Raw genomic sequence first — 64,991 nt, 5'->3', positions numbered from 1 at the left:
AGATCCCTTGGAGAAGGCCGTGGCAACCCACTCCAGTATTCTTGCCTGGAGAATCCCCATGGACAGAGGAGCCTGGAGAGCTACATCCTTGGGGTGGCAAGGAGTCAGGTACGACTGAGCAACTGAGACTCAGCTACCGGAGTCATCCAAGGTCATTTCTGGGTCCTGGGCCCCAGCCCCCAGCCCAAGGCCTGACACATGGAGGGGGCTTGGTAAATACTTTGGAACGCACTCACATGCAGATATGCAGGTGAGCTGGTGTGAAACCAAGCTGGTAACATTCTTGCAAATGTGGTGGATGGTGCCTGTGTATTTCTTCGGTTTACACAGTAAACCAGGAGGTCTGTAATCTGGATTGCTGGGGATATGGAAGCACTTAGAATGACAGGTGGAATGACCTCCACCTAATGACCAAGTGTAAATGTGAAAGTTGCTCAGTCGTGTCCGACTCTTTGGGACCCCGTGTGCTATACGGTTCATGGAATTCTCCAGGACAGAATACTGGAGTGGGTAGCCTTTCCCTTCTCCGGGGGATCTTCCCAACCCTGGGATCGAACCCAGGTCTCCTGCATTGCAGGCGGATTCCTTACCAGTTGAGCCACAAGAGAATGACCACTTAGAGGTGACCTAAGCTGTGCCTAGTGGGTCTTGACTAGCCTTCATCTCATTTAATCTCTCCCTGATCCTAGGAGGGAGGAGTACTTACTCCCATTTTACAGATGGGGAAACTGACCCTCAGAGGGATGTGGGTGTTTGTTCAAGGTACCCTGAGCAGAGGGGCAGGTCCAGGAAGACAGCATGGTAATGGAGACAATGTGGTGATGGGCACCCAAAACTTAGGGATCTGAGGTTATGGGATCTTGCCTTGTCTGCTCTTGACCTCAGGTTCTCATTCCTAAAATGGGTTTCTAGAAGCTACCTGTGGTCTCTAAGGGTGTGTGTCTGCTGTAAGATTTGAGGAGGGAGTGGGAGGGTTGGATGATACTTTCCCTTTGTGATTTCTCTATTCTGCTAATACTGTTTGAGGGGCTGTGAGGGTTTGAGAAATGAAGGACCCCTGCCCAGGCCTGGCTCACCTTTGGGTATCAGCTAAAGGGAGACAACAACAAACAAAAAACCTGTCAAACAAAACCCCAAACTAAAAGCCCTTTCCTTCCAATCATTCCTCCACCTGGATCACCCCCCTCCCCATCAAGTCTGTGACCATCACCTGCTCCTAAGGAGCCCTGCCATTGACGTCAACATGCCTCCACAATCTACAGGGGAGTAAAGTTGGAATCGAAACTGAGAGGTGACTCAGAACCAACTTTCACAGATCTTAGTTTACAAACTGTGATTTCACCCAAGCTCTGCCAGCAGCCCATCGGTATTTAGAAGAAGGCGCCTTGTTCCCATTTTACAAATGAAGAGACTAAAGACTGAAGATCAGGGCAGGGGCTGAGTTCAACCCCTGGTCCCCCAGGTCCCCAGTCCCGGGGGGGGGGCCTCCGTGGCTTGGTCCTACCCTTCCAGCCACTCTCTCCTGTCGCCCTTGAGACACTAGGCATCTCCCCCTCTCCCCACTGAGGTTCATCTGGAAAGTGGGGATGGGCTGAACAGAGAGGTTTATCCGGAGAGTCCCAAGGTGGGGGTATACTCCACGCAGGTACAGAGTGACTTGGACAAAGGGGACCAGGAAGCCCCTGACCCTGCCCGGGGCTAAGACCTTACATTGGAGGAAGCAGCAGGTTTCTGAGCTGGGAGATGCTCTTCCAGGCTACAGGTGACAAGTCTGCAAGGCCAGGTTCCGGAAATGGAACAGGAAGTGCATGCACTCCCCACGATGGCATAGCTTGAGTGTGGTCTGGGTGGGGAGCTGCAGGCTGGAGGGCGTGGAGTGCCTCTGAGCTCCACGTGCAGAGGGTACAGGGCCTGAGCCCTGCTCCGAGCACCTGATGGATGGCCTGCCTTGTTATCATGGAAGATGTAGCAGCATTGTATCTCCCCACTGCCTTCAGGATCCCTCCAGTTGGTAGTTCAAGGCCAACTGCCGGGTAGACTTGGCCTCCACTGGCCGCTCCTCTTTCCCTTCTCACTCTCTCAGGACCTGGAGCACCTGGTGGGTGCTGCTCTTTCCTCATCTTCCCCCACATTCCAGTCCATCCCATCTTGTGCCATCCTTCCAGCGGATCACCCCCTTCTGGAGCCCCTAGAGCACCCAGAGCTCTCTCCCTGCTCCCTGTCAGGGCCCACTCTACTGCGGTGAGGGTCTGGCTCCCTCGCAGCAGGGCAAGTCCCTGCAGGTCCTCACTGTGCCCCAACTCACTTTGCACCCCTGGGGGACCCAGAGCGAGGGACAGGCCCCAGACGGACTCAGTAGATCCAAGTCAGTGTCAATGGTAAGACAGTTACACCCAGAGAATTTCCCTGGAGTTTCCACATAACACAAAAGACAAAAATAACCTAGCATCAGAAGTACAAGATTTTCCCCCTTGTCAAACCAAATTCAAAACTGCTGGATGCGGACAACGTTGGCTCACTCTTTGTCACGTGGGGACAGGGTCACAGATTCCCCCCTACCCCCAAGGCAAACGGGTTATGTTATCAAGTGCGAGGGCCCAGAGATGGGCTCAGGGGAAGGGAGAGGCGCGCAGGGAGAGAGAAGCCTGGGGGGGGGGGGTTGCGGGGGGGCCAGCATCGCTCCGGGGATCCAGCAGGGCCCCTCCAGGGGGCCGCGTCCTTCCCCCAGCTCCTCCCGAACGCCCGGCCGGCGTGGGTCTCCCTAGCCCCGTCTCCCGGGCGCGATCCCCCAGCAGTTCTCGGCGGTGGAGCGTACAGAGAAGCGAGGGACCCAGCAAACTGGCCATCCCGTGGGGCCGACCGTCCGCAACCTCCGCCGGGTGGGGACCAGTGGGAGGCGCCCAGGGAGAGCCCCGGGGCGCTCCGCAGCGCGCTCAGGGCCTTGGGCTTGGGCTTGAAGGAGGCGGCGGTACAGGAGCTGGGCACGATCTCCTGCGTCTCCCGGTCTTCTTTCCCTTCCAGCTCTCTTCCCCTTCGCTTCTGTGAGTCTCCTTTCCTGTCCTTTTTTTTTCTCAATCCCCTCCCATGCATACAGCGCGCTCGCGCGCGCGCGCTTGTACCCACCGACCCACTCACCCACCACACACACATACACATACACGTTTTGAAATGACTCTTGCCAAGCTGGGAAGAGCCGAGAACCATCGGCGGGACTACATGCGCCCACCCGCCGGCCTGCCAGCCTCTCTCCAGATCCTGGTGGTCTGGGGCCCGCAGGATCAGCATTTCGAGGAAGCTCGTTAGAAACACCCAGTCGCAGGCACTTCTGGACCCAGTGAAACAGCATCGAAATTAACCAAGGTCCCCACGTGATTCACGGGCAGTCTTCCGTATTTTGGGGGCGCAGGTATACTCCCCTCCCCAGGGTCCCTGGGACTTCCAGTTCCAGACACAGATCCTGTCTGGGGCTGAAAAAACGCTGTTTTCTGGAGATTCCACGGTCTCTCCCCAGCGTTTGAATAGTTTTTCTCACTCCCTTAACCATCTGTCAAATAAAATTCGATAAGCATTAAAAGATTAAAGAAAAAAAAAAGGATTCATGCCCAATTGTAAAAAAACAGAACAAGACCTTTTAAATGATACAGAAGCAGAAGGCACCATTTGACCAACTCCCCTCCCCCACAAGTCACAGTCGATTTTGTTGAAGTCCTTCCAGGCTGTGTGCAGGCTTTGCAACCTGCTTCTTTCATTTCTTAGCGCCCTGTGGACATCTTTCCACATCACTGTAAGATCCACCTGACCCCTTTAACAAATTAAGGCCGCGTCAGTCTATCCCCTTTGGATCCTTCCTTCCTTTGCTGGTCCAGCCCTGAAAAGTCTGTCAAAGCCAGAAACCCTGAAAACAGTTTTCCTGTATGTGTGCCCTCGTGGTGGGAGGACCATGGGGTCAGGGTTGCTGCTTGGCAAACTGGAAGGCTAGCTCCCGTCCTGGCCCCTGCTGGGCTCCCTGGCAGCTGCTGGATCATCTTGGAGAAGTCCCTTCTTACAGATGTAGTAAGAAAGACTGACCCCCTTTTTGCCTGCAGTCAGATGTACCAGAAACACTAACCCATTTGCCTGCAGCTTCCACTGGCTCAAGGGGAATGATCGAAATGTAAACAGAACACCCATGGCCTGGGACTGAGGCCAGGGCGGAAATTCTGTGATTTTTGGAAGATGCCAATGTTTTAAATATCCGATTTCCTTTTTCTTTCCACAGTTCCAACAGCAGCCCCAAAAGGTCATCCACTTCTGGGTTGACCTTAATGCTAACTCTAAGCAAAGAGGTTGGTCTGTTTAGGCAGTATCTACAGTTTCCATTGGAAGAAGAAGGGAAAGGGGAGGAGCAGGAAGAAGGAGGCGGGGGAGGTGCGGGCGGGAGGAGAAAGAAGAATAGAAAGAAACTATATCATATAAACTGGATTCTCTCTTTTTTGTATGTTTTGAATAGATGCTATATCAGTCAGTTCAGTTCAGTCGCTCAGTTGTGTCTGACTCTGCAACCCCATGGACTGCAGCACAGCGGGCCTCCCTGTCCATCACCAACTCCCGGAGTTTACTCAAACTCATGTCCATTGAGTCGGTGATACCATCCAACCATCTCATTCTCTGTCGTCCCTTTCTCCTCCTGCCTTCAATCTTTCCCAGCATCAGGGTCTTTTCCAATGAGTCAGTTCTTCGCATCAGGTGGCCAAAGATGCTATATAGCTCATACTTAAAATAAAACTCAAATATAACAGAGTATTTGGTTAAAAGTTAGTCTCCCTGGTACAACTGACCTCTCCACAAAGACAACTATTGTTTCAGTTTCTTGTGTATTCCAGAAATACTCTCTGATAGTACAAGTTATATATTTAAAGGTCTCTCTTTTTTCTTTTTTGTACCCAAGTGGTAACATACTCTATACACTGTTCTCTATTTTGATTTTTTTCCCCCTGAATAGAGAACACTCTCTACCTTACAGCATGCACACACACATATTTACAATAATACACCTGCTCCTTAAATGCTCACCAGAGCAGTCAGAAGGGGTAAGAAAATTTTCCTTATTCTCAGTATGGTCAAGTACCCCCGCCTCAAAATGGACCATTGTAGCATCAGAATCTGGGCACACGGGATCCTGATGGTCTATTTCTGCTTCTCTCAGTCACAGAGAAGCTAGGACACTCTGAACCAAAGATAATAATAGATCCAGGGAGTGATCCCTGCACTGAGCAGTGGAGCTTCTTCACCATGTCCCCAGGATGGTACTTTTAGCCACTGCCTAAAACTTGCAGGGGAGTCCACTTTTTCTTCTTGTAATTGCAAAAGCAATCATTTGTCCTGCGAGAAGGACCATCAACCAGAAAGATACAGGCAGACATGCTTTAAAAAATATGTATAAGATCATGAGATGAACGCTTCCCAGGTGGCGCAGTGGTAAAGAATCTACCTGTCAATGCAGGAGATGCAGGAGATACAGGTTTGATCCCTGGGTTGGCAAGATCCCCTGGAGTAGGAAATGGCAACCCACTCCTCCGTGGACAGAGGAGCCTGGCGGGCTATAGTCCGTGAGGCCTCAAAGAGTCTGACTCGACTGAGCATACACGCAACACAACAATGCAACACGTGAGATGAAACTAATTATTATTATTATTTGTTGAATGAGTGATACATTCACATAGTTCAAAATTCTAAGTTCAGTTCAGTTCAGTTCAGTCACTCCATCATCATCTTTGTGACCCCACGGACTGCAGCACACTAGGCTTCCCTGTCCATCACCAACTCCTGAAGCTTACTCAAACTCATGTCCAATGAGTTGGTGATGCCATCCAACCATCTCATCCTCTATCGTCCCCTTCTCCTCCTGCCTTCAATCTTTCCTAGCATCAGGGTCTTTTCCAATGAGTCAGTTCTTTGCATTAGGTGGCCAAAGTATTGGAGTTTCAGCTTCAGCATCAAAATTCTAAAGCATATCTTAAAAAGTTTGCTTCCCTCTTCTGTGGGCTGAGGGCAGCCCCTCAATTCCCTTCCTCAGTCACCATCTCTTGCTTATTCTTCCAGAGGTATTCTATGCAAATTCAAGCAAGCACACACACACATTCTCTTTTTCTCTGTTTACCATTTGTATTAAAAGGGTACAAATTGTAGCATACTATACACTTGGCTCTCTACCTTGCTTTTTTCAGTTACTGTCTTGGAGGTCACTTCTTTGCTATGCGCTGACAACCGCTTCTTCCTTAAAATAAAGGAGTGCTACTGTTTGTTGCTGTTTAGTCCCTAAGTGGTTCTAACTTTTTCGACCCCACAGATTGTAGCCCACCAGGCTCCTCTGTCCATGGGATATCCCAGGCAAGAAAACTGGAGTTTGGATTGCTATTTCTTTCTCCAGGGGATCTTCCCAATCCAGGGACTGAACCCGAGTCTTTTGCATTGCCAGGCAGCTTCTTTACCACTGAGCCACCTGGGAAGCCCAAAAAAGGAATAGGGATCCTGTAATAGGGCTCTACCATTATTTATTTAACTATTGCCCTGTTGAAAGACAAATTCATGTAGAAGGGAGTTTGCCTGGCTGATAGCTAACTTAAAGGCTCAGTCTTTATTTTCCTGAGTGCAGGGAAAATGTGATCTTAAATTTGGATGTTAGGAAAGGTGATAAACTGACCTCTGTGACTCCTCAGGATAGAACAACAAAATGCCATTTCCCCCTTCAAAACATCAAGCTACAAATTATAATAGATTTTGACATCTGGTACATTTTCAGTCCTTTCAAAGATTTACTAACAACTTTTCCAAGTGGTTGGGTAGAATGTTTCAAGTATGCCAGTGCCTTATCTCTGCAGCAATATTAATCTTCAAGCATATAATCCAATAGATACTTACTGGGCTTCTTTCCTGTGCCAGGAGCTGTCCTAGGTACCAGGGGTCCAGCAGTGAAAAAAATAAGACAGCATCTCTGCTTTCAAACATGGTAACAAAGTAATTGCTATCATGATTATTATTATAACTTCTTTGGATTCTCTCAACAGCCCTGAAAGGTGGTTACAGTAGGATGTATGTGATAAACCCACTGCCCCCAATTCGCATGGCAAATATTGCTAGTTGTTCCCCCAAATCTGTTCCACCTTCTGTATAGAACTTCTGGTTGTGCACATGGCCACCCAGAATAAAGACTACATTTCCCAGGCTCCTTTGTAACCAAGTCCTGGCCAGGAGGATATGGACACAAGTGGTGTGTGTGGCTTCCAGTGATGTCCTTCTCATTCTGTTCTTGCTGGCTGGAATCTCGACCTGATGGGTCAGGCTGTGAGAGCCATCAGGATGGGGACACATATGAAAAAGCTTTAAGAGCGGTGCCTGGGTTCCTGACAGTACAGGGAGAGGGTACCAAACGCACCAGGATCGAGCCTTTATTCTCTTAGATGAGAGCAAAACTCCTCTGCTTTGTTAAATCCCTTGTTGTGTGGGTTTTCTTGATGTCTGAAGAGGCATCTCTCCACTGCAGACATCTTTGTCCTATTGGTTGAGGCTGAATTTTATTTAACACAGTTGTTGTTCAGTCGTTCAGTTGTGTCTGACTCTTTGTGACCCCATGGACTGCAGCACACCGGGCTTCCCCATCCTTCACCATTTCATGGAGCTTGCTCAAACTCATGTCCATTGAGTCAGTGATGCCATCCAACCATCTTGTTCTTTGTCATCCCCTTCTCCTGCCTTCAATTTCTCCCAGCATCGGGGTCTTTTCTGATGAGTCAGCTCTTTGCATCAGGTGGCTAAAGTATTGGAGCTTCAGCTTCAGCACCAGTCCTTTCAGTGACTATTCAGGGTTGATTTCCCTTAGGAGTGAGAGGGCACAATCCTAACCAGATAAGATTTCTCCATATTATGAGGCCATCCTCCCTTCAGAGATGCTCTGAAGGAGCCCATCTTGGTCCCTCACTGTGTCATTCACGAGGCGGTGATGATGAGGCCAAGGGGGAGGGGGAAGGGGCAGGCAGAACCCTGGGCAGAAAGCTGGTGTGAAGTGGGCAGTGTGGGTTTCTAGGAGATGGGCATCCCTGATGAGATGAGTGCAGGAGACAGCTGGTGGGAAGCCAGCCCTGGCCCCTCATGCAAGGAAGGGCTATTACTGGGTCCCCCAGGATAATGTGGGTGCCTGCTTTGAGCTCTGCCTAGGTCTGCCTTGGTGAGGCAGGCAGCTGTTCCCAAGAGGCAACCTGGTCCATTCAGCTGCCCTTGGTCCCTAATTGTGACAGGCAGAACCTGCCACCTGAGCCTCCCACCTGGGGCTCAGGTCATGGATTTCAGCAGGAGCCAGCACATCTTCTGATGGAGTGGGGCTTCCTTCCAGGACTATTTTCCAAGAATTAAAAGGCTTCTTCCTGAATGAATGACAGTGCACCCCCCCATATATGTCCATGTGCAAATCCCTGAAAATTGTGAATGTGGCCTTACTTGGAAAAACAAAAAAAGGTCATTGCAGGATCTTGCAATCATCCTAGATTATCCACGTGGGCCCTAAATCCAATGACAAGTGTCCTTATAAGAGCAAGACCGGGAAGGGGGTGTGGAGACTTGACACAGAAGAGGAGAGACACAGAGAGGAGGAGAAGGCCCTGTGAAGACAAAGGCAGAGACTGGAGTGATGCAGCCACAGCCAAGGACCATGGGATGTTGCAAGAAGCTGGAGGAGGGAAGCAAGAATTGTTACCAAAGGCTTTGAAAGGAGCACGGCCCTGCCAGCCCCTTGATTTCAGACTTGGGACCTCCAGAACTGTGACAGAATCGATATCTGATGATGTGTTAAGCCACCAAGTTTGTTGTTATAGCAGCCCCAGGAAATGCTTCCAAACTGGACCTAGCTGTTGGCTTGGAGGTGAGACCTTGGTGGGAGTCAGTGTAGAATGTCAGAGGGTAGGGTGAGTTTCCTGAGGATCAGAACCCTCCAAGTGGGGAGATCTACACACTGGAGAAGCTGGGGGAGGGGAGGGCTTCAGGGACAGGCTCTGCAGAGGCTCTCTTGTCTCTGTCCCATCTATCTCAGGGGCCAGGATCCAGCCTCCACTTTCCAGAGGACCACCCCTGCTGGAGTCTAGAGGTGCTGTTGTTGCCCCTCCACCTGTGAGAGCATCCCTAGTGGTACCAGTAGTAAAGAACATGCCTGCCAATGTAGAAGACGCAAGAGATGCGGGTTTGATCCCTGGGTCAGGACAATCCCCTGGAGGAGGGCATGGCAGCCCACTCCAGTATTCTTGCCTGGAGGATCCCAAGGACAGAGGAGCCTGGCAGGCAGGCTGTGGTCCAAAGGGTCCTAAAGAATCGGACATGAGAGAAACACCTGAGAATACAGGTACTCCACCATCTCCCCCCCGCCACCTCAGATCTGGAGAAGCACCCACAGTGAGGCTCCACCTGCCTGGCAAAGCCTGGGGCGGGGGGGCTGGAAGATGGATGGAGAAGGGGAGGCCTTGTGTCTCCATTACCTCCCCAGGAAGGGTAGCCAACCACAATTTTCTAAATCACAGAATTAGGATAAAGATCCTGACATCCACTAGAGGATAAAGACCCTGAAATCTACTATAGAACAGAAGAAAATGTTTTGATTTCAAATTGGGTCTCTTTGTTCCCTGACAAGGGCTAAACCATGACTCACCACCCCATTCAAGACCCCTGTGCCCTCTGGGATTTCTGTGGCCTGTCGACTGTTTGCATGTGACACTGAGGAGGGTGGCCTCACCCCAAAACCCAGCTGACTTGTCAGTCTGTAAAAAAGGAAATCAGTGTAAGAGAGTCCAGATGCGAGATCATGGGATGGCAAGCGGAGAAACGTGACAGGAGAGAAGAGACATCAAGCAGGACACAGAGAGTGTCCATGGAGGCTTCCCTGAGCTCAACAGGGACACCAATTTATTCAAAATAATGCATGGATTATTGTTTTTCTGATAACAGAAGTAAGACATGGACCTTGTTAGAAAAATCTGGAAAATAAAGTTTTCATAACTGTAGAAAACTTGGAGAATGCAGGGTTTTATTGTAGTTGAGTAATAGGTGACAAGGGTTTCATTGGTGGCTCATACTGTATAGAATCTGCCCGCAATGCAGGAGACCTGGGTTCAATCCCCGAGTCAGGAAGATCACCTGGAGAAGGGAATGGTTACCTTCTCCAGTGTTCTTGCCTGAAGAATCCATGGACGGAGGAGCCTGGTGGGCTGTAGTCCATGGGGTCGCAAAGAGTCGACATGACTGAGCGACTAACTAGGCTATATGCTATGAAAGGTGACAAGCACCCTCTTAGGGGCTGATTTGTCCCCCACATTCCTGCATTGAGCTTTAACCCCATTCTAACTCAGAATGGCATTGCATTTGGACATAGGGTCTTTAAAGAGGTCATCAGGCTAAAATGAGGTCATTAGGGTGTCCTTATAAGAAGAAGGGATTAGGACATGGACATGCAGAGGAAAGAGCAGGTGAAGACACACAAAGACAGCCACCTATAAGCCAAGGAGACAGACCCTCGGGAGACACCAACCCTGGGACTTCCCTGGTGATCCAGTAGGTAAGAATCTGCCTTCCAATGCAGAGGATGAAGGTTCGATCCCTGGTCGGGGAACCGGGATCCCACATTCCTTGGGGTAGCTGAGCCAACACACCACTGTGGAAAGATTCCATGTGCAGAAGCTAAGACCTGACACAGCAAAAATAAAATAAATAAGTGAATGAATTTTTTTTAAGTGGAAAAAAAAAATACACCAACCTTGCCTGCATCTTGGTCTTGAACTTCCAGCTTCCAGATCTGTGAGACAATGACTTAAGTCACCCGCTGGGTGGTATTTGTAATGCAAACTCCAGCAAACTAATTAGTGTGGGCACAGTGGCAGGGATGCGGAGAAGGGATGATGGAGGAAGATGTTCTTAGGTGGTAAGACCGGCCAGCCTGGTGGACAGTAGGGGTGTGAGGAAGTCTAGGATCTTAATAGCTTTCTAAGCTTGGGTGGCTTGGTGGATGGGCTGTCATTCCAGGTCATCAACTGAGATGAAGATTCCATGGGGGAGGAACAGGTGTTTCAGCTAAGTTGAGGTAGAGGTGCAAGAGGGACCCCCAGGGAGGATGACTGGAGCCAGAGGGGGATGTTGTCCAGGGGATCGAGCAAGAGGGCTGGAGGGGAAACCAAGAGCACATCGGGGTGAGTGGAAATCATCCTGTGAGTAGAGGAGGTTGTCCAGGCCCAGATTGGGACAGAGGACAGCCCTTGGGGAGGTCGACGTTGATTTTCATCTTCGAAGACGGGCCCCTCATTCACTGAGCGGATGGTCTGCACTGCAGCTGCTCATGTTTATTACGTTGATTCCAAAATACTGTCTGCCTTTCCCAATTTCTCTTTCAACCCATTTTTTATAAAATTCCCAAGACAGACGCAGACTACTCCCCAAATGCTAAATTGGTCAAATTAGGGGAAAGGCTGTCTCTTTAACCTGCCCCTGTGATTATTATTTGGTGCTCACTCGGCTTCGCCTGCCAGTTTCCAAGGGCCATAAATGTGGGGCTGGGTGGGCAAACAACGGGCTATTTTGCTTTGAGTGATAAATGTCTTTACCTCTTTGTACTCCGCGGGCCTCCTTTTAAAGATCTCTTCGTTTGAAAAATGTGTATCATTTTCACTTGAAAATGCACATTTTCATTTGAAAAATGTGCACGTGTTGGAGAAGTGTGGGAGCGGAAAGAGCTCTCTTTTCTAAGAACAATGTTATTCCTGTGATGATGCTGATTCTATGAATGGTTGTAACGAGTGTATATTACAGCAGACCAAAAAGGTCCCCAGCCTTTTTAACACCCAGGACCCATTTCATGGAAGACAGTCTTTCCATGGATGGTGGGCCAGGAGGATGGTTCCAGGATGATTTAAAGGCATTCTATGTATTGAGTTTGTTGAGCAGGAGGCGGAGCTCAGGCAGTAATGTGAGCGATGGGGAGTGGCTGTAAATGCTGTGAAGCTTGGCTCGCTTGCCCTGCTCTCACCTCCAGCTGTGTGGCCCAGTTCCTAATATACAGAGGCCCGGGGCTTGAGGACCCTTGTATTACAGTATTACTACACATCAGGCACTATATTGTTTTTAGGATATAGCACTTGCCACTAGACATGTGGTTCTTTAACTATGGAGAATGCAAAATTTTAAGTTAGGTTTCCATTTGAAAGTATAGGCTCTGGATTCAGGTTTGCCTGGGTTAGAATTCTAATTTACTCACTTATTAAACTAGAGCCTTCCTAAGCACAGTCCAAGGGCCTGCAAAGAGTTGGACACGACTGAGCGACTGAGCACAGGCAAGCTGTTTAACCTTTCTGTGAGATAGCATCTGTAGCTGATCTTCCTTACAAGTTTATTGTGGGAGTCAAGTTTAACAATGTGTAGGAAGCATTTAGAGCAGGGACTGGATATAGTAACAGCTCAATAAATGTTGGCTGTAAGTGCCCCCTATATATGAGGATCCCAAGATTTTTTTATACACCTCAAAATTATTTTTGAAGTCCCTACAAAAAAAAATCTTTATAATCCAAAGCCAATACGATTATCACTGGGCCTCAGCGTTTCATCTAAACCCATAGGTTCTATATTTGTCTGATGTTCTACAATAGATCTGTACCAACAGCCTCTCCTATGCTTTTTTTAAAAAAAATTTTTATTGGAGTATAGTTGCTTTACAATGTTGCGCTACTCTCTGCTGTATAGCAAAATGAATCAGTCATATATATATATATATATATATATATATATATATATCCATTCTTATTTGGATTTCCTTCCATTTAGGTTGCCAGAGAGCATTAAGTAGAGTTCCCTGTGCTCTACAGTAGGTTCTCATTAGATCTCTATTTTGTATCAATGGTATACATATGTCAATCCCAATTTCCCATCACGGCAGGTAGGTGGGGAAACAATGGAAAGAGTAAGAGACTTTATTCTTTTGGGGCACCAAAATCACTGCAGATGGTGACTGCAGCCATGAAATTAAAAGACACTTGTTCCTTGGAAGAAAAGTTATGATCAACCTAGACACTGTATTAAAAAGCAGAGACCTTACTTTGCCAACAAAAGTCCATCTAGTCAAGGCTATGGTTTTCCAGTGGTCGTGTATGGATGTGAGAGTTGGACCATAAAGAAAGCTAATTGCTGAAGAATTGATGTTTTTGAACTGTGGTGTTAGAGAAGACTCTTGAGAGTCCCTTGGACTGCAAGGAGATCCAACCAGTCCATCCTAAAGGAGATCAGTCCTGAATATTCATTGGAAGGACTAATGCTGAAGCTAAAGCTTCAATACTTTGGCTACCTGATGTGAAGAACTGACTCGTTGGAAAAGACCCTGATGCTGGGAAAGATTGAAGGCGGGAAGAGAAGGATCCACAGAGACTGAAATGATTTGGATGGCATCACCGACTCGATGGGCATGAGTTTGAGCAAGCTCTGGGAGTTGGTGATAGACAGTGAAGCCTGGTGTGCTGCAGTCCATGGAGTTGCAAAGAGTCAGACTTCACTGAGTGACTGAACTGAACGGACTGAATTCCAGTCTCCCAATCTCCCCTCTATCCTTACCGCCCATACATTTGATCTCCACATCTGTGTCTCTTCTCTGATGCTTCTCAATGTGAATTTACCAGCTCCTCTCTCTCCATTAAGGCCAGATCAACTTCCCTCCTGTTTCTGTTTGAGAAATTTCCTCCTTTGAGAAAAGAACATGCCTATGCCATCTCCTTAACACAACACATTTGGGATTCCAGTGAGTTTCTATAACTTATTTCCTTATCGGGCTCATCACCGTTATCCCACTGTTAAAGTATTCAGTTCCACTTTTAAAAAGTTTTGTAAAATCCTTCACCAAGCAGAAGATGCCAGGGACTGTCCTGCCTGACATTTTATTAAGAATGAAAAATAAGGAAGCCAACAGAGATGTGGAGAGAGGCTAATTGAGAAATCCAGCATGATCGCTGCTGTAATAATTTGTTGACAGTGTGGTGTTTGTGGGGGAAGGGCGATGGGGGGAGGCGGACGGCAGGGTACGCATGGCCCTGCTCCTCCAGGCCTTGCATTAATGGAGTAACAGCTGAACTAAGTGTTCAGATTGAACGCATCAAAGACTGGAGTCTTTGAGAGACCATTCCTTCTCGTCCAGGATGTCAAAGGTGGCCACAGATATATCCAGCACTCTCTGGGTGGCATTGTTTAGGATTCTGGCCCCAGCAGATGGCCCCCAAATGTACCTCGGCCTGGTTGAGCAGGGACCACATGGGATGGTATAGTCTTCTCATTAGTAAACAGAAAAAAAAAAAAAAACAGGCAAGGATGAGAAAGGAGAGAGATGAAAAGAATGCACAAAGACATTTACATATTTACATTGTCTCTCTCTCACATTTCAAATTCTCCTCTAGCTGGAGTGTCAGTGGGTTTGCTTTTCTCCTTCTGTTTGTGTGTTTACTTGTGTTAAATAGATTATGGTAATCAGGCACATAAATGCATGCAACTGTTATTACGGAATTTTAATCACAGAGTTTTTCACTGGAAGCCTTCATTAGAATTCTCGTAATCTTACTTGTTAGTGTAACAAACAGTAATAAATGCCAAGGAGCTTGGATTAAGGCAGAGGCATCCAGACTTTAAAAGAGGAATATGGAAATGTTGTCGAATCTCTGCATTACTTATTGAAATGTCACATCAACAGTTCGGGACTTTAAATATCTTACTCATTATAAGGATAGGGAACCAGGCAACCTGAAGACAATAATGGTGTCTTTCTACTGAGTGCTATAAACATATGCCTTCCACAGAGTCCTCCGAACTCTCCTGCAATAACTGGATGGTCTGATACACAGTCCCGGCTCTAGTTTATTAGTGTTAAAATTGGAGACGTTTACTATTAAATAATTTCACTTATTTTATGGTTAGTGGTAAGTATGTGCAAACGTGAACACGTCACAACTTCCTAATTCTCATTATCCTTCAAATTTATACTATTGTTTGGCAAACTGGTAGGAAAAGTGAGTGGCAGGGTTTTTTTTTTTTTTCCCTAGTAAGCAGTACCAGAGTCATGTGCTTGAGAATAAACCACTCTTTCTGGAAAGTTTTGCAAACAGGTCTAAGCATCAGGACACAGTAGAGGATCATCCCAATTTCGCTCAAGCCTAGAATTTAAATCTGATGATATCAGTTCTGGGGGCAGCTCCCCACTTCAGTTGTCTCCTGCTGTGTGACAGGGTACCCCAAGACTTAGTGACTTCAAACAATAACAGTGTGTTAGTTCTCATGAGTCCGTGGGCTCACCAGGCAGTTGTTCTGCTTAACCGGGAGCTGGCTGAGATTCAGGGTTAGCTAGAAGGTCCACAGTGGGTGCTCAGCTGGGGCTGTTTGACCCAGGCCTCAGTTCTGCTCTGCTGAGGCTTCCTCACAACATGGCAGCTTGGTTCAAGAAGAAAGATTCATTTGCAGAGACGTGGATGGACCTAGAGACCGTCATACAGAGTGAAATAAGTCAGAAAGAGAAAAACAAATATCTTATATTAACACATAAATGGTGCAGATGAACATATTTGCAAAGCAGAAATGGAGACAGAGGCAGAGAATAAATGTGTGGATACCAGGGGGGGAAAAGGGAGGTGAGAGAAATTGGGACTGACATATGCACGCTATGGATACTATGTATAAAATCAATAACTAATGAGAACCTACCCCATAGCACCGGGAACTCTACTTATTGTTCTGTGGTGACCTGAATGGCAAGGAAATCCAAAAAAGAGAGGATATATGTATACGTGTGACTGATTCACTTTGTTGTGCAGCAGAAAATAATACAACATTGTAAAGCAACCGATCTTTGTTTAGTCACTAAGTCGTGTTCAACTTTTTTGCAACCCCGTGGACACATAGCCCACCGGACTCCTCTGTCCATGGGATTTTCCAGGCAAGAATATTGGAGTGGGTTGCCATTTCCTCCTCCAGGGGATCTGCCCGACCCAGGGATCAAACCCACGTCTCTTGTGTCTCCTGCCTTAACAGGCAGATTCCTTACCGCTCCACCACCTGGTAAGCCCCCAAAGCAATTATACTCCAATAAAAATTTTGAAAGAAGAAGATTCCAAGAAGTGAAAGCAGACGCTGTGGACCCCTTAAGGCTCAGCCTCACAGATGAAACGATGTCACTCCCACCGCCTTCTTTTGGTCAGTGAGTCACAGGCCAGCCTGGGCCAGTGTGAGAGGGGGCACCACATAAGGGCACGGGTCCCAAGAGGTGTGGTTCATTTGGAGCCATCCTTGGAGATCAGCTTCCACACTTCCCATAACTGGGCCATCCTTGCTGGCTTCCTCATCACTCTGTCTTACGTTCAATTCTTTCTTGTCTACACAGGGGAGCAAAAATGGGGAGCTTTATCCTCGGAGACTGTGTGCCAGGGAAACACCTTTCTTTACTTCCTCTTGCTACAGCCTGTCCCTTGAGCTGGTCCTTCAAGGGAGTGTGATAATAGAATTCCAGCCACCACACCTGGAGATAATCGAGGTATAATCTCAAGGGACTCGGGTCATTTGTCCCAGATGTGGTGAGCAAAATGGTGCTGCTGTCTCTCCTTCTCCTTGTCAGGAGGCTCCATCCCTTAGAACCACATTTCTTACACTGATGTATGGACCAGTCACCTGTATCAGAATGGCTGTGCGTGTGTGTGCTAAATCGCTTCAGTCATGTTCAACTCTTTGCGACCCCATGGACTGTAGCCCGCCAGGCTCCTCCTGTCCATGGGGATTCGCCAGGCAAGAATACTGGAGTGGGTTGTGGGCCCTCCTCCAGGGGATCTTCCCGGCCCAGGGATTGAAACCGCATCTCTTATGTCTCTTGCAATGGCAGGTAGGTTCTTTACCACTTGCGCCACCATCGGGATGGCTGAGGAGCTTGTGAAAAAGTGGAGGACCCGGGGCCCACTCCAGACCCACCGATCAGAGTGAGGGTGGGTCCTGACAACCTCTCCTTCTACCAAGCTCTTCTATCGATTCTACCAAGTGCTCAAGCTCTGGCTCATGTACCCTTGGGATGGACCTGTAGATCTTTGGAGAGCTGGACTCTTTCTGGTCTGCGCCATGAGTTCACCCTATTTTTCCTTTTAGCTTGGAACAGGTGCCCTGGAACCAGCTGACCAATTTCCTTTGTGCTGCTGGCCGGGGGAGGGGCTTCCCCCAGCAGCACCCCCAAGCGGACCCATGTCCTTGTTTGGATTCCTCTCTCTGGTCCAGTTAGCACCACCCCAACTGTCCACCCCACCCCACCCCCAGCCAGGCCATATCTTCCACACTCCCAATGTATGTTGCTGGATTCATTGGTTGGCTAAGTGTGTTGGTGTGGCCGCTGTGTGTGTGTCATCAGCTGTGTCTTCATTGCCTCGAGCACATCCAAGCTAAAAGAATGGGAAGTTAGAAATCGGCTGGTCCCCAGTTGCCCACCTTATAGATCAGCAGCTGATTTTCTGGAAGGCGAAGGGTCTGGCCTGGGGCCACACAGCAAGCCAGCGACAGAGATCTGACCTGCGTTTCTTGGTGTTTCCTCCCAACCACCCAACACTGTCACCGCCTGTTGAGACCAACAGCAAAAGCCCTCCACTCCTTGATGGTTCCTCCCACACCTGCCCTCCTGGTCTTTGTAAGTTCAAGGGCCACTGAATTTCCTCCTTAATGATTCAGAATCAAAAGTGATATGTGCCTATTTCAGGGTTTTCTCGTGATCATTCTTTGAACATGACTGTTCTTTTAATATATGTTTTTTTTAAGATCTTACAGTGCTCACGCACAACTCTGGGTGGCCACGATGCACAGGGAATGGGTTGGGTTTGGGGGGAGCAGTCATGACTTTCCAGGGAGTCAGAGGTAACACTTTGAATTGCTATTTTTCTGTCTGAGAATGGAGAACAGAGGGAAAAAAAAAAAAAAGAAGGAAATTGTTTTTTATGGAAAGTGGTAAACCTACAAAAACTGATAGAATCACAGAGTGAAGTTCCATATGCCCATCACCCAGTTTCAGCAATTATCAGCTCACAGTCAGTCTACACCCACTCCAACTCCTCTGGCCTCAGATGATCTTGAAGCAAATTCCAGATGTGAGAGCAGGGTTAGGATCTGGAGATGCACTGGTGATAAAATTCTTAGGTTATTCTCCCTGTTTTCATAAGCATGTCTCAGCAGAGGAGCTTGGAGACCTCAGCTTAAGGGAGACCAGGAGCGAAAGCACCAGTATCTGTGTGATACTCCAGATATGCAGGGGCCTGGCTGTCACCAAGTCCAGTATGGGGAGGGCAGCTCTTCCCCCGTGGATCCTGCCAGGTAAAGCCTTTGTAAATGCTTACAGTCAAGCTTGAAAACCACACATAGATTTCCCCCCGCCCCCACTTAGAAAAAGCATTTTTAATTGGAGGATAATTGCTTTACAGTATTGTGTTGGTTTCTGCCATACAACAACGTGAATCAGCCATAGGTATACATATGTTCCCTCCCTCTTGAACCTACCCCCCCAACCTGCCAACTCCAGCCACATCTCACCCCTCCAGGTTGTCACAGAGTACCACTTTAGGCTCCCCCTGTTATACAGCAACTTCCCATTAGCTATCCATTTATGTATGGTAATGTATGTTTTCAATGCTACTCTCTCAATTCATCCCACCCTTTCCTTCCCCTGCTTTGTCTGAAGTCTGTTCTCTATGTCTCGGACTCTATTTCTGCCCTGCAAATGAGTTCATTAGTACCATTTTTCTCGATTCCGTATATATGTATTAATATATGATAGTTGTTTTTCTCTTTCTGACTTACTTCACTCTCTATAATAGACTCTGGGTTCATCTACTTCATTGAAGTGAAGCGAAGTGAAAGTCGCTTGCTCGTGTTTGCGACCCCATGGACTGTATATTCTCCAGGCCAGAATACTGGAGTAGGTAGCCGTTCCCTTCTCCAGGGGGTCTTCCCAACCCAGGGATTGAACTGGGGCCTCCAGCTTTGCAGGTGGATTCTTTACCAGCTGAGCCACAAGGGAAGCCCAAGAATACTGGAGTGGGTAGCCTATCCCTTCTCCAGTGGATCTTCCCGACCCAGGAATCGAACCAGAGTCCTCTTCTTTTCTCTAACAAAGATCTAATTTTGTTTATGGTGTCATTTTGACCATATTAAAATAGCCATCTTCCCAGACTCTCTTGCAGTTAAGGATGGCCATGTGGCCAAAGCAATATTGGCAGAAATCCTAGAAATGACATGCATTCTCACAAGAAAACACAAAGCCTTGAGGAGAAAAAGGCTTGTAGTCCTTTCCTCTCTTGGCGTCTGGAATGTGGGCACCATGTGTGGAGGCACAGCAGCCATTTTGCAATTAAGAGATTGAAAGCCAAGAATGAGAGAGCAGGATGAGCAAACCCATGTGAGTCGCAGTGGGCACTGCTGGTCGAGCAACCACTCCAAGCCTCCACTGTTTACCTCCAGCTTTCTTGCTCTGTGAGGAAAGTGACCCCCTTAGTGACTTAAATCATATTGATATGGTTTGCTGTTACTTTGGCCAAACATAAACTGAACTCTTATGTCAGCCTGGAGAGAATGGTAAAGTCATTGATGGGCATTTTCCATTCTCTGAGGAGCAGGGTTCACTTTCCTAGCAACTGATAACAAAACAGTTATTTGACTTCTATTGTCCAGGTGTTAATTTTATTTAACAGCATGGCTTCATCTTTTCAATGAGGGAAATCACTAGTTGACTCCATCCCAAATGGTTCAGTATATGGAAACAGATGAGAGTTTGAATGACCGATACAAGAACATTGTACAGAGCTCCCTGGGGGCATCTTCGTTTCAATATTTACTTCTTTGTCATTCTAAGATTGATTAAAATAGAAAGAGAAAACTGAAAATCATCCAAAATTCCACTAGTAGAAATAGCCATTAATATTTGCTATAAATAAGTCCATGCCTCTCTTTGTGAATATGGATACAAAAGATATGTGTGTGTGTGTGTGTGTGAGAGAGAGAGAGAGAGAGAGAGAGAGAGAAAGAAAGAGAGGTTGAGGATGGAGAAGGCATCAGCTGGCCAATTTTATTTTTTCAAAAGCTGCTGGGATTGGGATTTCAACTCGGGTCTATATATTTTGAAAATTGTGCTTCCACTACAGTTTACTGCTTCTCAGTTTACCCTTCTCAGATGAAAGGGTCGCAATTAGCTTTTAAGTATCTTCACTGATGAAATAAACAAATCAAGTAACAATGTAAATGAATCATATGGAAGATTTCCATTTACTTATTCCCATCAATTGCCAACATATATAATGCTACATTTGAAGTAATGCCCAGTGATTACTGGATCCTGGACACCCAGCAAAGTCAAAGCAGTTGCTATCCATGGTCCTCAATCCTTTGCTCTCTGTGGCACCCTCAGTGGCTCAGAAGCTGCCCAGAGGCCTCTGTGGTGGCAACATCAGACATCGATTATCTTTGGAGGCCAATTCAGAAGCTAATCCAAGCTTAGGTCGTTACGAAGTGAAGAATTCTCATCCTCTATCCAAGAAATTAATTTCCTAATAACCAGAAGTGATTATTAGAGTCTGAAATTATGTACTGGAATTATATATGGGCATTTGTTCAGTTAACCAATAAATATTTCCTGAAAGCCTACTACTTGCTAAGTATTGTTCTAAGTTCATTATAGCAGCAATAAAATTAGCAAAATCCTTGCTCCCATAGACCTTACATTCTAGTAAGTGATGGAATAATGCCTCTAGGTCAGTTTAGGGACAGATACACTGCAAACTCAAAAGGGAAGACAGGCTGAGGGGACAGGTTACACAGTATGTCTCTACCTATTGAAATCCTCTGCAGATGTCACTGCTGTCTCATAAGAGAATTATGGGCTGTTCGTGCTTGATGGGTGCCAAGCTCTAAAGCTTCCTTTACTGTTTGTTTTTTATTAAGCTTTGTATTACAGTAATATAAAAGACTGTAGAAATAGAGAGTATAATACAAAGAACCACTAAGAACTCATCAACTGGCTTCACTCTATATCAGTAGTGTACACTCTTGCTTCATCTGTACCTCCACCCATCTCCGTCTTTCTGGATAATTTTATAGTGACATTAAGGTACCTTTATTTGCAAACATTTCAGTATATGCTTTAATAGATAATTGTTATTTTAATAAACATCACCACGATATCATGTCATACTTAAAAATAACATTAATCTCTTAATATCATTAAATATTGTCACGTTCATATTTTCCTAGTTGTCTTGCAGTTTTTAAATGGTAAAAATGTTTGAATTATCATCCAAACAAGTTTACAACTTGACAATTTCTGAATCTCGTCTATCTGTATTTCTTCCTTCTTCTTTTTATTTCTTTTTCCAAAATTTTTATTGTTTTTGTTGAAGAAATTGGATCATTTGTCCTTTAGAGTTTCTCACCATCTGGATTTTGTTTATTTCATCCCTATTGTATCACTGAATGTCTTCCTCTGTCCCTTGTATTTCTGCCAATTTGTATGTCAATATCTCTCTCCAGTCATTTTTTATTTTATTCCTAGTTACTTTCGAAACTCTGTCGCCTCTTTTTTCACATTTTCTTTTTGTCATTCACCTTAATTCTGAGTTTTTTCCCTCTAACACTGAGGTATGTTGCCTTTTCATATCGTCTGTCATTTTCTTAAATTTCCTTTAACTTGTTTTGGAATATTTGAAAAGTCCCATGAACATTTCTTCCTAGCAGGCTTTCATGGTAGAAATTTTATTTTTACGTTTTCTTTTTCTTTCTCTTAAATTAATTTTTAATGTATTTATACCACAGTGCTTCTCTGTTGTTGATTTTCTAAGTGAAATGAATTTTTCTCTACTTTCAGGAGCAAAGAGTAGGCCAGGACAGCCTTTCTACTTCTCAGGCTCTAGAGCTGTCTCTTCTGGTTTTTCCCAAATAAATAGTAAAATAAAAATCTTCCAGCTTTTCCAGAGCTGCCTCCTCTGCTCTGCGACTTCAGCCCATTGGTCTGGATCTTTGTTCCTTGCCTCTGTCTTTCTGCGCAGATGCTCCTCAGTGCACAGCTTTGTATGAGATGCAGGTTTGTCACTTTGAGAGTAGAGAGGGCCCAACCCACTCCAACACCATCAGGCTATTGGATCAGGGTCCCATTGTACTTAACCACGTATTGAGTTTGTAGAACCCTCTCCTGGTTTCAGTTGCTCTACCCAGATTGGCTTGCTGTGCCCTCCAGTAAATACACTGGTGATTTTGTAATTTCCCCATCCTCATCTTCAGAACCACAGTTTTCTTCCCTTCTTTCTCCCAGCCCTGATGCTGCAGGTCCTGAGTGGCCTTGGCCTGCGAAGGCTTGGAGCCGGGCTTGGATTCCCAGCCAGAGATTGGGCTGGGTTATGGTGGTAAGAGCACCAGATCCTGGCCACTAGCCATGAACAGTAACAAGGGTCCTGGCTTCTGCTTTTGCAAAAAAGAATTTCCACAAAGACAGAAAGTAGTGAATCAAGTAGCATATTCATCAAGAGGAAAAAATGTACCATACATATGGGTAGACACATGGGCAGACTTAGGGGGAGAGAGAGAGTCCCTGGGTCACGCCCTTGTGGAAGTTTGAAGTACTTCTATTGGGCATTCATTCTGGGTTTCTTTGGCCAATCATTTTGATTTGCCCAGTTCACAGTCCATATTTGATATATCTCAGGATCCTCCCATGTGTGCGCATGCATCTCTTAGCCAAGGTAGATATTATCAGAAAGACATCTGACTGGCCTGGCCTTAGTTAGCACCACTCCCCTTTGACCTCCATGGAGCTTTTCTGAGTATGTGTGGTTGGGGAGGTCTCTTGACTTTGGGAATGAAAAAATATGTGGTCTGGGTGGGGCCCAGCCTCCTCCCTTAATTGTCCTGCTATTCTCTGTTTCAGTCCATAGGGAAAGGGAAAGTGAAAGTCGCTCAGTTGTGTCCAACTCTTTGGGACCCCATGGACTGTACAGTTCCTGAAATTCTCTAGGCCAGAATACTGGAGTGGATAGCCTTTTCCTTCTCCCGGGGATCTTCCCAACCCAGGAATTGACCCCAGGTCTCCTGCATTGCAAGCAGGAAGCTCAAGAATACTGGAGTGGGTAGCCTATCCCTTCTCCAGTGGATCTTCCCGACCCAGGAATCAGGCTGGGGTCTCCTGCATTGCAGGTGGATTCTTTACCAACTGAGCTATCAAGGAAGCCCAGTCCATAGGGAAGGAATCTCCACTTGCTTTACCCTGGGGGCCCGATCTACCTCCTGTTTCACTACTACCACATAGTTCTTCACCTTTGACGGCTCCGTCCAGACCTGTTACTTTTGATGTTTGGGGGGATTGCATCATCATTGTTATAGATCCTCTCCATGGCTCTTTAGCTCTCCTAGTTTAGTTCTACTTTGTGGGGACATTTGGGGAGATTCTAAAACTACCCAGCTATTTCTCATACCCTTTTTGCCTCCTCTTGGTATCCAGCATGGCATCCCAAGGGAGTAGATGAGTGATCAGTTCAGGTTAATCAGAGTTCAAGAGTCCCTTGGACAGCAAGGAGATCAAACCAGTCAATCCTAAAGGAAATCAACCCCGAAGGACTGACACAGAAGCTGAAGCTTCAGTACTTTGGCTACCTCATGTGAAGAGCTGACTCATTGGAAAAGACCCTGATGCTGGGAAAGATTGAAAGCAGGAGGAGAAGAATCCAGAGAGATTGAAATGGCTGGATGGCATCATCAACTCAATGGACATGAGTTTGAGCAAACTCCTGAAGATAGTGAAGGACAGGGAAGCCTGGCATACTTCAGTCCATGGGGTCACAAAGAGACATGACTGTGATTCAACAAGAACAACAACTCAGTGAAATAGCCCAACTCAGGGATGGGCTTTCTCACAGGAACCATGACTCCTGTTCCATTCAGTGTTTTCAGGAAAGCAGATAGGGCGAGAAAAAGTGGACAGGGGATGCCAAGGAACAGCACTCGTTTAGGCGTGGCTCTTAGAACCTGCATAAAGGCCACAATGCTGACTTCTGCCTCTGACATCTCCCCTCCCTTACACTAGCCAGGTTCTCAAAGAAAGAAAAAAAAATCACACCAGAAATGAAAGTGAAACAGCTAAATTCCAAAATTCTAGTGAACTGCCTGGGAATTCGCTAATATTCAATATTCCCAGGTTTGCATCTGACACTAGCTTTGCATTGTTGGGGGAGAGTTGCCCTGCTTCCCTCCCCCTCTCCCTTCCCTTTTCTCTTCCCCTCCCCCATGCCCGCCTGGGCTTACTCCGTTTTCTCGAACTTCCTGGGTGGTGCAGGGTTGTGATGTCTTGAATACCAAGAGTGAGGCTGAACATATGTGAACCTTTCCTAATCCTGCTAATCTGCCTTCAAAAACCTTTCTCAAAGTGTAGGCAACATCCAGATTGTAAAAAGAGAGCCGACATGAGCCTGAGCATTTTAATGACAAGTAATCTTCGTCCAAGGGGGAGGGGGGCAGCTCACTCAGCTGGAGATGGAGCTGATGGACTACAGCAGGTAGAAATAACGCCGGTATTACCTCCTGTAATCTCCACCATTCAGGGGCAGCTGAGGTCTGAATGTGGGAAGAAATCGACTTGGCTTTTAAACTGGAGACTTTGCATCCACGATGGCTATTAAGCGGTAATTAGTTGTGACACAGTATTATTACCAGCCCCACAATGGTAGAGGGAGCCTTGCAAGGCCTTTGAAGCTGATTAGAGAAACTGAATGGATGTTACTTGCAATTTAAAAAAATCTGTTCAGTTGTGAACATGAGTTAAGACTTCCCTCTTCTCTGTTCCTTGTTTTCTCCCTACTGACCTATGAACAGCAATGCTCTCCAGAGTGTGGCTCTCTAGGCTGGGCAAATAAATGTGTCTCTGGGACTAGCATCCCTCAAGATGATCTGATACCAATTGGTCCTTTGAATTCCAAACTGAAGGGAAGTGACTTTTCAGAGTTCATTGACAGACTAGAATCAAGGAGATTTACCAGGTCTATCAAAAAAAAAAGGATCTAGGGGCCAACCGTGCAAGCAGTGGGGCTTCCCTGGTGGCTCAGATGGTAAAGAATCATGCAGGAGACCTGGGTTCGATCCCTGGGTCGCAAAGATCCCCTGAATAAGGGAATAGCTACCCACCCTGGTATTCTTGCCTGGGAGATCCCATAGACAGAGGAGCCTGGTTGACTACACTCCGTGGAGTTGCAAAGAGTTGGGCAAGACTTAGCAACTAAACACACAGACACAAATATATGTGTCAGTTTTGTCTTACTCTCTATGATTTCTAAAATTAATTGTTGGCCTAATTCTCTTTATTTTCTGGGATTTTCATTTAGCTATAGATATGTTTCAGTTTATATTTTTCCTTATATTTATCTTTACTTTCCTTTTACACATCTTGTTAAGATGTTGTTTGGCACGTATAAGTGAAATATTCTTAGGTCTCTGATGTGATTATTATTTAGTGTTCTTGTTTTCTGTGAAAAATGCTTTATCTGACTATATAAATTAGAGCAATTGCTATATAACAATTGCCACCAAACACTGCAAGTGGATTAAACCATCTCCTGTGTTCTTTTTTTTTTTTAGTTTTACTTGCATTTGTTTTTTGCTGCATTTATTCCCAGGCCAGAAATTTTTGTTTCTGCAGTTTCTTCTGGGATATCTTTTTCTTGTGTGCAACCTCCTCTTCTGGTTTCGGAACAATCTGTTGTTTTTCACTAAGGATCATCTCAATGTGGCAGGGAGAGCCCTGTATGGGTTGATCCAACCATGAGCTCTGTTAAGTCCTGCACCACATCTTGGGGATTTGTCCACCTGGATGTACCCAATGACCAGAGAATCTACATCTAAGCCCTCAAGTTCAGCATTACTCTCTACATTTTTGAACGTGTGCAGTAAAAATTCAACACTCTTTTGGGGCCACTGACCCTGGGTCCAGCCCCACTGTGTGGCCCGTGTACACCTCCCAACTCTATCACTGTGACAATGGAATGGCACACCTTGCTTCTTTAAGGTGGCCTCCTTCAGATATTTGGTGGATCTTCTGATATGCATACACTTAATGGCCTGGGCGGTTTCATGAGTGTTCTTAAAGTGAATATGAAGATTTGAGCCTCTTGATTTGCATGATTTTGTGGGATTTTCTGGGTCGAGTGAGTAGCGCACCATTTTTAGAAGTCACCTCAGGCCGCTTACTGGAAAAGGAAAGCCTCCCACGTTATTCTTAATCAACAACTTCAAACTGAAATTGTGGGAAGTCAGAGGAGAATGCATCTCAGAGAGATAAAAATAATAAAAATATGTGAGAGCAATTAAGCCATCTGAAAAATGGATTGAGAGGCTCCAATGGGTATTTGGGTGTTTCAGAAGAATACAGGGGAGAATGTTCATAGTTAAAGAGAGACAGAAATCCTCAGCTAGCAAGTGCACAGTAAATGCTGTACCAACGTCCATCCATCAGTAAATCCCCACTTAAGTGTAACATAATGAGACAGAGATAAAGAGAAGAGTCTTACAAGATTTTAGAAAGAAGATGAATAGGAATAAAACTTGGACTGAGAATAGGGCTTCCCTGGTGGCTCAGCGAAAAAGAATCTGCCTGCCAAAGCAGGAGACACATAGGTTTGATCCCTGATCCTGGAAGATCCTACATGCAGTGGGGCAACTAAGCCTGTGCATCAAAACCATTGAGCGTGTGCTCCAGAGCCAGGAAGCCACAACTATTGAACTCAAATGCTGCAACTACTGAAGCCCAGATGCCCTGGAGCCCATGCTCCACGACAAGAGAGGTCACCACGTTGAGAAACCCATGCACTGCAACTAAAGAGTAGCCCCTACTCTCTGCAACTAGAGAAAGGATCGAATAATAACCAAGACCCGGAACAACCAAAAATAAATAAATAAACAAAATAGTAAAAAAAAACCAAAAAGCAAAACCAAAAAAACTTAGGCTGAGAATAGACATCACATTAGCAGAAATGAATATCAGGAGACAACAGAAGAACATCTCCGGAGTAGTGAGGACACATAATAGCCTGCAGGTTGGAGGAATGGGGGGGGGAGCAAGAACAAGACCAAGGAGGGGTTCCAAAGATGCACCCACAGGATCTAGAATGTTCCCTATCTTGGAAAGATCTCCAGCAATGAGACAAAATGTCACCATTTAAAAGATAATTTTGTGTATTTATTAATATTTATTTTTGGCTGTGCTGGGTCTTCATTGCTGCGCTGGCTTTCCTCTAGCTGTGGCAAGTGGGGGCTACTCATTGCTCGGGCTTCTCATTGCAGGGGCTTCTCTTGTTGCAGAGCACAGGCTCCAGGGCACGCAGACTTCAGTACTCATGGCACATAGGCTCGATAGTTTCAGCTCCCAGGCTCAGTTTTGTGGCTCATGGGCTTAGTTGCTCCACGGTATGTGGGATCTTCCTGGATCAGGGATGGAATCTGTGTCTCCTGTATTGGCAGGCTGATTCTTTAACCACTGAGCCACCAGGGAAGCCCAAAATGTAATTATTTTTTTACATTTCAATGTCAAGTCCACGGAGGTTTGTTATTTTATTTTCTGAGATTTTTTTTCTCCTGTGTTTGGAATATATCACTCTAAAACAGGGGGTAGATTAGATGGAGAGAAGTGAATAAAAGAGCAAAAACCTGTGTGTGTGATAAAGCGGAGGCAGGTGTGAGGCACCAAAAGTGCATGTGGAGAGGACCTGGGCTTTGACCTAGGGAATCTGAGGATTTCATCTACATGCTCATTGGAAAACCCAGGGTCCCCTTGCCTGAGCAGTTGTACTATTCAGTCACTAAGTTGTGTCCAACTCTTTGTGACCCCATGGGCTGCAGCATGCCAGGCTTCCTTGTCTTTTACTACTTCCTGGAGCTTGCTTAAACTCATGCTATTGAGTCGATGATGCCATCCAACCATCTCGTCCTCTATTGGCCGTTTTTCCTCCTGACCTCAATCTTTTGCAGCATCAGGATCTTTTCCAATGAGTTGGCGCTTCACATTAAGTGACCAAAGTATAGGAGCTTCAGCTTCAGCATCAGTCCTTCCAACGAATATTCAGAGTTAATTTCCTTTAGGATTGACTGATTTGATTTCCTTGCTGTTCAAGGGACTCTCAAGAGTCTTTGGCACCACAGTTCGAAAGCCTGAGTGGTTACAGTACCTGAACTCTTTTTCCCTACCTCTTCTTTGCATTCTCACCTCTTGTTCCTTTCCCAAGAAGGCTTCTGATGCCATCTTTCTTTACCCACACTTTGGCTGTATCTTTTATTAATCCTGCCAAACCACTCCCACAGCTCCAGGAAGCCTTTTCCCAGAATGCCTCTGCTCCAGGAAGAGTACAACCTTCATACAACTTTGGGCTTCCCTGGGGCTCAGTTGGTAAAGAATCCGCCTGCAGTGAGGGAGACCTGGGTTCTATCCCTAGGTTGGGAAGATCCCCTGGAGGAGGGCATGGCAACCCACTCCAGTATTCTTGCCTGGAGAATCCCATAGACAGAGGAGCCTGCTGGGCTGCAGTCCATAGAGTTGCAAAGAGTCGGACACAACTGAGTGACTAAGTACAGCACACTGCTTTGAAGGAGATGGTTTAAAACAAAGCTTATGGCTTGTCATTGCCACAGAATCAGCCACTTTGTGAAAACCATGGAGTTAGCACTCCCTCTCCTTCCAGCCTGAGAACTCTAAAGACCTTCCAACAAGGGGGGAAAAGAGGGGGGGAGGCTACAGATGTAACTGGGAAGAGCTGCCCAGACTGAGTATTTCCGAGATGTAGTTGCAGGGAATGGTGGGAAGGGAGCACTGGAATCCTTTGGACCCTTGATTAATCTCTTCAACTAGAAAGTTGGGTCTCTATTTAGGGCTGGGACCATCATAGGATTCTTTGATCCTAGCCTGGCTCTGGGTGCATGGTTAATAATCTGCAAACTATTCTACAGATGAAAATAATTTCTTGAACTGCTGCATAAAGAGCTGGATGGTGGTGGTAATGAAGTTGGGTTCCAGACCAAGCTGACTTGCCTTTGAATCTCGGTTCCCTCACTCATTAGCTGTGTGAACTTGGCCAAGTTTCTTAGCTTCTCTAAGCCTCCTTTTATGCATCTATGAAGCAAAGGTAGTAAGTGTATCCATCCCATAGAGTGCTTGTGAGAGTCAAGAGTGACAATGGGCTTGAATCAAGGAGCTGGGAAGGTTGGTTCCTGCTGAGGACCCTGAGGGAGAGTCTGTGAGCTTTCTGTGAGCTCTGGTGATGACTGGAAACTCCTGGCATCCCTTGGCTTGTCACTCTCATCTCTGCCTCCATCTTCACGTGGCCTTCTCCCTGTGTCTTTGTCTTCATATGGCTGTCTTCCTATAAGGACGCCACTCAGATGGATTAAGACCCACCATACTCCTGTTTGGAGACGCAGGAGATGAGAGCTCAGTCCCTGGGTCAGGAAGATCCCCTGGAGGAGGAAATGGCAACCCATTCCAGTATTCTTGCCTGGATAATTCCAAGGGAGCAGAGGAGCCTGGTGGGCTACAGTCCACGGGGTCACAAAGAGTCAGAAACGGCTGAGCAGCTGAGCATGCATACGATGCCTACTCCTGTTTGACTTCATCTTAACTGATTGCATCTGTAACAAGCCCGTTGCCAAGTAAGGTCACATTTTTGAGGTACCAGGGGGTAGAATTTCAAAATACATTTTTGGAGGGACACAATTCAATTCATAACATATCTACTCTGGTCCTTTTTTTTTTTTAGTTTATATTGGTGCATAGTTGATTAACAATGTTGTGTTAGTTTCACGTGTGCAGCAAGGTGATTTAGTTATACACATGCATTCTTTTTCTGTTTTAGTTATTACAGAACATTGAGCAGAGTTCCCTGAGTTATACCTTAGGTCCTTGTTGGTTATCTATCTTAAATACAGTGTGTGTATGTCAATCCCAGGCTCCAGTCTATCCCTCCGCCTCCCCTTCTCCTTGGTAACCAAAAGTTTGTTCTCTAAGTCTGGGAGTCTGTTTCTGTTTTGGAAATAAAGTCATTTGTATCTTTTTTTAGATTCTAGATACATTTAAGTGATATCATATGATGATATTTGTCTTTGACGTTCTTCACTTAGTATGATAATCTCCAGGTTCATCCATGTTGCTGCAAATGGCATTATTTTATTGTTCTTAGTGGCTGAGTAATATTCCATTGTATATATGTACCACATCTTCTTTATTTGTTCATCTGCTGATGGACATTTAAGTTGCTTCCAGTGTCTTGACTATTGTAACAGCACTGCAGGGAACATTGGGGTGCATGCATATTTTTTAATTAAAGTTTTCTCTTTTATATGTCCAGGAGTGGGATTGCTAGATCATACAGTAGCTCTGTTTTTAGTTTTTAAGGATCCTCTATACTGTTCTCAGTAGTGAATGTACCAGTTTACATACCACCAAAAGTGTAGGAGGGTTCCCTTTTCTCTATACCATCTCCAACATTTACTGTCTGTAGTTTTTTTTTTTTCTGATGATGGCCATTCTGACTGGTGTGATGTGATATCTCATTGTAGTTTTGATTTGCATTTCTCTAATAATTAGCAATGTCGAGCGTCTTTTCATGTGCTTCTTAGTCATCTGTATGTGATCTTTGGAGAAATGTCTATTTAAGTCTGCTGCCCATTTATGATTGGGCCTTTTTTTTTATATCAAGCTGCATGAGATGTTTGTAAATTTTGGAGTTGAATCCCTTGTTGTTGGTCACATAGTTTACAAATATTTTTAAATTGATTTATTTGTCTTTTTGATTATTAAGTCACAATAACTCTTTATATGTTGTAGATATAATCCCCTTGCCAGATGGATGATTTGTTCCTTCTACATTTGTTAGTTGGCATTCTGTTATAAAGAAAAATCTTTCTCTTCATTTGTTTATTGGCTCATTTATTTATATCAGTTAATGTATTTTATTCAGTGGATACTAATCTGATAGTCTCATTGTTTATTTTGACCCTCAGTTGTCCTAGCTTTGGCCAACTGGGAGCTGGTTCAAGCTGACCTCTGTTTTCATCATTTTTTGAGCATTTCATCACTTTGTGGGACAATAAGGTATTCTAGGCTCACTTTACACCTTCTCTGTCCCAGCCCTGAATCACTCCTTCCCCACAGATATTTTGTTCCTTTTTGGTGTAGGAGTATTTACCAGGTAGGATCTGGGTACTCAGTGGGTTTATTGTTACTGAGGTATCATTATCACAGGGGAAGAATTATTAAGTATATACATGTGCAAGGGTACATATACATCTATAACTATTTCCCTTTCAATACGTGTGTATATATAATATACATATATAGTGTATGTTTGTATTATATATACATGAGTAAAATATGTAAATATACATACTAAAATTATTTTAAAATGTAGTTCTAATTCTCCTCCTTCTAGCTTTCTCCATTAACATCTTTGTAAATCCATTCTCTGACCGTGAGAAACCAGCTTTCCACCATCCTCAGTGTATTTGCTCATTTGCTCAGTCATTTGACATATTGGTTTAGTGGCACCAGTCTCTACACCACTTGGGCAACTTTCCCTGCTTACCACATCCATTGCCCACCCCACCCACGGTGCCCAGCTTCTTGGACACCAGGCATGCTGCTGCTGCCACCTCCATGTAGGATGGGAGAGGGGATGGGTAGGGAAGAGGATAGGAACAGAAGGGGACCTAGCATTTCTGTACAAGGACTCGGGTGATAAATTTCATCTGACTTTCAACGACAGGAAAAAAATCGTTTCAGTTTATTTTGTAATCAACTTGGAACCCAACCTGATCTTCTATTTGCTTGGAATGACACTTGCCCTCTGTGCTCTCTGCTCAGAAGATGCATACTCATGAATCAAGACTAGGCTTATTTATCACTGCTGAAGTGGTGGCTGTCTCCAGGACATTTCCACCACCCCTGCTTTTATATGGCAGAAGGGGCAGAAAACAAAGTTAAAAGACAGACTACCAGCTAGAAAAAAATTCTTGTAACGTATGGGACAAAGTGATAGTAATTTTAATAATAGAATAAGGGGCAGAGGATATAAACAAAACATGTGAAAACACACTCAACTCTTTTAACCAACTGAATACAAGTCAAAATGAGACCTCATTTTTTTTTCTTGTAGGATACCGACGCTGACAAAGAATAAATGGTTTCATAGTCCATAGTGAGAAAACCATTTCATCTAACCTTTCTGGATTATAATCTAGCAATATTGTTTGTCTTTGATTCAGCATCTCTGTCTCTAAGGAAATTACTTAAAGGAAATATTAGGACAGGTATTAAAACATATATCTGTATATATGGATGTTTATTGCATCATTGTTTATAATCAGAACAGTTGGAAAAACCTAAATGTCCATCGTTAGGAAACTCATCCAATAAATAAGGATAAGGTGGAATATAATGCAGTTCTTGATCAAGCAAAGATGAAAGCTAATGTGTTGATATATGAAACCAGGTTTTGTTTTGTTTTCATGACAAAATTCCCTTTGTATTTCTAATACTGTCCGTGTGCTAGATGCTATTGCAAATATTTTATTACAGATATTAACTGACTCACTTTTTACAACAGCCCTATGAGGGCATAAAAACTCCAGAGTCCATGTTAGTGAACATCACAGTCTGTTGCTAACGAAACAAAATAGAACAAAGGGTTTTCAAGTACATGATCCCTTTCACATGTTTGTGTGTTATTTTAAATATATACATATATATATGAATGAATCTATGAAGCTTTTACTGGTGGTTCTTTCTGGCACTTGAGATTAATTTAGAGCAATCATGCATTATCAGCAAAACCAAATTATTTAGTCAATTAAAAGGTAAGCTTGAGGAAGAGTGAAGGTCACTTGGGTCACCCTCCTCTACTCCTCTGAGAATTATCCTTTGGGTGCCCCAAGGCAGGGGAGTCCATGTTCTGTGTTGGGGTAATGATCCCCTTACCTTTGAGCTCCAACTTTCCAGCCAACCCCTCCCAACCCTGAGCCATCCCCACGTGCCTTCTGCTTTGCTTTACCAAAGTGCTCAGAAAAGACGTGCCTTAAGTGAGACTGCTGGAAACGACTGAAGAGACTTTTCCCAAGTGGCACTAGTAGTGAAGAACCTGCCTGCCAGTGCAGGAGATGTAAGAACCACAGGTTCGATCCCTGGGTCGGGAAGATCCCCTGGAGAAGGTAATGGCTACCCACTCCAGTATTCTTGCCTGGAGAATCCCATGGACAGAGCCTGGCAGAGGTTGTAAAGAGTCGAATGTGACTGAGGCAACTTAGCACACAGCACAAGTGAGACTACAAGTGAAACCAGGAGGCCGACCAAGAATATGGCATAATGTGGTAGCACAGCGCCTAACAAGGGTCAGGAGACATGGGTGCTCATACCCGGCTGGGTGATCCCGAGCATGTCTCTGCCTCCCAGGGGTCAGTCTCTTATGGGAAAATGAATGTGTCTCCAGCACCTATGGACTCTCAGAGAAAACCCAGCAGTGAGGCTGCAGAACTCAGGATGTAGATAAAGCACTGAGCACCGTGGCTGGCGCAGGGCGGGCGCTAAATGAGGGGCGGTCGTTGTGATCATTGTTATTCTTACTGCTCGCGGTGAAACACAAATGTGGGGGTGAACGCAGGAGGAGCACAGGAGGGGTACATGTCTGGAGCTGGTGCTTTAGAAAACATCCTCAACTGATGAGACTAGTCCAGCCCTGGAGGGCTGAGACGCCGGTTTTGAATGTTCTGAAGGCAGCTACCTAGGTAGGCAACCATATGGAAGAGAACCACACCAAGAAGTCAGAAGCAAGCCAGCAAATACTAAAGACCTTCTTATTATACAAAATGCAGGCGCTGAAATCCGCGCCCGTTACTCATCAGACAATTCCTTCCTTTCTAGTTATGCTAGATTATCATTTTAATAATAACTAATATTTTAGTGTGTATTTACTATACTTCAGACCCTGCTCTGAGCACTCGATGTGTTATTTTATTTCATCTTCTCAACAGTGCCCCAAAGTAAGTACTGTTTCCATTTCCACGTTGCAGGGGAGGAAGCTGAGGCACAGGGATGTTACATAATTTGTCCAGGGTCACAAAGCTGGAGTCTTGACCGTCACTCAAGGATCTTGTCAACGGACATGGTAATCTGGTTTCACAAGCCAACAGAGACAGCAAAGCAAAGTGAAGGTAGCTTGCAAAAGTGATGGCAGACACCAGACCTTCCAAACCAGCATGGCCTGGGTCGTGCAGCCTGGGGACACAGTCAGTGGAAGGAAAACTGGCCTGTGCCTGCCTTGTGCTGTATGGTTTACAGGACATTTTCATTCTATTTCACTTGACCCTGAGCCAACAGAATTCATTTCAATTTGGTATCTTCTGTGTCAAACCAAGGATGTATGCAATGTAATTGAGGAAGAATGATTGATAGTCTTGAGAACTTTTTGCTTTAACAGAGGAAAAAATGTTATCCACTACTCTGGAATTAATTTGGGTAAACAATGTAATACAGGTGCTGGTTACAAGGAGTCTGACATGTACACGATGATGCCATTATTTGTTGATGGCCCCCTGTAGCTCAGTTGGTAAAAGAATCTGCCTGCAATGCAGGAGACCTGGGTTCAATTCCTGGATTGGGAAGATCCCCTGGAGAAGGAAATGGCAACCCACTCCAGTATTCTTGCCTGGAGAATCCCATGGACAGAGGAGCCTGGCGGGCTACAGTCCATAAGGTTGCAAGAGTCAGACAACTTAGCGACTAAACCACTCCCAGCATCCGTTTGGTATTAGCAGGTTATAGAGACAGAGCTCACATCTTCAGAGCAAGAATGAAGAACCCGTTTTTAGTAAAACTGGTCTTCCGTCATTTTCAGCTAAGAATGGTGGCCTTTCTTTCCTTCCTTCCTTCTTTCCCTCCCTTCTCTGTCTCTCTCTGTGTATCTGTCTCTCTCCTCCTTCCTTTCTTCTGTCAACAAAAATGATCAATTAACAATCTATAATACAGATAGAAAAGACTTTTATTTGAGCAAACAGAGGACTATAACCCAGAAGACAGCCTGTTAGATACCTCCGGGAAGCTGCTCCAAGAAGCATGGTTTTCTATCTTGTCAGAAAAAGGAATATCAAACAAGTCGGGGATACATTCCTTCAGGGTTTAAAATCATTAACAGGGTTTAAAATCATTAAAATCATTAACAGCATGTACACAGTTGAGTGAGCACGGCCTTGCCACCTGGGAAGGGAGTCTTATCACTGAAGGAGAATCAGCCTTGGTGTCCCAGGAAGGAAGGCATTTAATCTTTACTTTTAACATAGACATTTTTTTTTAACCTCTGGTCAGTGTGCTTTTTTCTTTAATAAGTAGGGAAGATGTACAATGTATGTTTGATTAGACCACAAAGGGGCTGGTTTAGTTAGCATGAAATTCAAATTAACTCATGTATAAGCCAGGATGACTTTCTTACATCTCAATACGTGAACATTTCTTTCCTCACTTTCTGTGTTTCACCCAGATTGACCAATTGTCAGCATTTTCCACCTTTCCATTATCATTGATTCTCTCTTTATTCTCTCTCCAAGCCTCTCTCTTTTGCCTTCCTTCCTTATTTCTTCCTCCCTCCCTGTGTTCCTCCCTCCTCTATCTGGCTCTCTCTCTTTTTCTTTCCTTTTCTCCTCTCCCTTCCTCTCTCCGTTCCTTTGGATGATGGCTAAGACTGGAGCCTGGCAGATGAAGATGTGCGGGAAGAGGTGGGTATTGGGCCACAAAGGGCCCGACTTAATTGACTTAGCAACCGTGTGAGATGGCACGATCTCCCTCTCGCCTCTCCAAGGCAACCCATGAACCTCATGGACTCTCCAGGCTATCCTCCCAGACTCCTGATCCTTCAGCCGTTTCCACTCCCAGCCCCAAGGGGAAGGGACTCCCCACTGCCCAGTCTCTCCTGGGGTCCCCCTCTTGGTCCAGCCATCATTTATTGGACGGGGACCCACCCAGGGCAGAGAAGGCTCTACGCAGTTTTGTTTTAATGGTAATTTGCAGCTCGGAGCTGCCCTCGTGGTCACCTTCCCCTGGGCTCAAGGAGGTGAACACAATGTTTCCGTATTGGTTGCGGCCAAGAAGGGGCTTTCTCCGAGGGCGCTGTGAATTGGCTACGGCTGCACCCCTGACAGCCGGGCAGCGGGGAGGGTAGCGATTATCCCACATGGATAAGAGCCATTAACAAAATGGAGTGTGCCATCTTCACAGCGCAAATATTTTCCCTGACCATAATACCCTCTTAAGGAGACCTCGAGTGGCCCGGCCTTGTCACCAGCTCTTCCGGACACACCACCAATCGTTTTTACTGCCGCTGGCGTCTGCAGAGAGGAGAGGGCAAGAGGAAGGCATGCCCTGAGAGCATCCCAAGAGATCCGGGCCCTTGTGGCCCATTGTCCTTTCTGCCGAAGACAAAAGATCCCCCGAGCCTTTCTCTAACGTGTCGCTTAAGCGCCATCGATAAATCAGAGTCCAGCTAGAGCTATTCAGATGTGGCCCCGAGCAGTCCCGAAGCCTCTCCGATGAGTTTCCTTTCTAGGGGCCATGTAGGAGCAGGGAGATTTTTCAGCCTCACGTGTTTTGTTTGAATTCCGCCCCCTCCCCTTTTCTTTGTCACTTTTCTCTTTTCTGTCCGGCTCCGTGTGGAACAGAAGATGCGTTTGTAGGCCTGAATCGGGGAGTGGGGGGAACTGTTTCCATCATCAGACCAGTCACGCCCGCCCCTCCCCATTGTAAAACACAGCGGCCCCATTGTGCGGTGCCCCATACCACCCAGATTTCACCTCGGCCTTCGCTGAGCCCCCTTTTTTGTTTCCAGTCAAAAGAAAGCATTTGCTCAGGGGAGGGAGGGGTGTTCCTATTGCTTCCACTAACATGGAGGTTAAAGGAAAGATTGATGGAAGAAAGTTCACCTAGAAAGCCAGGATAAATTTCTGGCCGGCCAAGGCCAGTTGTTTCATTGTCCTGGGGCCATGTTTTTTGTTAATTATCTCTCACTCTCTCCTTATATCGGAGAGAAAAAGTAGCAGGGTAGGAAGAAAGGAACAGGATATAGGGGTCAGGGGTCCCATGGGCCACCTAGGTATTCCATTTGAAAGGCTAGGGTGGGTGAGGCGGGCCGAGGGTGAGTCTTACTCAGTTTCGGGGGGGGGCGGGGATTGGAGAAGAGTGGTGACCATCAAATTGATAACAAATTTAATGCCGTTATTTATGGTGAAAACTTCCCACCGCTCACCCCTTGCTCCGGCCCCCTGTACCCTTTCTTCCACTCTTAGGGTCTTTATCTCCTTTCTAGTCCTCTGCCCATTGCCCCTAAAGCACACACACACACACACACACACACACACGCACAGGTACACACACAGAGGCACACACATACATGCTTTTTCTTTTCTAGTTTTAAGCCCCACAAAACTGTAAGGGGGGTTTCGCAAAGAAGGAGGAAAAAAAAAAAAAAACACAGCGAGAGAAAGACTAAGAAAGTTGGTCCAAACAAGAACATGTTGTCAAGGAAATAAACCTTGGTGAGGGTAGGCATGAAACCACAGCTGCTGAATTTGGCCAGGCTCAGACCCTGGTGGTAACGACAATGATTCTTAGTGGCAGGGCCCCAGCTCCGAACATAAATAGGGCTCAGCCTGAAAGGGGAGGAAATGGAACAAAACATTTCCTTGGGTACCACTGGCAAAGAAATAACATCAATTTCAGTTTGGGGGGGGGGGAGGAGGGAAGCTAAAGCATTTCCCTGTTTCCCCACATTAGCAAAGGCAAATTCATAACTGGCCAACAAAGTACCTTTGAAATGCAGCTGCACTCCACAAACACACTGCCTTTTTCCACCCAGAGAGACAACCCTGTCTTGACTAGAAAGAAAGGAGAAAGAAAAAAAAAAAAGCACAGCACTATTGAAAACCCACCAGAGAGGGTAGAGGAAGAAGGGAGGAGAGAGGCGCTGGGAGCTGGGGGCGGAGAGAGAGGGGGGAAACTCGTGGATCATGGCAGATGCGAAAGATAAGCTTTACCTAATATAATGCAACCTTCTTTGCCTTTCCAAGAGGAGGCCTGTGATGAATGGCCACACAGATTCTCGGGAGAGGGGCTGCGCACGAGCAGCTGTTGGCCAAAGGCAGCCATGTGGCCAGGAAGGAAGGCTACCAGGCAGACCACAGCTCACAGGTATCAGGCTCTTGGGTTCCAGTGTCCCCAAGGGACCAAGCAGCTGCTGCTCCCCTGGGAACGTCTCCTGCTAGGAGACCAGAGCCAGCATCCCTGCAGCCCAGGGATGTGTCTCCATGACAGCACTTTGGGATGAAGCACAAAGATGGCATTCTGGATGCAGGCTTCCCCCTTGGATGCTCCAGGATAAGCCCTGAGCAGGCTAAGCAAATCTAGCTTGTACAGATTAGAAGGCTGGGTAAAGTACAAACACAAAGTTAGGGTACCCCTCTGTGATGCTTTTCCACAGACTGCTTCTAGCTTGATACATTTCAGACCTTGTCTTGGGACGTCCCCCGGTGGTCCAGTGGTTAAAAATCCACCGGGACGTGGGTTCCATCCCTGGTCCAGGAACTAAGATCCCGCAAGTGCCACAACTACTGAGCCCACGCTCTGGAGCCTGTGCTCCACAGCAATAGAAGCCATGGCAACAAGAAGCCTGCACACTGTACCTAGAGAGTAGACCCCACTCGCCACAACTAGAGAAAGCTGGTGTGCAGCAACAAAGACCCAGTCCAGCCAAACAATAAATAAATAAAAATTTAAAGAAACCAAAAAACCTTGCTTCTCCTCCGCTGCCAATGAGATTCTGGGGACCAAGGATGCATCTGTATCATGATGATGTGATCTCTGACTCTGCTGTCTCTTGTCACTCTGCTTGGGGACTCCACACTTGGGAACTTGGCAGCAGGGGTTTCCCTAGTAGGTATTTCCATATCCCAGGGGCTGGTATCTTCACTGTAGCAAAGTGACTGCCAAGCACACGAGTCTATCTCACTGAACTACACCTACCCTCCAAATCAAGGTCCTTTAGCTATCTCCCCAAATGTTCTCCGCCACTCCAACACAGACAGATACAGGGGAGTGGGAAAGGGGCAGAGAGGAAAGAGACAGTGATCCCTGTGGACTGTGGTGAAAACATCAAACAGATGCGAATTTTACAAAATCACGACCATGTGAACAAGTTGGTGCTAGGGCCTTTTCCAAGCCTTGGAAGGGACTCTGCGAATGAGGGTGATTAAGCTAGAGCCAATAATCAAGAGACGAATCACTGGGGCAAGGAATAACAACTTTATTCAGTAAGCCAGCTAGAAGCAAGAAGCTAGCTAGCCAGCAAGAAGATAGTGGGCTCATGCCCCAGTGAAGCATCTTGCCTGAGTTAGAATTAAGGCTCCTTTTATATAAAAGGGAAGGGAGTGAAGTCAAACACTTACTGGTTCCGATCAGCCTCCAGAGGGGCTGTGTTCATTTCTTCTTCCCCGTGGACATTCACAGGCAGACCTGGTCAGGAGGTTTCTTGTCAGCTAAATAAAGGTATTTCAGCTTAATATTCATTACCCTGGTAAGGCAGGGTTCCCAGCGATGAGCCATTATGTGTAATTTAAGGCATGGAAATCAGTGGGCTGCCATGTTCTGAATTGGCCCCTGACACTGATGGATCCTCTCCTTGAACAAACTCTCTCCCAGCCCGAGGGGCCTCGCTCACACAATTCCTCTCTCTAAGTGAAGGGTCCACTCTGGCAAATGACCACGCCTCTCTAGTTCACCCTTCCCAGTACTTGACCTTCCCACTTGTCCCCTAACCCAGCCCCACGGTGCCTGGAAAGACTTTCTCTCACTGGGGGGTCACCACCCATGGCACAGTTCAGCAGCAAGCAAGACGGGAGCAGGGCGAGGGGGATGGGGGTGGAAATTCACAGCCACACTGGAGTCAGCAGGTCCAGGTCCAGCCATGAGCTTGTGCTGATCCATCCACCCTGAGATCTAATAGTGAATACAAATGCCACTCCCTTCCTGTTCTGATGGCCCTGGGCTCAGTTCCAGCCCTTCCTCCTGGGTAGCCCTGATGAAAGGTAGGGATGGATTTGAGTTACCCTCTGTGTTTCCTGCTTTATACTTTTCCATGACCAATATGGGTGGGGCCTTAAAGTATTGAATCTACATGTTCTTGTTCTCCTGTCCTCCTAGCTACAAACGCCAAGTACACTGGCTGTGATGTGGTGGGGCTAGGAAGGGATGCCCACGCAGCTGAAGCAGATTTCTCTCTACAACTCTACAATAACAACAGTATATTTAATAGTATGTCTACTCTGAGCCAGGCTTCCCAGGTGGTACCAGTGGTAAAGAACCCGCTTGTCAATGCAGGTAGACGTAAGAGGTGTGGGTTCAATCCCTGGGGTTGGGAAGATCCCCTGGAGGAGGGCATGGTGACCCATTCCAGTATTCTTGCCTGGAGAATCCCATGGACAGAGGAGTCTGGCGGACTGCAGACCATAGGGTCACAGAGAGTCAGACACGACGGAAGAGACTGAGCATGCACACACTACTCTGAGCCACTCTGTCACAGAAATCCTAAGGCATGCTTTTAAGAAGTAACTGTCTTTGAGTTGAGCTGGTCACAAAGAATCAGATGTTTAGGGGTTTTTCTTTTAACCTCGGCATCTGCAAAGTGCATTGACAAATGAGTTACCCATTTCTGTGTTTGCAGAGTATTTCATAAAACAGGGCCAGGGGGTGATGCAAAATTTATAAAAGGAACCAGAGACTCTTGCCCCTGTTATTTTACTTTCACCCGTTTATCTTTCCTCTCCCTATTCAAAATCACTTGAGACATAGTGGGAAAACAAAACAAAACAGAAAAGCCACTGTGAAATAATTGGAAGTCTTTGCAAGAGGTCACAGAGAGTAAAATTCTTTGCTGCTTAAAATCAGTACGTTAGGCATTGATAAAATAAGTTAGCGTTCATTTCCCTTAGTCTTAATCTTTTAGCAAAGTTTCAAGCTTTGTGAGTGTGTGAATGTATTCATAAAATTAAATTAGAGTTATCTGACTCTGGGGTACCTAAGTGATTCTAGCTCTTTCAGGGCCAATTCCTTTGTTCTCAGTATTGAAGCTTGGAGTGTTCACAGATATTTAATGTGCAAAGGCATTTAGCACTACTAAGCAAGTATTTGATTTAGCTTGCTTTTTCTGTTTTCTTTTCCTTTCTTTATATCCTAAGTGTTATTAAGTAATCAATAAGTTATGCAGCTATTAATACTTATAATAATACTCCTATGAGCGTAGCATTTAATCTCAATCCATTGAGACTGGAGAAATAAACTACAGGAAAATCCTATAACTCAAGGCTAATAAGACCATGGGGGAAGCAGATATTTCATTCTTTAGAAACTAGTACAATGCCTTTGGAGGGCATTTGGCAATCAATGCAGGTCAAAGGTCATAAAAATGCTTGTACTCTTTGACCCTGTCATCTCATTCTTTGGAATTTATTTCAATGAAGTAATTTAAAAGAAGAAACGATGTATGTATTGATAATTTGTAGCAGTTTTATTTATGACAGTGAAAAACTGAATATAATAATCTAAAAATTTAGCAATAGGCACTGGATAAAAAAACATGAAATATTGATATGATGGAATATTATCTACTACTGAGAATGATAAAGTTGCTAAGCTTTTTGGGCCATGGAAAAGAACAATGTCATATCTACAGAATGGCTGCAATGATGTTACAATATTACTTTTGTAGGTGAAAATCCAATAAGAACATATGTGTGTGTGTTTAGTCGCTCAGTCATGAGAAACTCTTTGTGACCCCATGGACTGTAGCCCACCAGGCTCCTCTGTCCATGGGATTCTCCAGGCAAGAATACTGGAGTGGGTTGCCATTTCCTCCTCCAGGGGATCTTCCCAACCCAGAGATCAAGCCCACATCTGTGTCTCCTACACTGCAGGCAGAGTCTTTACCACTGCAGCACCTGGGAAGATGCACGCGAACATAAGTAAATGAAAACAGTTGTCACACAGGATAGTAGAAATGTGGGCCAAAAATTCTTTTAAATTGAAAGTGGCTATTTTTTGCATTTTTCACGTTTGTCTAACAAGAAATGTTAGTATTAATTTCGGAGACCCTTTCTTTGGCACAGCTTCAGTTAAGCGTTTCTGTTCCTCGCTCACCTACCAATCTGTTTATCTTAATCTTTATACCTTGTGAAGTAACTTGGGTTCCTAGTTTGGAAATTAAATGATTACTTTAATAAAGAGACTCTAATAAGAACAAAATAGGGTTGGCCTTTGTGCAAAAAAAGCTCATCTTGGATATATATATTTTTTTGCCTCTGCTGGGTCTTCGTTGCCGCATGCAGCCTTTCTCTAGTTGCAGCACTCCAGGCTTAGTTGCCCTGGGGCGTGTGGGATCTTAGTTCCCTGACCAAGGATCAAACCCGAGTCCCCTACATTGGAAGGCAGATTCTTAACTCCTGGACCACCAGGGAAGTCCCTTCAAATAGCTCATGTGTGCTCAGTCGCTCAATGGTGTCCGACTCTTTGTGACTCCATGAACTATAGCCTGCCAGGCTCCTCTGTCCATGGGGTTTTCTAGGTAAGAATACTGGCGTGGGTAGCCATTCACTTCTCCAGGGGATCTTCCCATCCCAGGGATCGAAGCCGGGTCTCCTGCATTGCAGGCAGATTCTTTGCCATCTGAGCCATCAGGGAAGCCCATATAGCTCATGAAGGACCATAAACATGGGTGAAAGGAGTGAAATGCATTCCTCCTCCAGCCCTGCTTCTTCTACACCCAAATCACGGTACATCCTGGCCGCCTGACCCACGTGACTTCTTGGACCATGTGGCCTTCACCCAGGAGAAGGACTGTGGGTCTCGGTTTTCAATATCCCCAGATAAGCTTATTTTAAGCACAAGAAGACCCAGCTACCAAATTTAAAGCAAACAAACAAAAAGCATCAAAATCTCACTCTGTTCCTTCCTCCGCTGATCGAATGGGAATCTGTTCAGAGTCGGTGGGAGAATGATGCCCACTGCTCTCAAAATTCATATTTGAGTTGTTCGCAGACAACAGGACTGGGCCTTGTATATTGCAGCGAAGGACACTGAGCAGCTTTATAACACAGACAATACCAGGCTGTGTAGGAAAAGAAAAGGCATTGCATGTTGGTGGGATATGGCTTCTTGCCCCCAAACTGACTGTCCACCCTTATCCTTTGCTCTGTGCAAGGAACTGCTTGTCTCACAGACCCAGGGTCTGTTCTCATCAATCACACGTTCTGTTTGTCCCACACTGGCCGGTTGGGTACAGCCCACCAGCTGCTGTGGAGACGTCTGTGTCGGTGCCTGCAAAGTGGGGGACACAAATGTGTGTGTGTGATGGGGGATGGGGCCAGATGCTGCTGGGGACCTCATCTAGCCATGTGCTCCCAGCCAGCCTATCTGCAGGGGAAAAAAAGTCCACAACTTTGCTACAATAAGTAGAGAGTTCCCACTGCCTTTTGGTTAGCGGCGATATTTACATGGAGTTTGTGGGGAACCCCAAACAATACCTGATTATCTGCATAATAAAAGCTAAAGGAGTGTCACATTAATTACTTTTCTAAATTACTAACACTCCTTTGTCCTTGGGATTTCCTAGGCAAGAACACTGGAGTGGGTTGCCATTTCCTTCTCCAACACTTAATTTCAGATGGTGCCAAAATTTGTTTGAAAACTAACAATTTCAGGCAAAACAACTTTAAAAAGTACAACTTTAAAAAGTTTGTACATGTCCTGCCCTTTTTTTTTTTTTAAGATTTTTGTTTATATGAACCACTTTTAGAGACTTCATTGAATTTGTTACAATATTGTTTCTGCTTCATGTTTGGGGCTCTGGCTGCAAGGTATGTGGGATCCTAGCTCCCCAACCAAGCGTGGAACCCACACCCCCTGTGTTGGAAGGTGAAATCTTAACCACTGGACTACCAGGGAAGTTCCTGTCCCTGCCTTCTTAATCAGAGTTTTATAAACATGGGTTCAACTTTAGCTGATGGCTTTTCATTAGAATTTTAAACTTATTTATTCATATGTGAATAGACAGAATTTTGTCTTATGAAATGGTTTCTCAATTTTTTTTTCTGTTTTTATGCTGCTGTCTCTCATTATCATCTATTCTTTCGTATAGCACCTGGATCTATTCTTTCATATTTTCAGAAGAAAAACTATACCTTTTATTTATTCAAAAGCAGCCACATTTATTGAACCCATCAGTCAAGGACTTAGGCATAATGTGAGATCTTTACCATGAAGACAACACATAGAAATCAAATATTTATTCAACTATGCACACATGGCTGGGAGGTCACAGATGGACCCCACTGCTCAGATCTTTGCTGGTCGTGAAGGTCGTATGGATCTAACTGGATGGCTAGCAACATGCTCAATACCATAGGCCTCACCCAGATCTCTTGGATTGCATGTTTTGTATCCAAATAGAGAAACAGACACTTTATGTGCCATATCATTGGTCTGGTACAAAAAAAAGGTAGCTATCAGAGAGAGAGAATGTAAAAAGATTCTAGCAAGATAAGGATGTATATACAATGTACACATTAGATTGGCTGAAAAGTTTGTTTAGATTTTCCCCATAAGATGGTACAGAAAAACCTAAATGAACTTTTTGGCCAACCCAATATCTGTACATGGGGCTTCCCAGGTGGTGCTAGCGGTAAAGAATTCACCTACCAATGCAGAAGACACAAGAGACATGGGTTCAATCCCTGGGTCGGAAAGATCCCTGAAGAAGGAAATGACAACCCACTCCAATTTTCTCGCCTGTAAGATTCTATGGCATATGATATGGGGTGTTTGTGTATATATGTGTGTGTGTGTGTGTGTATCGCTACCTTCTGTACAAATATCTATGTATTTTTCTAGACAAGGTCCTCCTCTTTTTCCTCTTCTTCTTCCTTCTTCACCTCATTGTGATTCTAGTTGGGTACCCCTGGTAAATAAGGATATGGCTGTATAAACAGACATGCAAGAATCAACTCTGAGATTAAACAACAAAATACTAGTATCCTCCTTTTGCAGAACCCTGAGAAAGACCATTTTATTGTCACAAAATAGAAACAAAAAGGACAGAGTGAGAGGGAAGACATCTTTCTTATTTCCTTCTTTCTTTATCTGGATTTCAAACAAGGAACTTCCCAGGCCTGTCTCCATCAGCCACCAGTTGGATCTCCACTGGGGCACTGGACTCCCATTTTCCCCATTTGGTATAATTTTCCTCATCCTTCATTTCTAATTCTAATCCAGTGAGAATATACTTATTTTACAAAAGGTATATTTTACAGAAGCAGAAGATATTAAGATGAGGTGGCAAGAATACACAGAAGAACTATACAAAAAAAGATCTTTATGACCCAGATAACCATGATGGTATGATTACTCACCTAGAATCAGACATCTTCAAATATGAAGTCAAATGGGCCTTAGGTAGCATCACTACAAACAAAGCTAGTGGAGGTGATGGAATTCCAGTTGAGCTATTTCAAATCCTCAAAGATGAAGCTGTGAAAGTGCTGCACTCAATATGCCAGCAAATTTGGAAAACTCAGCAGTGGCCACAAGACTAGAAAAGGTCAGTTTTCATTCCAATCCCAAAGAAAGACAATGCCAAAGAATGTTCAGACTACCACACAATTGTACTCATCTTACACGCTGGCAAAATAATGCTCAAAATTCTCCAAGCAAGGCTTCAGCAGTACGTGAACCGTGAACTTCCAGATGTTCAAGCTGGATTTAGGAAAGGCAGAGGAACCAGAGATCAAATTGCCAATATCCTTTGGATCATTGAAAAAGCAAGAGAGTTCCAGAAAAACATCTATTTCTGCTTTATTGACTACACCTAAACCTTTGAGTGTCTGGATCACAACAGACTGTGGAAAATTCTTCAAGACATGGGAATACCAGACTACCTTACCTGTCTCCTGAGAAATCTGTATGCAGGTCAAGAAGAAACAGTTAGAACCGGACATGGAACAACAGACTGGTTCCAAACTGGGAAAGGAGTATGTCAAGGCTATATATTGTCACCCTGCTTATTTAATTTATATGCAGAGTACATCATGAGAAACGCTGGGCTGGAGGAAGCACAAGCTGGAATCAAGATTGCTGGGAGAAATATCAATAACCTCAGATATGCAGATGACACCACCCTTATGGCAGAAAGTGAGAAAGAACTAAAGAGCCTCTTGATGAAAGTGAGAGAGGAGAGTGAAAAAGTTGGCTTAAACCTCAACATTCAGAAAACTAAGATCATGGCATCCAGTCCCTTAAACCTCAACATTCAGAAAACTAAGATCATGGCATCCAGTCCCATCATTTCATGGCAAATAGATGGGGAAACAGTGGAAACAGTTTCAGACTTGATTTGGGGGGGCTCCAAAATCACTGCAGATGGTGATTGCAGCCATGAAATTAAAAGACGCTTACTCCTTGGAAGGAAAGTTATGACCAACCTAGACAGCATATTAAAAAGCAGAGACATTACTTTGTCAACAAAGATCCGTCTAGTCAAAGCTATGGTTTTTCCAGTAGTCATCTATGGATGTGAGAGTTGGACTATAAAGAAGGCTGAGTGCTGAAGAATTGATGCTTTTGAACTGTGGTGTTGGAGAACACTCTTGAGAGTACCTTGGACTGCAAAGAGATCCAACCAGTCCATCCTAAAGGAGATCAGTCCTGGGTGTTCATTGGAAGGACTGATGTTGAAGCTGAAACTCCAATACTTTGGCCGCCTCATGCGAAGAGCTGACTCATTTGAAAAGACCCTGATGTTGGGAAAGATTGAAGGCAGGAGGAGAAGGGGACAACAGAGGATGAGATAGTTGGATGGCATCACCGATTCAATAGACATGAGTTTGGGTAAACTCCAGGAGTTGGTGATGGACAGGGAAGCCTGGCATGCTGCCGTCCATGGGGTCACAGAGTTGGACACGACTGAGCGACTGAACTGAACAAAAGCCAACCAAAAAAAGAAGAAAGCTCTCCTCACAGAGGAGAAATTCCCAAACACAATTTTTCTGAGTTGCAGATTGATTTTCCAGTTACATTCTTTAGGAACATCTGACAACATCAGTATCTTTGACTGCCAAAGGGTAGCATTAATCGATCAATCTTTGAGCACAGTTTATTTCATCACTTAGGCCCATGTCTTTTCCTCCTCCAACAATTGTATGTTATTATTTTCCTAAGTTCTTTTTATTTTATATTGTAGTTTAGCCAGTTAACAACGTTATGATAGTTTCAGGTGGACAGCAAAGGGACTCAGCCATACATATACGTGTATCCATTCTCCCCCAAACTCACCTCCCACCCAGGCTGCCACAAAATGTAGATCAGAGTTCCCTATGCCATACAGTAGGTCCTTGTTGGTTTTTCATTTTAAATATAGCAGTGTGTACTTGCCCATCCCAAACTCCCTAATTATCCCTTCCTCCCATCCTTCCCCCAGCCAACCAGAAGTTCCTTCTCTAAGTCTGTGAGTCTGCATCTGTTTTGTAAATAAGTTCATTTGTATTATTTAATCATATGTTATTCTTAAGTCACATCAAACACGGCTATGACTCTGGGGAGAAAACTAAGTCATGCTACAATAGGAAACAACTTTCCACTCCTAGCTTGGAAAACCCCAAGTCACAGTGTCCAGACAACTGGTGGAGGAAGTCAGGAACTCTATCAGTCCTTTCCTGGAATGTTGGGTTTCCAGGAGGAGTGAATGGCTATGAGGCTCCTGTGCCCTCCACAGAGTCCAAATTTCCCACTGACATCATTTTGGCATTTAGCTGAGTCACGTATGGATGTGAGAGTTGGACGGTGAAGAAAGCTGAGCACCGAAGAACTGATGCTTTTGAACTGTGGTGTTGGAGAAAACTCTTGAGAGTCCCTTGAACTGCAAGGAGATCCAACCAGTCCATCCTAAAGGAGATCAGTCCTGAATATTCAGGGGAGGGACTGATGCTGAAGCTGAAACTCCAATACTTTGGCCACTGGATGCAAAGATCTGACTCATTGGAAAAGACCCTGATGCTGGGAAAGATTGAGGGCAAGAGAAGAAGGGGATGACAGAGAATGAGATGGTTGGATGGCATCACTGACTCAATGGACATGAGTTTGAGTAAACTCTGGGAGTTGGTGGTGGACAGGGAGGCTTGGCGTACTGCAGTCCATAGGGTTGCAAAGAGTCAGACATGACTGAACAACTGAACTGGACTGATGGTGATACATTGAAGCCCTAGTCCCCTATGTGATGGTATTTGGATATGAGACCTTTGATGTGATTAGATCATGAGGGTGGTGCCCTCATGAATGAGATTTGTGCCCTCTAAGAAGGGCTATGAAAGAGATGATAACCCTCTCAACATATGAGGATACAAGAGGAAGGTGGGTTACTGTTAACCAGAAGTGGGTCCTCACCAAGAACTTCTAGCCTCCAGATCTGTGAGTAATAGAGGCTTGTTGTGTAAACCACCCAATTTATGGTACTTTGTTAGAGCTGCTCAAACTAAAATAGGGGCATTCTATAGCATAACTGACTGGTACTCTTCAAAAGCGTTGAGGTCATGAAATCAAGGAAGAAGTATGGAACTGTCATAGACTGGAGAAGGCGAGGAAGACATGATGACTAAATGTAACCTGTTACCCTGGACCAGACCTTGGAACTGAAGAAGGACATAAGTGGAAAACAGATGACGTGATAAGTTTTGTACCTTAGTGAATAATATCATGCGGAGATTAATTTTTTAATTTTGATAATTGTTCTAAGATTATGTCAAATGCTAAAGGGAAACTGAGTGTGAAGCATACAGGACCCTCTGGACTATTTTTGCAAATCTTCTGTGCATTCTTGCATGCTAAATCACTTCAATCGTGTTCAACTCTTTGCGACCCTATGGACCATAGCCCTTCAGGCTCCTCTGTCCATGGAATTCTCCAGGCAAGAACACTGCAGTGGGTTGCCATGCCCTCCTCCATGGGATCTTCCCAACCCAGGGATCGAATTTGCTTCTCTTCCGTCTCCTGCATTGGCAGGCAGGTTCTTTTCCACTAGTGCCACCTGGGAAGCCCACTCTTCTGTGAGTATAACATCATTTAAAAAAAAATGCTGCTGTGACTCAAAATGGCCAAGTGCTACTGGAAATGTTGGTCAGCATTTTGGGAAGCAAGTGACCAAAACTACATTGCTTTTATGAGAAAGAAAATCGCTTCTTTTACGGAGAAGCGGTCAAGAAACCTTAACGAATATTAGACAGGCTTAGGGCCCTCAGTGTGGGAAACTGATAAATTATCCAGAATGCTAAGGAGATTATCAATGGGTTTTACTCTCCGAGCCTGTATACATCTCCCTGCTCATTAGAAGTAATAAAGATGTGCAGGTTGAAACCAGAGTTCGTCTTAATTTACTATTCCTGCTTTGTTTATCGTCCTGTAAAACTTCCAAAAGCTTGGCTTTACCTTTAATTCTATAGCAAGAACCAAATTGAAGTAATCAAATCAAGCTACTGTTATTATGTAAAGCTATTTTCTTGGACCCCTGCTTTGAGTAAATGATTCCTATTAACATGCAGATTTGCTGGGGATTACCAGAAAGTCTCTCAAAATAATCATCAGAAGATGTCTTTCTAAAGAATACTTTTCTCTCTGACTTGGACCAGGATTCAGCCCGGTAAATCTCTCCCTTCTTCTGCTCAGGGACCATTTGGGACTACTCCGTGACCAGGATGGGAAAATGGGGACTTTTAATTCACAGACTGAAACAAAAAATGAAAATACAGACCCAGCTTCCTCCCCCTGCATTAGGCTGACTTTAAAGTCCTGTCACAGCCCAGTTGTAGGGAAGAAATTCGGGGGAATAAGTATTAACACTGTGTGTGTGTGTGTGGTGAAGACAGGAGGAAGGTGTGAATTTTCTGCCACGCTTCTATTGACTGCACTAAGTACAGGATTTCACACAACGGAGAGTGAGAGGCTGCATAGTGCTGAGGTCAAGGAGAAAGGGCTCAGCAGTCAGACTGGGGTTTGAAGCATTGCTTCCCTGCTGTTGACCATCAGTGTGTTACTTAAACCTCTGTCCTCTTAGCTGTGAAGAGGATGTTAGTTATACCTATCTTTAGGGTGGTTGTCAAAATTAAAGGAGCAGGACTTCTCTGGTGGTCCAATGGTAAAGAATCCGCCTGCCAGTGCAGGGGCTATGAGTTCAATCCCTGGTCCAGGAAGATTCCAGGTACTGTGGAGCAACTAAGTCTATGTGCCACAACTACTGATCCTGAACCCTGGAGCCCAGGAGCCACAACTACTGAAGCCTGTGCACCCCAAAGCCTGTACTCCCCAACAAGATAAGCCTCCTCAATGAGAAGCTTATGCATAGCAACTAGAGAAGGCCTGAGCACAGCAAAGAAGGCCCAGGGCAGGCACAAATAAAAACAAATGTTTAAAAAAGGTTAAATGAGCAAATCCATGTAAGAGCTAATTGTGGAACGATGACTGTTGAAACCTGGGCTTCCCTGGTGGCTCAGCAGAAAAGAATCTGCCTGCAATGCAGGAGAGTTGCAGGGGACACAGGTCCGATCCCTGGGTCAGGAATATCCCCCAGAGAGAGAAATGGCAACCCACTCCAGTATTCTTGCGATGGGAAATCCTACAGACAGAGGAGCCTGGTAGACTATAGTCCATAGGGTCACAAAGAATTGTTAGCTGAGCAACTAAACAACAACACTGAAAGCCAAGAAACTTCCCATGAGCTGAAAAGTGTGTGTATATATATGTATATATATAAATATATGAAAATGACACATGAATACATGCAAACATATATGTAGATGTAGATTTTGGATTGGCCAAAATTTTTGTTTGGGTTTTTCCATGCGATGTTATGGAAAGCTCAAACTTTTTGGCCAATCCTATACAGCTACATATATATGTGCATACATATATAACCTTCAGTGTATTTATTTGTAACTGGGGAAAACTAGAAGAAATCTCAGTGCCGCATGATAGCAGAATGTGCCACCTCAAAAGGTAACTAGGAGTTCAGGACATGTCACCCTCAAGTACATCACTTTGGTATACTGATTATTTTGAGCTGGTTTTGGTTCTGCTCACCTTAGATACAGCAAAGTCCATCTACTGATGCAGGGCTGTGGTGAAGGAAAGTACAGTGTTTATTGCCAGGCACCAAGCAAGGGAGAGGGAGACAGGCTTCAGATCCACTCCCACTTGGTCTCTGAGGTTTTTTCTTTTTTTTTTTTTAACAAAGGAGAAGCATAAAAGCTGGGATTAATCATTGCCTTGTGATTATTTTTTAATCATAGTTTGGGAGTCAGGTTGTCCCTGGTTTATAATTCTCAGGTCAGGTGGTCCATGGCTCGGGGGTCTGTGAGTTCATCTTGTCCTGGAGAAACAACCTGAGTGTGTACTTTCATGATGAGATCTACACTAATAATTTTAGTGCATTAACCATGTTATTGGCAAGAGCAATTTTAGTCACCTGGGTCTGGTTGATTAGTGTTGATTAGTGTTCAGTTAGCACACGATTGCCAGTGGTGCTAGTGGTAAATAACCAGCCTGCCAATGCAGGAGACATAAGAAATACAGGTTCAATCCCTGAGTCAGGAAGATCCCCTGGAGGAGGGCATGGCAACCCACTCCAGTATTCTTGCCTGGAGAATCCCATGGACAGAGGAGCCTGGCAGGCTACGGTCCACAGGTTTGCAGAGAGTTGGACACGGTTGAAGTGACTGGGCACCCACGCACGCAAGCACACCACCTGGGAGCAGACTGTCATTCAGTTGCTCACATCTAACTCGTTGTGATTGTATGGACCACAACACGCCAGGCTTCCCTGTCCTTCACCATTTCCAAGAGCTTGCTCAAATTCATGTCCATCGAGTTGGTGATGCCATCTAACCACCTCATCCTCTGTCACCCCTTCTCCTCCTGCCCTTAATCTTTTTCAGCATCAGGGTCAGCTCTTCACATCAGGTGGCCAAAGTATTGGAGCTGCAGCTTCAGCATCAGTCCTTCCAATGAATATTCAGGGTTGATTTCCTTTAGGATGGACTGGTTTGATGTCCTTGCAGTCCAAGGGACTCTCAAGAGTCTTCTCCAATCTTCTTCCAAACCAACTTCTGTTCTCATGGCACTTACTCAAGAGGAAATGCACAACAAAGAAATAATTACGTAGCTGTGTCAGGTGGTGACCCTTGCTGGAAAACTTTAACAACTGCTCTTGATATAAAAGCTGGCTTCTGCCTCATCATGTACCCAGAGATCCAGTGGGCTGTCTAGGGCCTCCCTCTTAAATCTGAGGAAAGCTCCAAAGGGAAAAATGAAGACAAAATGAACAAAGATAAGCCCAGAGGAAATAGAGACAATTCAGTAAACTTTTCTTACCAAGTAGACATTGTTGTAATAAAACTGTGACTTTTCCAGAAATACAAAAGAAGATATTCATTCGTGAAACAAGAACAGAAAGATATAAAAATAGATCAGGTCAGAGAATGAGTGTTCTTGAAAATTAAAATAGAATAACTGAATTAAAAATATAATTTAAGAAAGTGTTGAAAATATAACCAAGGAAATCTCCTAGAAGCATACCATCTAGAAATACGGAGGTAAATTCCAGAAGAAGAAAACTCAAGATCAAATAGTTGAAATTCCTTTCAGAGGCATGAAAGTGAGATTCCAGAAGTGGGAACAGAAAATTGTGGTCATTCCTTATAATCCATTTAAGTGCTATTTGATTTTCAAATGAGAGAATATATATTGGTAAAAATGAGTTATCTTTTTACAGTGCTGAGAATATTTTTCAAGATTCTAGAAACGTATAATAAAAAATTTAATATATCCTTAAGTTAAACATATACTTACTATATATGCTTTAGGGACTCACTATGACTAAGTGACATTGAAGATTAAAAATTTTAATTTGATTCTCTAAGTGAATGAGAGCCTAGAATGATACAAAAGTTAGTAACTTTTCATAAAAGATAGAACGTGGCCTAATTGGGTTGGCCAGTGAGTGAGGGGCTAGCTGGTGCCCTCTGTGTCCCAGATTGCATGCCCTTGGACAGTTGTCAAGAATCTATTCAGGAATCTAAGCTTTTATTTCCTAATGACCTTTTTAGACTCCTGCATTGTTCTCGCTGGGGTTAAACAAGACCCTGCCCCAACAGGCTTCTCACCACGGATGTCCTTTAAGAGGCAAAAAGATTACATGACCAAAAACACCTTATAGCAGAAAGAAGTCAATGGTTGGTGAAATATCTGAGTCCTGATTAATATTAGGAGGAAAGGACATTCTTTGGACTTCATCTTGTATCAGCAAATGGAGTGGGGGTGGGAGGAAGAGGCACACCACACGCACAGAGGAGGGTCAGAGCAGCATGATTTAGGGTCACTGTTTTCTCACACTTACTTCCATTTCTTCTCTCTGGAGAAATAAGAGGCTGAATGAGTTAGTCTCTGGGTTGTCTTGAAGCTCTAAGGATTCGCCGCCACATGCAGGATGCTGGCTGGTCTGGGTGCTTCCCTACTCACATCTCAGTCCTATTTGGGCAGATGAAAGTTAGTCCCAGAAAGTGGGAGACTGCCAAGAAAACAGTGCAGAGAAGAATGTGTCTTGTGGCTGTAGGAAAAGCATCTTGTGTTCTGGTAATGCTTCAAAGGCCTCTTGAGTTTCCCTGAAATCCCTCACATTTCCTGATGTGTGAACAGGCTTCAGGAAACAGTTCTTTTAAAGCCGTTGTTCGTCAACAGAGGAATAGATAAAAGATGTAGCATATACACACCATGGACTATTACTCAGCCACAAAAAGGAACAAAATTGTGCCATTTGCAGAGACATAGATAGACCCAGAAACTGTCACACAGAGTGAAGTAAGTCAGAAAGAGAAAAACAAATATCACATATTAACACATATATGTGGCATCTAGAAAAACGGTACCGTTCAGTTCAGTTCAGTTGCTCAGTCGTGTCCGACTCTTTGTGACCCCATGGGCTGCAGCACACCAGGCCTCCCTCTCCATCACCAACTCCTGGAGTTTACCCAAACTCATGTCCATTGAGGAAAATGGTACAGATGAACCTATTTGCAAAGCAGAAACAGAGACACAGATGTAGAGAACAAACTTATGAATACCAAGAGGGGAGGTGAGGGTGGGATGGATTGGGAGCTTGGGATTGACATAGATACACCACTATGTATAAAACAGATAACTACTGAAAACCTGCTGTACAGCACAGGAAACTCTAGTCAGTGTTCTGTGATGACCTACATGGGAAGGAAATACAAAAAAGGGGATATATGTATACATACGGCTGACTCACTTTGCTGTATGTCAGAAACTGACACAACATCATAAAGCAACTATACGCTAACAAAAATTTTTTTGAAAAAATTTATTAAAAAAATAAACAACACTGCTTCATGGGAATCTGCCTCCCCCACTCTGCACACGCCTGATATGCAATGTTAACAAATGCTGGAGAAGACACTCAATGATACAAAATTCAGTTATAATTGATAACAGCAATCATAATAATGGCAATAACAAGAGCTAGTTATTTCTAAAACTTTTTATTTTGTACTGGGGTATAGCCAGTTAACAACGTTGTGATAGTTTCAGGTGGATAGCAAAGGGACTCAGCCACACATATACATAATAACCATTCTCTCCCAAACTCTCCTCCCATCTAGGCTGCCACAGGTGTTCCATGTCCTATACAGTAGGTCCTTGTTGCTTATCCCTTTTAAATATAGCAGTGTGTCCATGGCCATCCCAAACTCCCTAACTATCCCTTCCCTGCATCCCCCCCGCCCCACGGCAACCATAAGTTTGTTCTCTAAATCTGTGGCTTTCTGTTGTTTTGTAAGCTCATTTGTATCATTTCTTTTTAGGTTCCACATATAGACAATGTCATTCAATATTTCTCTTTCTCTGTCTGACTTACTTCACTGAGTATGACAATCTCTAGGTCCATCCATGTTGCTGCAAATGGCATTATTTCATTTGTTTTAATAGCTGAGTAATACTCCATCATATACGTGTACCACATCTTCTTTATCCATTCACAAGAGCTAGTTTTTATTGAAGCACTTTCCATGTGCCCAGCTTTCTCCTATGTGATGCTAGCTGAGATTCTCTGTGCCCAAATCCTTTTGGGATAAAGCTAGATTTCACCTTATCAAAGAAATGGAATGGCTTTTTGGTACATAAGTCATCATCTGCTGACAAACTTGGCTCTATTACAGTCTTTTTTTGTCCAAACAGATTCTCAAAACAGTTGAACATGGTGTGGGTTCCTCTCTGTTCCTCCCATATTCTACCCAAAAGTAGCTATTAAGCCCTAATCTGAAATTATTCAAGGATTCAACTTCCTGCCAAAAGACTCAACTTTCCAGCTTCATTTGCGTTTCTCTCCTGCCTTGTAGAAATTTACTGCAATGGAGTCACTTTGCAAGAAACTTACATGCCAGAGTATTTTGCCCCAAATGGTTACATCACATGATTCCTTACACTCAATACCACCCTAGTGCTGAACACACCTTGGAAATGTGGCATCTAAGGAAAGATTTGATCAATGGATAATGACACAAAATCCTCACTGCTTTCTTTCTCCTCTTGTCTGACAAAACTGCTGCTTGTATAAGAGCAAAAGTAGGAATAAGAAGGCATAATCAAGTTCTCCTGGTTAACAACTCTGATAAAAGAACAAGAAAGAATAATAATGACCATTGGTTTGGGGATTTTCTGGGGCTTGAAATTACCCAAAACTTCTCCTGCTTTCAGAGGCAGCAGAGAATAGGATTGCATATATGGTTGGGCAGGTTGTTCATTGCACAAGAGTCCTGGACCAAGGAGGTAAGCAGGGACTGAAATCCAGTCTGCACCTTGCTTGCCTATGCTCTGCATGGGGCTGAAACCCCCATAGTTCCTACAGAGCCATTTTATGGGCTAGCAGTGTTCCCTATTAAAGGCATATTCCACAATTCAGCTTTATGGATTAGCATATGAGTGGGAGGTAGGAGAAGGAAGGCCAATGGGGAAAAAAGAGGAACCACGAAAAATGTGTTGTCATTGGGGAGGGGGTTGTGGCTAAAGACACAAGACCAAGTCAAGACATGATGTGACACCGTGTTTATTGGCTCCCACCAATCCAATGACTTAGTTCAGTAGGAGGCATCTGACAGAGCTGAGAAACCTTAACAGTGGGATGGGCTATTTTCCAAACATTCCCTGAGTGGCAGGGATTGTTCTGTCTGCCTGGGACTCGTTTTCCAAGAAAACTTCCAAAATTTTCTTCTTCCCAAGAGTTTTAGTCCACATAAGTTTTCCTCTGTCTCTTTTTATCCTGCCATCAAGGCCGGGCTCCCCCATCATTGTGGGCATGGCACACCATTCCTTCCTGGGGTTAACGGCCCATGGTGGTGCTCTGGAGATGGCAATTTGTAATGTAAAGAGCCTGAATTGTTTGTTTAACAGTCAAGTGACAAATTATTTAATTAGCACATATGCCATTTGTCTCCACAGCTGTGATCATCGGTACTAATTGCAAAGCAGTCTTAATTTATTGTAGATATATTGCTCCATGATGCTAATGTGGTCATTACCAACGGCCTTTATGCCCTGTATCATGTTTGGAAATGAGAGCGATTCCGCCACATGAGAAAAACCACACTTCTCGTGCTGGCCAATACACGCTGTCATTTCTGTCTCTAGCCCCTGAAGGATTCAAAAGAGTGGCGCTCCTTTGGAAATCTTTCCAGCTGCACTTCTGAGGATCAGAGCTGGGACCAGGTTACGGCAGGGAGCCTGTACCTGCTTCCACCTGCCCACCGGCAGACAAAGGATAGTGTGCTCCCAGGCCATGGCCAGCCAAGAGATTTGCCCTCCCCATCCTGCCCACCCACCACTTGCAGAGGAGAGCTCCTCCTTCCCGCTATCCTTAATCAGTTATGTGTCACAGTCCCACAGACAGGTGCCTCGGAGCAGAGTGCTCATCTTGGGGCAAATCCTGGAAGCAGCCTATTAACAGACACCTTGGACTTCCCTGGTGATCCAGTGGTTAAGACTCCAAGTATCCAATACAGAGGACACAGGTTCGATCCTAGGTCACACATACTGCACACCACAGCCAAATAAACAAATAAGAAACAAACAAACACCAGTGACCAAAATAGCAATCTAATACCTGGGCGAACAGGAGCTGTAGCCATGATAGCTGCTGCAGGTGGGGGTCTTGGCAGGGGTGGGGGCAGGGCAGGTGAAGAGGATGCATGTTCTCAACTGGGGAAGAAGTGGCTTTATCCCCAGATCTTCCATTAAGCACAGGATCTGCCTCTGAGGAGTTTGGTTTAAAAACGTGGTCCCAATAAAATGATGCCCAAATCCATTGGAGGAGACACTGTGGAGAGCAGGAAGTAAGAACAACCTCTCTCTGTCCGGCAGCCCTGGTGTTATCTCCTAGTTTAAGCTGGAAGTTAGAGGAGAGTCTTTTTGCACAGCTGGGGCATGGGAACCACATGTTCACCAGCCAGGCTAATTAGCCATCTTTCTGGAAAGCAGCTACCCATCTATTTTCTCATTATCCTCTTAACACTCTGGGATGCAGACCCAGGAGGCTGCTGCCCTGACAGGTGAGGGGGTGGGGGCAGGGGAGTAGGAGGGAGTGGCCAGCTCCGGGGCCCCAGAGGGGAAGGGATAGGGTTGCCAGATAAAATACAGGACATCCAGTTAAATGTGGGTTGCTGATAAACCTCACACCACCTTTTTAGTATCCATTCTTTACCTGCAGTCCAGATTCAACTGGGCATCCTTCTTTATTTGCTCCGTCTGGCATTTCCTGGATGAAAAGAGGATGGAGAAGAGGACAAAGGATATGCCATTCTTTGTAAATTCTCTGTTTGGGGTAGGGGACCCCACCTGCCTCCAGCCACAAACCCCACACGAGAAATCTTGAAGCTGAGGTCCCTCCTGAGAGACCCCTGTAGCCACCTGGCGGTTGAGCTGACAACCCGGAAGCACTTCCCAGGGGCCCTTTGAGATTCCAGGAAGTACTTCCTTGTGAAGCCTGGGCCTCTCCGCCTCCGCCGCCATGTCAGGGTCGGTGGGCAGGAGCCTGCTTCCCTGGGCGTGTTTCCCCAGTCACTATCTCAGATAAAAGGCTTTATTAAATCAGGCAAACGTCAATCCCACCGCTCAGGAGTAAGTTAACCGGATGACAAGGGTGGGCAGATAAAAGTCCCCTGGTGGTTAGCATCAGCATAAAGGGGCCCAGGGAGGGTGCAGGCGGTGGGGCCACTAGCCAGGCCCCGGCCCTACTTTGCAGGTGACCACTGGTCAGAGCTCCGTCAGCTGTGCCTGGCCCCCAGACGGCAAATTAAAAACAGCAAATGTAGCTCTATTCTTTTTTCCTTTTCCTCCCCCCTCAACCCGCCCCACACTTCCCACCCCCTCTTTTGCTCCTTTTTTCCTTTCTTTCTTTTTTCTTTTTTGTCAATGCGGAATACAAGGCCACTGCCAAAAACATATCCCACACAATCAAACATCAGATGGTGACTCCTTTCCCACAGCTTGTGTGAGTGAAAACAGTGAAATTATACCCATGTTTTAGCGGCGAATCCCCTGGTGTTCTAGTGGAGACCGGCCCCGCTCTGGCTCTTGTTCGCTGCTTTTTGTTCCTGCCTTCGCAGTGTTTTTAGCGCTGGACACCATTCAGCCTGCATTCAGCATTGTATGTCACTTCACATATGGTTCATCCGCTCCAAATGTGTGCATGTACCCAGAAAATGCAGCTTTTCATTATGTATTCTCTATGTAACAGAAAAGATTAAGATATAAGCCTGGTGAATGCGGCAGGAATTAGTTGGACAGATGAATAAGGGAAAAATGAATCTAGAATGATGGTGGATTTGGTCTAATGATTGTGGGAGGGCGGTAAGAACTTGCTGGTAGGTTTCAGCCCTTTTAATCCCAGGCTGTGTGTGTATTTTGGCAGGAGAAATGCTTCCTCAGAACTCCATCTCGAAGGGTACAGTAAGAGGCACAGGCGTGCACACACAGACACAAACCGCTTTAACCTGAGCAGATGAACAGCTTCCACGAGGAGACCAGGCCCTCGGTCCTAAAAGTCTTTTGACTTTCTGCGGAAGTACAGGATTCGGTATTTCAACATTCAGCTTTTAAAACAAATTAAAGGGGGAGGCCTTCTTGGTAATGATGACGCTTTCCTTTTGTTTCCATTTTATTTTATTTGTTTAGACTGAAAGAAAGGATCCAGGCCCAGAAAGGCCAACTCTCTAAAATGGATTTGATTTTGAACAGTCAACAAAAGCAAAAATGTTCTTAGATGCTATTTCCATTGGCACCCAAATTAGAAAAAGGGGTGGGGGGGCAGAAAAAGACTTTAGTCATTTAAAATGCATAAACTTGGCATCTTTGGAGACTAACACTAGTCAGTTAGAAGCCTTGGTTGACACAGTAGAGTTTTCCATCAGCATTTGCAAAAGATGCTTGTGTTTTGTATCATTGTTTTCTGGCTTAATAGGAAGCCAGGAGGGAGAAAATTGAGATTTAGTCTTACTTACTTCCTACCATGGTTTCCAGAGAAAGTTTTTTTTTTTTTTTTTGCTCCAGCCAATTTTGATTGAAAATCAAGATTTGCATCACAATAGAGATATTTCAAAAGTGTAAATACAAAAGGCTACAACTTCAGAGACCTCTTGGTCACATGTGTTGGTCTCTGGCACATCTCATAAAGTCGCTGGGAAGGGGCTGTTTTCTGAGTCCACCCAGAGGAGACTCTGCTTGCTGAAAAATGCACACACAGGCTCTTCTGGAAACTCATATGTGACTATTTCTTGAGGGGCAGGGGAGCATAGCAACACTTCAGCTTTTGAGGACCCCCTATTTACAGAATTTAATTCACAGATATTTTTGGTGGGTGGAAAGAGAGCACTGTAGACCGTTTGATTAATTCACATAAGAAATAAGCCTTTTAGAGTTTAACGAAATCAGACAAAAGCTAATTTTTTGTGTTGTCATACAATCTCTATGTTTTACTATTCCTTGCATGATTGTGGGCCAAATATTTGAGAAATTCCTTTATTTGGGTGAAAAAATATACACACGGACAAACCACATTTAATGAATGAGAAGTAGCATCTTTTAATTTAAATGACTTATCATTAAAATTGACTTCATTTTCATTTTTCCCCATGATGTGATCAGCATTTAGTGATTTAGCTATCTGGTTTATATTACTCTCATAGAAATGTTAACAGTTTCAGAGTTTTTTTCCATACTAAAAATGCCAGATTTTCCCAATTTTTTTCCCTTTCCTACCATATTTTCACAGGCATGTGATAACTATCATCAAAGCAAAAAAAAGAAAAAAATTATTCGAGGCTCCAAGTTCTATTTTTCTTTGTCTAGCCCAGGATTTGGACACAGTGAAAAACAAAACACGTGGCATCAATTAAAAATATCATTCAATTTTCAAACCATTTTTAGATAAGTTGGTGTCTTTTAGTAATGCCTTAGGGGGGGAAAGTGCTGATGTGTATCCTGTTTTCTTATTTTACGTAAAACTTGACCTACTGAAACTATTTTCCTCCTGGAAAGTAAGGACCTTGCACGGATCCAGCAGGACAAACAGGACTAAAACCTAGTTCCTGCATCTTGGTTTAGTTTATTTTCATACAATTCCTGCTATATCCTTTCTTTCTGGGTCCCTAAAAAAACACCCAGGGAAGCTTCGAATCTTTCCTTCAGCCTGGATAACCTGGTATCGTTTTCCACAACACTTTTTCTTTTTTTTCCCACAATGGGATGTGTTTCCATGTGAAACAGTTTACTTTTACATAATAAGCATGCAGTCTGTTTTTTTAATCTCAGAAAATCCTATTGCATTTTAGAATCTCCACACACCCGCTGGGGTTGCCATAAACAATCCGGGAAAACTGCTGTTGGCAGAAAACTTAGATCATAATTTGCCTGACAGAACAAAATGGCCAGGCCTTCTGGCTTTGTCCTCATGTATGTTGGGGGGTTATTATCAGTGTCGTGGCTTTCTGCGCTAAATACAGGGCTGGACCGTGGAAAATCAAAAAACAAACTGGCATTCGGAAGGGCAATAACTTTTCTCGAACATGGGAAGAATCTACCGGTCGCCTATTATTCCGGACTTACTTCTGCTTCTCTACGTCTTCCAGGGTAACAGATGAAGACGGGTCACCCACCTTCAGCCTTGCAGTGTAAGAAAGCAACAGAAGACTTCTCTCCAGGAATTAGAAAAGGAAACCTGTTTGCTTTTCAAGTCTCGAGTCCCTCCCATAGAGATGAAAGGGAAATTAGAGTGAGTTACCTCTGTGGAATTGCCAAAGTGAAAAACTGGTCGCTTTATCTGGGCTCTTCAGAGCTCTTTAAGGCTTGAAGGTCTGGATTGAAGTCCGTATAATACTTTCATTCACTAAGTCAAGATTAATAGCACTGGTGTTGTGTCCTTGGGGGAGAACCTATTTCCAGAAGACATTTAGAAATAGAGATTGTCTTGCTTTGAATCATTTCCTCCGGAGCACACATCAGAAAAATGGATTTTATTTTATTTCCCAAGAACGATTTCTTTGGGTATCTGATTTAAATTCACTAAATCGTTTCCCCCACAGAACCACGTTTCCCCACCTCTCATCTTTATGTCTCAGATACCGCTGTTTTTTACTCTCTCCTGTCCTCAGTATAACACTTTCCAAAACAGTCACTGAGTGATATTTTGCCCTCCCTTCTAAGTCACTTTATTTTGTATGTGTGTGTTTACTGAACTAAAGAATTTCCTCTTTTTTTTAATTGGAGTATAGGTGATCTACAATGTTGTGTTAGTTTCTGCTGTACAGCAAAGCGAATCAGTTGTATGTATACATGTATCCACTCTTTTTAGATTCTATTTCCATACAGGCCATTACAGAGTACTGAGCAGAGTTCCCGGTGCTATACAGTAGGTCCTTATTAGCTACCTATTTTATACCTAGTAGCTTGTATGTGTCAATCCCAATCTCCCAATTTATCCCTCCCTCCTTTCCCCCTTGGTAACCATAAGTTTGTTTTCTACATCTGTGACTTGATTTCTGCTTTGTAACTAAGTTTGCTTATTTATTTTATAAGGATAAATAAGTTTCTTTCTGTGTTGTTTTTTTTTTTTAGATTTCAAATATAAGCAATACTGTATGATCCTTGTCTTTCTCTGTCTGTTAAAGTCACCATATTTTTAAGCTTCAAGCTCATCCTTCTGTGACACCCCCAGGGTTTCCATAACAGTATCTGAGATAGCCATATTTTGGACCAGAAATAAAATCTAAGTTTCTTTTCAAACATGTTCTAAAATAAAATTGGAGGGGAATCACTTGGAAATAAAACCAATTTGATAGTAAGTTCTCAGCACAAATGAGATTTCATTTGCTTTCTGCTTTGCCCTAGAGAACAGAATGAAAGAAGAAAAGTGAAAACAGAGCCTAGTTACTGAGTGAAAAAGGCAGGAAGGTGAAGAAGAAATTGGCTTTGGAAAGTTAAGTTCTGACCCTTACACTGCTGAAGACATCCCAAGCCTGACGGCTTCTCCGAGACTCTTACAGGAACCTCCCAAGTAAAATTTCAGAAATTTGTTTTCCTTTTGCTGACTTTCACTCTTTCTCTGCATCTGCATGTGGTTCAGTGTTAGTGGTTGCTTTTGCACGTTGGGAAGATTTTACTTTGAAAAAACCCAAGCCTGAAGAGACCGCCTTTTGCCTCATCTGGAGTCACAGGGCGGGCCATGCAGGTTTCAGCGCCGGCTGTGCACTGGGACGTAAATCTTGAGGAAACAGCCTAATCCCACACAAGCCCCCACTGCAAATTCTGTCCCTGGCATTGTGTTTCCTAACCAGCTCGGGTGAGTACCATATTGATCCTAAAAACGTGCAGCATCTTAGTTTACAAGTGCTCCCTTTATGGAGCACGGAGAACAAGCCACAGAGCAGGTATTACATCTCAGGGCAAAGACAGGGACCATGTGAACCTCTTGGATGGATGTTACCTGGTGTGTGTGCTCATTATTGTCTGTTGGTTTAGTGTGTCTGTCAGCTGTTTTACTGGCGTCTGATTAATCCTACTGGTCACCAAGGGTAAAGCCTAAGTTTCGTCTGATCTAGGAACAAAACTTTTCCTCTCTTGGAAAGAAGGTGGTCTGTCCAGGTCAGAGTATGGGTCATTGGAAGGGCAGCCTTAGGGAGCCTGCTGTTTTCACAACAACCACTTGTTACAATTAGTTTCATATATTAAAAAAAAAGAAAAAGCTAACATGCAGTGAATTGACACTTTTGTGGGTCCTTTGGTCTGGACGGTGCAATTGTTCTGGAAAACAATGTCAGCATTTTCGTTTGAAAGTGGAGAGTACAACCGTATTTCAAGCAGCAAAATCGCTGCTTGAAAAAGGAAGGTTTCCTTTCCTTTAGTGTCTAGAACTCTAGTCTCCTGCTCCATACTAAATCCAAATATATGAAATGAAAATGCAGGAATGAAGAAGGGTTAAATCGAGCAAGACAGCATCAGCACACACGCGCCAACCAGCTCCCCAACAGGGCTGACAAATCATTTGCAGAATTGCAATTGGAAGCAGATTCCCTGAGTCTCGGGAAAGATTGCCCTTGGGTTCTGATAGAGAAGTCTAGACATCCTGCAATGTCCCTTCTAGTCTGGTCCCTTTGTGAGTGAAAAAAAAAAGTGAAGTCGCTCAGTTGTGTCCGACTCTGTGAACCCATGTAGCCTACCAGGCTCCTCCGTGCATGAAATTTTCCAAGCAAGAGTACTAGAGTGGGTTGCCATTTCCTTCTCCAGGGGATCGTCCCGACCCAGGGATCAAATCTAGGTCTCCCACGTTGCAGGCAGACACTTTACCATCTGAGCCACCAGGGAAGCCCTCCCTTTGCAATGAAGATGGCAATTCATAGCTGGGTACATATCAGCCTAGAAAAACACCACCATACTTAACAGAATTGCTCACAGCCAAGTGTGATCTTGTGACTAAGTTCCAGCTAAAAGCTGAAGGTAGAAATGGTGTACAGCTTCCAGAAAGAGTACTTAAAGGAAGGGAAATTCCCTTCTTTGCTCTCCTTTATTTCCTGCTGATTGGAATGCAGATGAAATGGCTGGATGCCTCACACTCTTTGAATTTGTGATAAGGAGGCAAAGCAGCCCTCCATGACCAAAAAAAACAGAGACATCCCACCACCTCTGGACACATGAGAGTGAGGTAATCTCAGGTCTTTTTCAAGCCACTTTAATTTGGAAGCCTTGGTTTCACACAGATGAACTTACTTCTAACAAATGCAGGCACGCGGGGAATTCTCTGTTCTGCCAAATCCAGATCAAAGTTCAATGACATGCATTTCAATCGGGATCTCTGGACTCAACTGGAAAGGCAAAACGAAAAGATAAATGGGTTCCCAGGAAATCCAGCCCCAGGTGACAAGTTGTCTGAGTTGGAAAGCTCTTGTGAGCAAAAGCTGCCCCTTGTTTTGTTTTTGTTTCAGTCGCTAAGTTGTGTCTGATTCTTTGTGACCCCATGGACTGTAGCCCACCAGGTTCCTCTGCCCATGGGATTTCCCAGGCAAGAATACAGGAGTGGGTTGTCATTTCCTTTCTTCCCATCCCAGAGATTGATACTTGTGAGGTGAATTCTTTACCACTGAGCCACCTGGGAAGCCCAGAGTTGTCCCTACAGGAAGCTAAATCACCCAGGAACGTTGGTCTTCCAGGTGGATTGTTGTGTAGATAGAGAAAATTGATTCTCAACTGTTTTTTCATT

General features: G+C 44.7%; 2 long non-coding RNA genes across 5 annotated transcripts; one reads left to right on the top strand and one right to left on the bottom strand.

Moving 5' to 3' along the window:
* Positions 1-14,533: 14,533 nt before the first annotated feature.
* Positions 14,534-58,256, bottom strand: LOC145532859 (uncharacterized). 3 transcript variants are annotated; one of them, XR_014073671.1, is made up of 10 exons: positions 58,151-58,255; positions 57,945-57,998; positions 57,348-57,560; positions 54,100-54,240; positions 53,571-53,701; positions 51,814-52,467; positions 51,642-51,718; positions 51,257-51,291; positions 43,081-43,247; positions 39,373-39,574 (listed from the first exon to the last, which is right to left on the bottom strand). It is a non-coding gene; the product is annotated as an uncharacterized LOC145532859 (long non-coding RNA). The 3 variants fall into 3 exon arrangements; XR_014073668.1 differs by lacking the exons at positions 51,642-51,718; positions 51,814-52,467; positions 57,348-57,560 and having other exon boundaries at positions 34,041-39,601; positions 58,151-58,256; XR_014073673.1 differs by lacking the exons at positions 39,373-39,574; positions 43,081-43,247; positions 51,257-51,291; ... (2 more) ...; positions 53,571-53,701; positions 57,348-57,560 and adding an exon at positions 14,534-15,506 and having other exon boundaries at positions 54,202-54,240; positions 57,945-58,159.
* Positions 58,220-62,816, top strand: LOC145532858 (uncharacterized). 2 transcript variants are annotated; one of them, XR_014073638.1, is made up of 4 exons: positions 58,220-58,360; positions 59,154-59,318; positions 61,369-61,511; positions 62,627-62,816. It is a non-coding gene; the product is annotated as an uncharacterized LOC145532858 (long non-coding RNA). The 2 variants fall into 2 exon arrangements; XR_014073649.1 differs by lacking the exon at positions 58,220-58,360 and adding an exon at positions 58,385-58,733.
* The last annotated feature ends 2,175 nt before the right edge of the window (positions 62,817-64,991 follow it).

Source organism: Giraffa tippelskirchi, chromosome 2 (assembly GCF_054371585.1).
Source record: "Giraffa tippelskirchi isolate mGirTip1 chromosome 2, T2T-mGirTip1v1.2.pri, whole genome shotgun sequence".
Taxonomy (NCBI): Eukaryota; Metazoa; Chordata; class Mammalia; order Artiodactyla; family Giraffidae; genus Giraffa; species Giraffa tippelskirchi.
This window is presented reverse-complemented; position numbering and strand designations above follow the sequence as displayed.